The 61,840-nt window shown below is 32.9% G+C and overlaps 4 protein-coding genes across 4 annotated transcripts; 1 reads left to right on the top strand and 3 right to left on the bottom strand.

Annotated features, from left to right (window-relative positions):
- Positions 1-3,003: 3,003 nt before the first annotated feature.
- On the bottom strand, positions 3,004-7,244 carry LOC123657774 (polycomb protein EED). Its single transcript, XM_045593287.1, has 7 exons — positions 7,065-7,244; positions 6,702-6,841; positions 6,445-6,616; positions 5,574-6,113; positions 5,094-5,246; positions 4,039-4,155; positions 3,004-3,358 (listed from the first exon to the last, which is right to left on the bottom strand). The coding sequence occupies exons 1-7, from the start codon at positions 7,086-7,088 to the stop codon at positions 3,266-3,268; spliced, it is 1,239 nt and encodes a 412-aa protein (XP_045449243.1). The 5' UTR covers positions 7,089-7,244; the 3' UTR covers positions 3,004-3,265.
- A 5,514-nt stretch (positions 7,245-12,758) lies between these two features.
- On the bottom strand, positions 12,759-27,535 carry LOC123657635 (trypsin-1-like). The gene is made up of 6 exons (XM_045593157.1): positions 27,475-27,535; positions 18,181-18,340; positions 15,140-15,330; positions 14,806-14,897; positions 13,276-13,438; positions 12,759-12,889 (listed from the first exon to the last, which is right to left on the bottom strand). The coding sequence occupies exons 1-6, from the start codon at positions 27,533-27,535 to the stop codon at positions 12,759-12,761; spliced, it is 798 nt and encodes a 265-aa protein (XP_045449113.1).
- Positions 27,536-47,008: 19,473 nt separating this feature from the next.
- Positions 47,009-56,446, top strand: LOC123657927 (trypsin-1-like). Its single transcript, XM_045593413.1, has 7 exons — positions 47,009-47,067; positions 50,254-50,437; positions 50,948-51,110; positions 51,881-52,043; positions 52,484-52,666; positions 53,353-53,524; positions 56,266-56,446. The coding sequence occupies exons 2-7, from the start codon at positions 50,260-50,262 to the stop codon at positions 56,382-56,384; spliced, it is 978 nt and encodes a 325-aa protein (XP_045449369.1). The 5' UTR covers positions 47,009-47,067; positions 50,254-50,259; the 3' UTR covers positions 56,385-56,446.
- Positions 56,447-56,950: 504 nt separating this feature from the next.
- Positions 56,951-58,090, bottom strand: LOC123657928. The gene has a single exon (XM_045593414.1). It carries the CDS (start codon positions 57,900-57,902, stop codon positions 57,180-57,182), a length of 723 nt encoding a protein of 240 aa, XP_045449370.1. The 5' UTR covers positions 57,903-58,090; the 3' UTR covers positions 56,951-57,179.
- Positions 58,091-61,840: the final 3,750 nt, after the last annotated feature.

Genomic DNA, 61,840 nt, shown 5'->3' with positions numbered 1-61,840 from the left:
GTTCCCGTTTAACAAGATAACAACTTTTTTGGACGATTTCTTGTTATATTATTGATATAACCAAGCTTTGTCTACGATTGAATTTGTTTAAAATCAATATTTGGTGATATGTAAGAAGAACAATCTATTTATTAGTTGTAAGTTATGTCCGTATTCGGAAGTTTTGAAGTTTCATTGCCAGTTTTCTTTCAAAATTCTTGATGAACTAATGGCGAATATTAATTAATAATATTTACTTATAGATATGTGTACTTTGAATATGTAATGTTTTCGTTTTCTTATTCATATTGTAATAAATGTATCCTATATTTTGTTTATTATTTGTAAGGACGATAATGTTCGGTGTTGTTAAAGTTTCATACTATGTAAATAGAATTTTAAATGTGTTTGTATCTTTAGTTATAATTTAAAGTTGCAATTTTGAAAAAGACAACAATACAATTTTTATGAAATCCTTTAGATATTTTTTTTTTTCAATTTCTGTTTCAGTTGCATGACTGTAGGTTATTTCTTACCCGACTGCGACAAAGGAAATAAAGACATTGTCTGGTTAGTTGCAGGCTGATGTTTGAACCGATTTTGACTTAAATGTTTTGAAACATGCAGTGTATAATGACGGCAACTTTGTAGATTCAGAAGTCTGCAGTGTGTCTGTCAAGCATGTACAGTTTTGGATTTCAGTTTTAGTCGGGATTTTAGTTACTTTTACATTAAACGCACTGGTTATTTTATGCAGTTTTTTTTTCAGTAGTCGGAGATATGATAAAGAGAGATATTTTCTTTTTTAACTACGCTTTAAAAAATATTTTAATATCTGCTTATCATAACAGGATTCGTTTTATTATTTCCGGTATTGTTGAATTGACAACAATAGCGATCGTGAGAATAATAAAAAAATATGTCCCGAAAGGTTTTTTTGTTGGCTATAGTCGTTTGAATGTAGAAGTAATCTGTGCGAATGAAATTTTGAATGAATGCTGAATATATTTATTTTTATTAGTTTATGTTGAAAGGCGATTTAGCTTTGGCTTTGATTTGACGCTAGTGGAGTTTTTTCAAAGATTTCTGCTCAGTTAAATTAGCACTAGGATTTTAGGGATTGGAGATTTTCTTTTTAAAAGTATTAGTCTATTTTGTTATAAAATAAGAAAACTTAAATGACTTTAATAGGAATTGCAGTTCTGTACGCGTAAACGAATTTTATTTTGCTTACTTTGAATTTTGTTTATGTAGGTACTTTAAAAATAAACCCTATTTTAAAGTTACTTAAAAATTACTTTTCAATATTTTGATAAAAAGATCTATTCTTATTTACATAGTATGTATGTTTATACAACTCTGCATAAAACTTAACACTTTCAAAAGTTATTTAATTTTAGTAATTAAAAAAAAATTCATTTATGAATCTAATATTGTTAATTGTAACTTTTGATAATTTACAGCCGTGCCTTTAATAAAAATTGGTGTTAAATTTCTTGATTTAAATAAACATAAGATACTAAATAATTATACGAAAATATAACACGTGGATATTTGCTGCAGTAATAAAGATATTGTAGAATAAAGTTCCCATACTCGCCGTAGATACATAATATATAGAAGTTAAGACATTATTTCTTACGATGGTTTAAATTATTTGACATTTTCGTCCTGCATGGGTTTAGCAGTCAGTCATATACGATTTTAATAAATTAAATAATTAGTGTGATTATAAAAAGTATCTCGAATTAAAATATAAAATTGAATGGTCTATTAGGTTGTTATTTTGTACACCAGTCTTTATTGTACGTTTTAATTAGACAATTTTAAAGACTGAATTTGAAATGGAAAGTTGACTAAATTCAATTACGCTGTCATTTAAAATTAAGTGTAATATTAGTTAATAGGTTGTATTGATATGTATATGTGTAACGTAGCAAACGATAGGGTCGTATCGGTGTTTAGATGTATAGAAGTTACTTATACTGTATGTATGTGGCTTGTCACCCTTTTATTACCTCAAATATGTTAATTATGCGCGAGATATTTGATTTATACTGACAGTGGTACGAGTTATTGACAAAGTTTTTCATATTGTTATTGTATTATATACATATTTGAGGTGTAAAAGGTAAAAAATTGTAGAACACGTGATTAGCGAAGTATCGAGTAGTTCACGAGATATAACACCTAGGCCCCTGTGATTCGTTTTGTTGGTACGTAGCTATTTGTTGGTGATTAAACGATATTTGTCATAAAATTGTTTTTTTTAATATTTAATCTACCTTTTATATAAGGAATACGTTGAGGATAAGATATTGGACGTGTGAGCGAGGCACAGCGCTTCATCGGTCACGGTAAATACACGTACATGTGATATACGGAATAACAAATATGTATCACTCTTATATAGTTTTAACTACCCTATACTACACATACATACTCATGACATACCTGCACACTTATTTAATATAAGCTAGCTGTTTTGTGGTAAATAGACATTACCAAACTGTTTAACCAAAACATTTTTTCGGCCAGATTATAACTTCTAACAATTTTCTTAAGGTTGGTAGTCAAGAATTTGACATCGAAATATTAGAACGTAATATTACGGGATGTGCCACGGGCACTAACATCAAAACACGGAATATTACGGTGATGGTTGGGAGAGGGTTAAATGTAAATTAAGAATTAAATTTAAATGTTTCGACTGAAAAACAGATAACATTATGTCGGCAGTGTTAATGGATTTATGTGGAGTGTTAGGAGGATTGCAATACTTTGAATCTAAAATCCGGCGACTACCATCTAGATATGGACGCCAAAGTGTTTGAAATTTGGTTCTAAGCCGTTTTACATAAATCGGATGGGAATGCAGTTATTGTTATGTTATGTGTTATGCACTGTATCATTCTCGAAACTTGACCAAGCACCAACAACATCGCGCAAACAAGACATTATGGAATAGCTAGGGTCGAAAACGAGCGGGATTTAGAAATAATAAATAGTATTGAAACAAATGTATAAATTTGACTAAAACAGTCTTATAATTGATTATCAATTTTATATCTAAAATTAAGAGTACTTGTTGGTCATCTGTCGTATAAATTTATACATGTCAGATTTATCTACTATTGATATTGTAATTATTCTTGTAGATATTCGTAATTGACTAAATTAAAATGAATTTTTTTTAAAAGAAAACTGTAAATTTGGTTCACAGCCAGAAAGTAGTTTTAATTTTATAGTCGTAAATAACTCCACTTATCTCTGAAGTTCAAGTATGTCAATTATTTCCATTGTTGACTCGATCCCATCTCCAAATTGTACCATCGTCACAGCACGTTAGTAGCACCTTGCCGTTTCTTGACAGAGTTACCTGAAAATTTAAATAAGCATTTAATACAAATTATTAAAACTGGAAATTATTAAGCATACAACAGTCTTGAAATGAGTGGTTATAATCTATCAAAGAAGATGAATATATCGTAGGAATCACTTCTTTAACCGTTAATTGCTGAAGTTTTGAAATATGTTTTATTTTTGATACAACTCAGTCGGCAAATAAGCGTACGGCTCACCTGATGGTAAGCGATTACCGTAGCTTATAGACGCGTGCGACACCAGAAGGCGAGCGAGCGCGTCGTCGACCTACCGCACCCCACGGACATATATATAGAGAAATAAGAAAGATATAAATAGAGAAAATAAGCTTTAGTTCGTAATTCGAATGCAATGTTGAAAATAATACGCCTCAACGCTTAAAAATTAAAATGTAAATAAAAAAAGGCATGGGCACTCAAGAGCCTATGGATAGTAAAATTTAAATTAAAAAAAAATCCCCCCACGGACATGGTCCCGCAGGCGGTGCCCAGGTGACCGGCACCGCCGCGGAGCCAGCGCGCCTACCTTTTTTTTTTATTTATTATTACCATACAAACATGTAACAAAAGTACAATTTACACATTCACAAAAAAAAACAATTAGGTTTGCATAGGAATATGTCGTTCAACAATCATTCGCAACACAAAAATCACAATACAGTTCTTAATGTCGCACCTGCCGCACGGCGGCCGCGCAGCGCGGGTGCACGAGCTGCGACACCCGCGAGCCGCCCGCCACGTGGCCCAGCTCCCACACCATGGTCTTGCCGCACTGGTTGCCCAGGGCTATCACCTGGAATACATTCAAATGTACGGATTATTCTCTATATCATTACAGCCTATACAGTCCACTGCTGGACATAGGCCTCCACAAGTTTACGCCAAAAATAACGTGAACTCGTGTGTTTTGCCCATAGTCACCACGCTGGGCAGGCGGGTTGGTGACCGCAGTACTGGCTTTGTCGCACCGACGATGCTGCTGCCCGTCTTCGGCCTGTGTATTTCAAAACCAGCAGTTGGATGGTTATCCCGCCATCGGTCGGCATCTTAAGTTCCAAGGTGGTTGTGGAACCTTGTCATCCCTTAGTCGCCTCTTACGACACCCACGGGAAGAGAGGGGGGGCTAAATTCTTTAGTGCCGTAGTCACACAGCACGAGCTATCTATATATTATATAAAAATGAATGTTTGTCTGTATGTCTTTTATAGAAACTTATACTATGCATTCGATCATATCATGATCTTGAGCAGTGTTGTGCATGAGCCCACAAAGGTTTCTAAGTTGGTATGACCAAATAAATAAATAAGCATAGCAACGCACACAGGGTACAGCTAGTATAAAATTAAAATGAAATAGAAATGATTATTACTTTAGTAACATGATAGGTTTATAACTGAACTTTTATACTACTACTTATATTGAACTGTTTTTTTTTTTTTGTAAATATTTTAGAAATGGTATTTAGTGTATGTTATTTAATTTTATTCATCTAGTTTTTATAAAATCTGTTTATATGTACTCATTAAAAACAAAAAAAATACTTTATTCAAGAAGGCTTGGCCTCTTTTACAAATTAAAATTGTCTGATTTGTTAATTATAGTTAAAAGTGAGTGAGAGTAATATCTTGCATAAAATACAGCACAACTAAACCTACACATCTTTATCATTAATATAAAATAATATAACATAAATTATCAAAAAATATATTTATATTGTTGTTTAAACCTTACCCGTTGACTGTAATCAACTGCAAATCGAATAAACCATATCTCACATTCCTTATAGTCAAATCTATGAACAATTGTAACTGAATTATCTCCAGGGCGCAATTCCGTGTCCTCTAATCTACCTGGCTTCCAACATATTATTGCATTCTCACAAGACTGAAAATAAAATAGAATTCGTTGTTAATCCTTTTATTTCTTACTACATTTTACATGGCACACAACATATTTCTTGTGATTAATTGTTCTAATGGTGAAAACACTGAGTAGCTTAGTATTAAAGAGATATTAAACTTTAGTTTTGATCCTACTTGAATAGTGTAATAAGAAAAAAAATTTCGACTTAGTGATTGACTAATTAAATACACTTAAAGTACAAACATTGGGAGAACAATGAAGTCTTTTACATGAGACAAAAATAATAATAAATAATAAATTTTTAAATTATTAACATATTATAACAAAATAAAATAAAAAAAGATTTACCTTTGATAAAATTAAATCTCCCATCCATCTAACGCAATCTACATAATTTCTATGTATATCCCTAGTAGAAAAATCTGGAAAATGTTCCTTTAACGAGTTAAATGGTCTTAAAGCTCTGTGGGGGTTAAAATTGTAACTTTGTTTTATCGCCTCATGCATGGATGGTTTGTCTAACCTCCATAGTTTCAAGGAGTGGTCCATACCACAAGACATTATTCTTTCTCCTTTTAAGTCAAAATCAGCACTTAGTACTTCATCTCTATGACCCTCGACTCCACCGAAGATGGCAATGCAAACATCAGACACAATATTCCAAAGTCGTAAAGCATGATCCTTGCTAGCTGAAAGGAGTAGGTTGGGGTCTCGTGGGTGAAATTTGACTTCATTTATAGCATGGCCGTGTCCGACGTAGTGTTTGATACAAGTCTGAGTGGCGGTGTGGAAGACACGGATGATCCCACGTGATCCTGCCACGGCTAAGAGCGGTAAGTTTGTCTCTTCTTCATAAGACCAGGCACATGTGTAGAATGTCTCATCAACCTGAAAATTGCAATTTAAGCTAGTTTTACAACAGATACTTACACATAAGGTAATTATGGAAATATTGGACAAGACTTTTTCAACTTACTGAGGACCATAGGTGCTAGGGTAGTAGATATAATTATGATTACAATAGTCTAATAGTAATTTTATTTTCATAAAATATACATGTACTCTTGTCATCTATTAGTCTAACATAACAAAAGTTAACACCAGTAAGCCTATTTATGAAGTAATATAGTTTGTTGAGATAGTGAGGTATCTAATACTTTGTAAAGTAAACAAACATAAATTTAACTATGCACTATATTTTACAACAATTTTCACTTACATCAGGATCTGCATAGCATTGGAGGAATTTAAAGCCACCAGACTCAGGGCACTCATATACAGATACCCTATTGCTCCCAACAACAGCAAATACAAGTGGTTCTCCCTCACCCAAGTGGTGGTTAAATTGACACCCAAATAGAGGTTGACCATGGTCTTCTTTTGCACTACAACTAAAAGCGACGAGGTTATTAATTTATTACACATACATCTATCGGTAATGTAAATCAAATAGTAAACATTATTTTATGCACATACTTAAATTTATATGGTGGTTTCACTTGCTTAGTGACTTTTTTCTTTCCTCGTCTTCTTTTCTTCACGCGACTGTTTGTTGGAGTTTCACTTCGTGACGTATTATCAGTGTTTGAAGTACTGTCAACGCTTGAAGTATCATCCTAGTCGAAAAAGTTCATGTTTTAGTAGGAAGAATGTAAAATCGACTCAGTGTAGTCAAATTGGAGTGTTTTACACGATAATATTGTTACAAGAAGTATTAATGAGTATTACTTTGTTTGTAGTAAAGAAAAGAGGTTAAAATTAATTTATATTCGTGGTCAATGTGAACACAAAGTCACGTTGCTGAGTCACAAAGAAACGTACTAACTGTCTTGTACTTACGGCTTCATTGTCTGAAAAGTTCATTCTAATAGATTTTTTCACTAAAATCGACAACAATTAAACAAACAAAATACTTAGTTTAATACAGTTACATTAAAATTTATCACTTTTTCTCAGTCAAGCGACATTATCAGCTGGCAGTGGCGTCCTAAACGTCAATTGTCGAATTTTCGCGGGAGAACAGTCAATAATTTTTTTTTTAATTTATTGAGAGCTGGATTAGAGTCTTTCACAAAGTCAGGTGTTGCTGATTACGATAATAACCAAAAAAAAAATAACTGTTATGTGGTATTACTTTGTTGGAGTGTAAAAATTAAAATATAAACCGAAGGATTATACTATTCATTAAGAAAAATACTTAAAATTGTGTAGTACTGTCTAGTTCTTTACTTGCACTGGCACTTATTAATAGGATTATCGTTTATAGCCAATCTTACTATATACATAAATTATATACACATACATTGTGCTACGACGTATACGAACTTTTCAAATTGTAGCAACATTGTCATTGTAATGTATCCCTAAGTTTGTGGAAATTGCTATTGTTAATTATAAATATATAAAAAAAAACTTGAAAATATTTAGCATATTCTATCGCACTTTCAGAATTTGAAAGGGTTGATCCGTTTAACAAAAAAAATTTTGGAAGTCGTAGTACCTTTTTTATTTATAATATACGCCCAGAAGACTAAGGATCTCAAACTTTATCGTTTTGTAGTCGATTCTGATAGTTATCGCTATGAATATTTTTTTTTGTTTGTGATCTAAATAAAGAAAACGCTTTGTAGTCATATCGGGATCGCGTGATTTTATATTGCTTATATAATTATATATTGCTTTATTAAACTTCAAGCGCTAAATGCAAAACGCCATTTGAATAAACTTATACCCAAGTCCTATACAAACGCATACATTTTTTCTAGGGAATTTCCCATCAAAGAAATAAGTCATAAAACTCCTTAGGTCACTGTCATCGAAATCGATGAGGAGTAGATGTACATATCAGACGGCCAATATACCCATGGTTAAACTGCAACAATGGCTCTCTTTTTTTAAATTTAGTATAACTCACTGCTTCAACATACTAGCCCAAAATAGACACATCGCCCATGACTATTAAAAACATCGGATGTGAAAAATAGCAACTTTACAGGAGAGTGATTCAAAGTGTAAATTGCGTGTTTTTTTTTTTACTTATTTTAAGCAGAATCATGAAATTTTAAAGTAATGCTGTACAGGCTATTTATGTTTAATATTATTACTAGCCGGTATTTAATTTGTAAATATGAGAAAAGTCACTAGTTACATTTTTAACAGATTAACGCCGAGTTGCACGAAACAAAATTAAAATTTAAGTAGAGATTAAACTAATTTAATCACAAGAATTTCATACAATTCTTGCGATTAAATTAGTTTAATCACTACTTAAATTTTAAGTTCTTTTCGTGCAACTCGGCGTAAGACTAATAGGTACTGATTTGTCAGAAGTACCACGACTAAATAATATATGCATAAAATAAAAAAATTCTCTTCAGCTGATGATACCCTTGGTTATTTGGGACCGTTTTATGAAATAAACATAAAATGCAATTTTGCAGTTTGGACGATGTTAATAGTCACTAGCGACATACATACCAGTTAAAATAATGCTTAAAGTTTTTCTTATTGATCTGTTTTTAATTTTTATATAACCCAAAAAGCCTGTTCTTTAAATCCGAAATGTAAATCAGCATAGTTTTTTTTTTTTAAATAATAATTGTGTTTGCTCGCAAACGAAAAAAAAACCGACTTCAATTACATCGACAAGTAATACAACGTAGATTGACGAAAAAATTGTCAAGAAACTACGCGTTATCAAAGATTACTCAAAAAGTAGCTATCAGATCTCAATAAAATTTATATGTGACCACATGATAAACATCAGCTTTCGATTAAATTAAAAATTATCAAAATCGGTATACCCAGTAAAAAGTTATTGCGGATTTTCGAGAGTTTCCCTCGATTTATCTGGGATGCCATCATCAGATCCTGGTTTCCTTATCATGGTACCAAACTAGGGATATCTCCTTTCCAACAAAAAAAGAATTATCAAAATCGGTACATCCAGTAGAAAGTTATACGGTATAATACAACGTAGGTCGACGAAAAAAGCGTCAAGTAAAAACGCATTATTAGATATAACTCGAAAAGTAGTTGTTAGATTTCAAATAAATTTAAATGGGACCAATTGGCACACACCATCTTTCGATTAAAACAAAATTTGTCGAAATCGGTCTACGCGGTCAAAAGTTCTGATGTAACATACATAAAAAAAAAAAAAAAAAAAAAAAAAATACAGTCGAATTGAGAACCTCCTCCTTTTTTGGAAGTCGGTTAAAAAAGAAACAGAGACGAAATGACGGACGGATGTATACCTATAGGTATTTATAGTTTAATCGGAAGGTCATAAAATGGAGTTGACACTGCAGTTTTCAAGTGATTTTGTTTCAAAAATTATTTAGGTATCGAATCCTAATCGTTTATATTAAAGTCAATATCATTATGAAATTTGCAGATCTTGGGAACCAATCTCGGAGTGTTATGGGCGATTCATCGACAAACGAACTGAACCATACTACTCTACTACAGATTTGCTAATTTGTTTACAAAATGTTAAAATATGAAAAATATATAATTATCAAACATTGTTTGGGATGGGCAAACAAGAAAAACGCAAAATGATTTTTAAATTTAAATCTTTTATTACCTACAAAATTAAAACTATAACAAACTTATATTATTATGAAAAGGAACAAATTTATATAACGATAACAACCGGTTGATTGACGGTTTCATTAAATTAAATACGATTAAACAAATCATTATTTCATTTCTAATTATAGTCTATTTCACGTAGGATGGGTACGGTGACACATGTCAAATTAACTCTATAGTGAGGTGACCATGCATAATTAATTGATATAATTCGATTATCGAGTACAAATGCGGTTAACCTTTAATCGATTATATAAAAAAAAAAATTTTAACTGCTTCTTAAAAATTAATCATCGCTATAGTGAATAAATAATATTTTAAGGGTGGTGTTAAACGCGAGAAATGAGTTATCGACAAACCCATTAACACAGCTCACGTGGCAAATTATTAGTCGTTCGCCTTTACCCTGGTACCGTACTTTAGTCGAAGAATGAGCAGTGTCGTCTGTCCATACTTTGCCAACAGTATGATTGGCGTTCAACCATGTCTAGTCAAGGAATACTACGTTGTTCCAATCCGTAATGTTTTTCGCCTTTTCTAAGAATGTCACAAAGTTTTCACGCACTTTTCCGTTTGTAAATTTTTTTTTTTATTTTAAAGAAATCCAATTTTATTTAAAAGTCGCCATAACGATGTCACACTTCCATTAAATAATTTAGCACCTTTCAAAGACATTAATTATTGTAAAACTGTGGGCAACTCATTTCTCCGCTAATATTCAACCTCAACGACCAAACATTTATTTCCTTTGCCTCTTTTTGGGAGTCGATAACTTATTATCTTCCATATTGGTGTCACCATACTTTTCTTTTCTTATTTTTGACACTAAGCTGTGTGGCTACGGCAATAAAGAATATAGCAACCAGCGTCTCTTCTCGTGGGTGTCGTAGGAGGCGACTAAGGGATAACACAGTTCCACTACCACCTTGAAACTTCTAAAGCCGAACGATAGCGGGAAAACCATTCAACTGCTGGCTTTGAAATACACAGGCCGAAGACGGGTAACAGCGTCTTCAGTGCGACAAAGCCGGCCCTGCGGTCACCAACCCGCACACCCAGCGTGGTGACTATAGGCAACACACATGAGTTCACGCCATTTTTTGGCACGAGCTTGTGGAGGCCTATGTCCAACAGTGGTTACAGTTGACACTGTATTACGCCTAATTTCAAGTGCCTGTGCAACTCGATCCACTATGTGGTTGACAGATAATAATGGACCGCTATTTTCTCACTCCCGTTCAAAGTATTCCCGAAAGCGGACAACCAATTGACTGTTTGAAACGGTCTTCTTTTGTTCTTTTCGGCATTTTACAGAACAGAACACACACACAAAATGAATAACTAAAAAAAAAAATAACAGAACTTAACAACAATAAAACAGCAACAAATACAACTATAGCAACTGGCAAAACCAAAACACGGGAAGCATACAAGAGACAGAAAGTACTGATTGAGATATCTCGAGTCAGTGAGATGACGCGATTCACAAGATGGCCGTTACGATTATTTATTTTAGCCGATTACTAGGTGTCAATCCCTATCATTAAACGTTTCGTTACATGCCTGTAATTTTAAGTTATCATTTTTTCTATACCTTTTTTATTTTGTTTAAAATGTAAAAACGCATATATAAATACAATTTCAATCTAATCAAGCATTATTATTTGCTTTGGAAACTAATTGGTGATTTTTAAAAGTGTATATTTATCCGATTTGTTGAAAATAGTGAGCGTGTATTGGAACACATCAAATGTCACCGTACCCATCCTATGTGAAATAGATTATAAGTCACAGCCATTTTATTTAATATTAACTTATTGGTAAGTAACAACTTAACGCTAAATAATCTTAAAATAAAACTTAATACTGATAATTATGTACAAACATAACATTACTTTAATTCCTAATACACAAATAGACACCATTTTCAATATCACTTTGGTCTGAATGGCAACATTACGTCGGATAAACAGCTTCGTTATTTACAACGACTAAGACATCGTAGTTCAATTAAAGCTTATAAAAATAAATACTTTCTTATTCTTGCGAAAATATAATATACGAAGTCTATGATCTGTATTAAACTCAATTATAGTTTTAATTTTTTTTTTAAAGTAACGGTAACTGGCATGACTATTTTTTGCCATAGAATAGATATAAAAATTAAAAATAGTGATAATTTGTATAAAAATATAAAATAGTAAAAAAAGTTTTAAGTTAATAAATGTTCGTGAAGTGATTGTTTTCTGTCTCTATTTTTACTTTTGATTTATAAAAAATTTAAAAAAAATTAACAATTTTCATTCCACATTCAGAATATTCATTTTGCTCATTCTATTTCACAAGTTGTTGATAAAGTTTACCCTGCAGATAAGAATAAACCTTTATAGTAGGCGGTAATAGGTCATCAGGGCCGATTTTACTTCTATTAATAAATTACAATTTTTAGTTTCACAGGTAACAAATAAATATATCCTTTATATAATGTGGAATTCGATGGTGAAAAAGAATGACATAAAAAATCAATTTTATTTCATAAACTCTTATCTGTTATTTGTTTTTGATTTCAATGAGCCTCTTCAAACCCGTTCCTAGACGTTTAGGGCCTGTTTTACCAGTTGTTAGTAAATTTTCTCCTTACAAATAAGTTACGATTAGATTTTAACAGCAGGAGGTAGAATAGGCCATTAGGACTTATTTTACCTCAATTAATAAACAACAGCTCTTAGATTAATTTTTGCATCTAGAAGTATCTCATAAATACCGTGTAATTAGATGGTTAAAAAGAATAATACGTCAAAAAGTTTTATCTGTTGGATATCATTATCCGTCAAATAGCTTTATCCACAACTGGGGAAACAGGCGCTTAGTAAAACTCAATTGTCCAATCTATAAAAAGTACATAATTTTAGCCTTTATATTAGCTTCTTTATGTTATCAATGAGAGGGTGGGAGACAAGTACAAGCGTGTCGTAAAGCTACTCGCAGCCAGGGCATGAAACTATCCACTCTGGCGTAAACCCCCGGATAACCTTGTCTTGCACAACCTCTGCCCCAGGATACGATACCTATAAACAAAGATAAATTATAAATAAAATAAAAAATAAAAATTATGTATGATAATTTACTTGCCTTAGCTTTAGAATTTTTGGAATCATCTAGGTATATAGCAAGATAAAAAAAAAAACCTTAGAATTATCACGTTTGATTATTAACAGTGACTTTAGCATTCTGAGAATGTTTGTTTGTAGATCGTTATCGTTATTAAAGTTGTCATTGATTTTCTCGATTGATGTATCCATTCGGTGCAGGGTGAAGTCAGTCAGTTCAGCCTATTACAGTCCACTGCTGGGTATAGACAGTTTTGCGTCAGACATCTCGGTTTTCCGCAATCCTCATCCAGAAAGAAAACAGAAAATAGAGTAATATGTGTACAAAGATACTGGCTACTTACCAACAACGGTATAGTGAGGCTGTGGTAATAGCAAGGGTCCGCCCGAGTCTCCGGTGCATGAGTCTCTCTCAGGTGCGTTCGCGCACAACATGCGCGGCGTAACTTTCCTTCGACCATACCCTGCTCCTTTGCATTCTTCTTGTGACCAAATTTGTACCTGTGCCTGTAATTATGAGTAATTTTAAATAATTAATTAAACCTCACAAGATAACAAAAATCGACGTACAAAGTTGTACTTTACTCATTTTTAACCGACTTCCAAAAAAGGAGGAGGTTCTCAATTCGACTGTACTTTTTTTATGTATGTTACATCAGAACTTTTGACCGGGTGGACCGATTTCGACAAAAAAATTTTTAATCGAAAGGTGGTGTGTGTCGTTTGGTCCCATTTAAATTTGTTGAGTTTTTACTTGACGCTTTTTTCGTCGACCTACGTTGTATTATACCGCTTAACTTTCTACTGGATGTACCGATTTTGATAATTCTTTTTTTGTTGGAAAGGGGATATCCCTAGTTTGGTACCATGATAAGAAAACCAGGATCTGATGATGGGATTCCAGAGAAATCGAGGGAAACTCTCGAAAATCCGCAATAACTTTTTACTGGGTGTATCGATTTTGATAATTTTTAATTTAATCGAAAGCTGATGTGTATCATGTGGTCACATATAAATTTTATTGAGATCTGATAACTACTTTTTGAGTAATCTCTGATAACGCGTAGTTACTTGACTATTTTTTTTGAAGTCGGATTTTTTTTCGTTTGCGAGCAAACACAATTATTTACTATTCAAATATTGTGTTTGTGCGTTTGCGTGTGCGTGAGCACGCGCGCGCGTGCACACGTGTGTGTGTGTGAAACACATTTCTATGAGATACCTCTTTTTAAACATACCTACTTAATATGTGTAGTTTCTAACATATTTATATAACTGGGCACTTAATTTAACTAGGGAACTTAATTTTTAATAATAATTAGTTGAGCGAAAAGTCTATCGTACGACAGCTTATACATATAGACACATGTGATTTGATTGAGGAGTTGTCATACTTACAGAAAGTAGCAACTTTAAAAAAATTCCTAATATAGTGACGGCGAGTTTTAAAACGTTTTGGTACCAGCCCCTATGCGAGAATGACAAATATTGACCTGCTTCTTTCCTATTCTTAGATTTTTTAAAAATTTTTTAGTCACTAATGCATAACATGTGGTTCTTCTAGTGCTGCAAGTGCTCTCGGTGACCGTTTGAGATTGGGAACCTGTCTGTTCATGTATTATCTATTTCACCGTTGTAGGTCATTCAATCATTCGTTATAATCATTCGTTATATTAAGGATTAAAATAAACTTAACAAATCAATAAGAAGCAATACAGTGCTTACTATAAATACTGTTTACATCAAATCTGTTGATTCAGTCATCACTAATAGTTAACTAAACCTTAATTTTACGCTACTGTACTGACCATAAAAATCCAAAAGCACACATCACTGAAACCTCGTAACAAAACATTGTCTAAATTTAAACTCACTTTCATGGGGACATCAGATGGAGGTCCTTTTTCAAAAGTGCTACCCCATCCAGACACAATTGCGTCTACTCCTTCAAGAGTATCTTCATCATCTAGAAAAATAATTGGTTTAGATACTTTGTATTTTACTCGACGTTCTTGTTCATTCGTTTTAGTTACTTTTGGTTTTAGTTTTTTTTTTCTTTCGAATCATTTAGCGAATGCGTATTTTTAGATTTAATTAAACACTCGAAAAAAGTGCGGGAATAAGACTCTAATAATAAAAAGTACTTTTATAATTTCTTGTAATGTTTAGGAAACAATGTAAAAAACATTAGAAATCTCAAGTACATACCAGGCAAGCATGCAGGTCGGTAAAGATTATCTGCTATAGGTTCTGATAGTTTCAGAACTGCAATATCATTGTCGTATGTATAACGGTTGAAGTCCGGATGCTGAAAGACGTGTGACACCTTGATGCCTTCCGATCTCGACTTGTTTACGTCGTGTTCACCCACCAATACTGTCAGGCGAGAAGCTTCAACTCTGCACCGAAATTAATAAAGAATTATGTTAAAGTTTTTTATTATTATCTACTTACAATGTAATCGAATGCACTAGTAATAAATGAGTTTATAAAACATATATTTATTAAGAATAGCACACATACGCTTAGTATTTATTTATATAATATAATAAGACCATTCTTATAAAAATGTTTTATAAAAAAGTAGTTAAAAAAAGTGTAAACACTGTCTCGCTTTTAAATTTCTGTTTTCTTTTTTAAAGTTAGGAAAATCAAATGAAACGGAATTAAACTTTCCCTTTCGTTTGCTGTCACTTTCATTGTTAGTTTAAACTCGATTTAAAATCATCGTTTACGTAATTCAGTAAGTTGAGCTTAAGAAAAAAGTGGTTTAATGTTTAAAAAACTCTCAACGAAGGCAGAGCACGTCACATGTGAGCGAAACAATCAGTATTCGCGTGACGAAACGAAAAACAGGTGCGCGGGCGCATCCAACTCGACTGACCTAGACCTGATTTGCCAAGTTTGACCTTGTTACCACATAGATATAGTAGACTGCAGAAAATTAAATACAATAGCATCACTGACCAACCAAGAATTCTTTATTACACTAATATTATGCCAGTTTTTTAAGTTATGTCTGTCATTACAAAATTTTCTCATTTAAGACGTATTGTCTTCGTACAAGACGAAAGATAAGTCAATATTTCGAATGCATAACGTATACTTGAGTTCGATTGTGCAACTGAAAAGAGCCCCAAGGCAGAGGACATAAGATAGTTTATTTTTTTCTGGTTCAAAAATTTATAATAGAGGATTTTTTTGACTCATTCGTTTATTTTAATTAATAACTTTCAATAGTATCAAAATACCACATATTACACCGATATAAAAAATATTTTACTATAAAATAACAAGTATATTATTATGAAAATCTTAATCATTTACAGGGTACCACATAGATATACTAAACGGCAGAAAACTAAAGACAATAGCATCAGGGACAAACCAAGAATTTTTTATTACATTAGTATTATATCATTTCTACACGCTTTATATTAGCTTCACCTGTATGTTTGTATGTTTGTAACCGACTCCTTTGGACTTCATTTTGACCCAGTTCAAACGTTCAGATTTCATTTAAATTTGGTTGACTTATCAAGGATCGATGACAATAGGTACACTAATTTGATAAGATTTTCTACTTTTTAGTTTGGTTTATTAAAAAAGCGTGTTTTTTTAGTTTTTTAAACTAGGTATTATTTATTTATGTCTGTCATTGCAAAATCTCCTTATTTAAGACTAATTCTCTTTGTACAAGATGAAAGGTAAGTCAATATTTCGAATGCATAAGCATTTATTAAATATAAATACATATTCGTGAAAATTTCTATTTACGACTTGTTTTAAAAAGTTTTTTCGTCTTTACACATTTTTTCTTTAAATTTATTACAAAGTTACATACATTGACACTTGAATATTTGAATGGATAATCAATGCATCGTAATTACCCCTTAATCATAATAAATTTTTACGCGTATCGATTCACGTATTTTTCCACGTAAGTAGGTTATGTCGGCGTAAAATATTACGTTGCATTAAAACAACTTTACAAGTGACTCATATCATACATATTGAATAAGTGAATAAAAGCCTATAATGATCATAATTAGAATGGTGTTGTTATAATGAGCAACTTTAAAATTTTTTAGTATTCCATTTTACTTGACTAAATTGATTTGCTTATTAAATTGTTTGACAATTTGACAAGTGTATAAAAAGTATGTAGGTAAACTACCTGATGGTGTCACATAAACAAATTAATATTTATTTACTTAATACTTAATGATCATTAATTTTTGACAACTTAACATACATCAAGTATTTGATGAAAGCAAATAAACATGTAAGTTCTTTTCACACATCTGTGTGGACATAACAAAAGTTAATACATTAGTGAAATTTAATCATGTGTATTCAGAATTGACAAAACGGTTGTGTATTTAGTAAATAATTATCGACTTTCACCTAAGTGTGAGGCCTCACCCAAATAATATCATTGTTTGCAGATGAGGTTTCCAAATTATGCATACTAATTTATCATTACGTTAAATACTCATACAAATTCAATGAGCTTTTAAATACTTCTTCATATGTTTTTTTCAATAATAATTGCATAAGTACAACAAGTATTGTTTGTTAGGTAGAAATGAAATTAATGTAAATAAGTTGGCAGGTCATTAATAATTCCGTGTACATATTCATTTGTTTAAAATCAGTACATATAAATTATTATCACTGTTAAATTGAATGACTCATAAATTAAATGAAAGTCTGGTTTAAATAAAGCTTATATGTATTTTATTGAACACATATAAATCAATCTGACAAAGTTTTCAATTTATTACTTGGTATGTCGTAAATACGCGCATGGGTCGTCTGCTTCAACGTAATAACCCCATTACTGTATTGGGAATGTGCATAAAGTTTTGTTTCTTTGTAGATTTTATGGTGTTTATATCGACAATTTATTCAGACCCACGGATTATATATCTCGGTCAAAATTCAAATATCTTGACCTAAATTCTTTGAAACCGTAAGCATGAAGAAATAAGAATTATTATTGAACTAGCTTCATGCCGTTGTAGCAGTTGACCAGGGAAAGTTTTGATAATATTTATTAAAATGAAAAATATTTTAAAATCTCTGACAAATACAGTCATGAATTATTTACGGGCTTTGCGTGAGATATATCAAAAATAACTATAACACTCGAGTCAAAACTCATGTTTAAAAAAAGGAATCTATATCAAAAAAAATTAGGTAATGTTAATTTTAGACGACGATAATAATGTTAAAATGATACGAACTCGTAGACACAATGTGTAGCTGTGATGAGGTGGTCCCGAGCGATGACGGTGGCTCCGCAGACTAGTTTCCCGTCTCTCTTCACCGCTGCCAGCCAGGGGAACTCTCCAGGAATGACTACTCCTCCACCCACCACCCTTCCCGAACGAACCATCCCACATGCTGAAAAAAAAATTGTTATTGACAAATTATATTAAATTTGTTGTTTAAAGCATATAAAAAAAAAACATGGTTTTGAGACAAACATGAAATAGCGACCCTCGACCCACAATACAATATGTGTTGACATGTTGACGAGATGACTGACGGGTAAAGTTATTGTTTATAGATTATTTTTTAATACAAAAGGCTTTGTAAAATGCATAGCTCTTTCAAAGAGTTTTTTTTATTCTCTTTCGCCATGACATTCTGACCTCAACGTCCTTGACATTTTAATGCCCAAGGAAGATATGACGCATGCCGTTATTTTATATTATGTTACACGTAAAAATAATACAGCGTATTTATTTTCAAAATCAAAATTGCAACAGATGTTATTTGATATTTTGTAAAACTTGTGCGTGTGAGATTTCAATGATTTTATATTTTTTCATTCCGTCTTTTCACATTTACTCGTATCACAACTAAGATAGTGTGATTGACGAACATGTCTTTTAGTACATCTTTATAAGCCACGTTCAATTTTCTTTCTTCTATAGTTTAATCATGAAATATGTATAATTCAATAGCGATTTATAAATATACCCAAAATTTTATGTCTCATATGACTTTAGGTTGATAAACAGGTGTATCTATGTCCGCTGGATAGGAATTACCATAACCTATGGACTTTAGCAATACCAAGCGTATTACCGACCATAACCCTGCTATCAACGCTTATCTTCAGAAGCACTGGCTGCTTATTACAATACTCATTGATAGTAGTGTCATTAGTCCGGCTGTGATCTTCTGTAAAGTTAAGGTACTTCCACAGTCGAGCTGGTCACTTGATACGAAAGCGTATTTAGGTATTTTGTAGTAAAATATGTGTAATCAAATATTTCTATTTCAAAAATTTTAGACTGCTTTTCTAAACATATTTTATCTACCTATATAATGTAAGGTTGATGATAGCTATCGCCAATTTTTTTTTGTTTGAGAGGACTCACCTTTGAGCAACAAGCTAAATTATTTTCTAACCATGTTTTTATACCACAAGCATTATCATCATCCCTTTCTCGACAGTTTTTGGATCTACGTACCTTGATTAAAACACCGCTGAGATTAAAAAGACCGCTGATCCTTAGCTAACCCTTTCCACTTTGTTATCTTTTTTTCTTAGTTTAACTCCATATTTTTACAATTAGATATATTTATGTAGAGGTTTTTTTTTGAAATTAACATTCATCTATGCCGTTAGGTAACGAGTGAATAGCTCTTTTGTTTGAAGACAATCATAACGGAGCTCGGTGTATGAGCGTTGCAAAATTTTGCGTTTAACTACAGCTTAAGTGGGTTAATTCTCGGCGATAACGAAAATGAAAAACTGAGCTATCTGCATAATTACGAAAAATATTTGAGGTACTTTAAAAATCGTCAAGTATTCATTATATGATGATAAATATGTACAGCAATTCGAAAAGTATTTACGTTTTTAGTTGATTATTTTTTGCGCTTTAACTTTACAAATTTAATACTGATTTTTGTACTTATTAATAAACTTTATTTCATGAAATTTACATGTTACGGTTATAGGATACAATTTAAATTAATATACATAATCTACTTTTAGACTGAAAGATTCATTCGACGATTTGACATTAATGTTATACCTACAGATAAACACTTTTACATTATTATTTAAACACAGGATCACTATCATTAAATGCAAGGAAATTTCACACAATTTAGTATTAAAGTAAAATGTAAATTACTAATAAACTTATTTGTCAAATTAAATTGTCAGAACATAGCATCATTATGGGTATAGTATTCGTCTCACCTTTTTTCCAATATAGTTTGTTTATTACGGAGTTTGTAAACGTACGTGTTCGTCAAAATCGGCTAAAATTTAATTACTAACTGCAGTATATTATGCATTTAGTAAATACATCTTTTTATGAACAGGAGTCAGGAATGTCCTGTCTGGAGAACAAATAGGCGCTTACTTTTTTGAATATCTATAATCAGACTTTACTAACACCAATGGATACTTAAGATGACTAGCATTTTCATCATAAAAGTGAACAGTCTATAGCTAGTTTTGATTCGAGTAATTAGTCCGAGTCCTTACAAATTACTACTCGAGAATTATAGATTAAGTGCCAGTTAGCGTTGTTACGTGAAGGATTGCTAAGAAGGAAATGACGTGATTATTGAATGCTGTTATTCCATGATTTAATATTACACTTGAGTAATAAGCTCTTCAGTGGCGGTGTTACCATATCACGAGCCTAGACCTTAATAAACGAGTGTTTAACATAAAACGTAATAAGCGTAAGCGTAGTAAATTAGGTGTTTATCATAGAGTTTGATTGACACAATTATTTTATTATTCACAAGTTTGATACAGTTGTATCAAACTTGTTGTATTGATCTTTAGATGTTTTTACTGTGCAAGTCACGAAAACTGTATTTTAATAAATAAGACGTGTGATGGGAAAAACATATATGATATAGTGCCTAAATGTACAATAACTCAACTCAAACAATATTATGTACATTAAAATATATAAATATTAGCTTTATAATGACATTTACTATCAGAGTTATTACAATCAAACTAAAACTTAAAACCTTAAATATATATATTTATATATATAATAACTAAAAAATATTATTAAAAGGAGTCCCTTTAAGCAAGGTTCTGAAGATACTGGCAGCGTATCCCCCTTTGAATAGCTAGACTAATTCTGTGTCCGAGGTAGCTGCCAGCTCTTCGGTCTCCTGTGACATCGTATAACCTTTTTGCTATTTCCTTAAAAAGTCTTATAGCGCTAGGACCCCACGGACCAAGGGTCTCGACACCGAATAGGAAAAAATCATATTCGGAGCTTAGACCCCAGTATTTGTATGCTTTAGTTTTTTCAGCCGCTTCACAAGCCGCACCAGCTCTGTTGTTGGTTCCATGTAGGAAGGGGCCATCGTGTCTGAACAGGTTACATCCCATACCAGCACCCGGGCCATCTTCCACGGAATCAAACTCATACATGTCTCTTGCCATCTCGTGCCTAAATCATGTACATCACACAAACATTGACAAATATGTTAAAAAGTTTTAGCGTACAACATCTATATATACAATCATTTATTGATCATACAATCGATTCAATTTAATTATATCATATTAATTTATTTCTTTGAATATGTAAGGTACATATATCTACATATCATCATAATTAAGTAGATTATAAGCAAGTATTGTTCTCGAGCATGACCTTTGGAACAATTGTAAAGCGTGAAGCCAAAGTTAAATTGAGGATGACCTTACTGATCATTATTAGATGACTAGCTTTCACCGATGACGTCAGCGTTAAGTTGTAATTTATATTTTAAATTTTATAAGCCGTTGAACCGTATAGTAGGTACCTTTGTAATTTATACCAGTTACGGTTATATTTGACAAGCTTGATTTTTATGTATAGTTTACCTATAATTAAATTAGTAAACCTTCTTTAAATAACAATGACGGACGATGAACTTTTTTTTAATAGTATGCCGAAGGTTTTGCGCTGTGGTCGCAGTGACTGGACGGGGGGGGGGGGGGAGTAGTCGCAAGTTATTTATATAAGTTATGATTTTTAATAATTATATATAACTATCTTTGTGAATTCTGTAGCAATAAACCTTATAAATAGATTAAAAATGTATACATAAAATAAAGTTTAATCCCCGTTCATCACCAATTGATTCATTAGTTACTATTGAAATTAGTAACATGATTTTTTGCAACTAGGGCTTATTTAACAAATTTACATTTGGTAAGAAAAGAATTTTGAAAATATCATTACTAAATAATTGTATTTGCTCGCAAACGAGAAAAAACCGACTTCAATTACATCGACAAGTAATACAGCGACGAAAAAATAGTCAAGTAACTACGCGTTATCAAAGATTACGCAAAAAGTAGTTATTAGATCTCGATAAAATTTAAATGTGACCTCATGATAAACATCAGCTTTTGATTAAATTAAAAATTATCAATATCAGTACACCCAGTAAAAAGTTATTGCGGATTTTCGACAGTTTTCCTCGATTTCTCTGGGATCCTATCATCAGATCCTGGTTTCCTTTTCATGGTACCAAACTAGGGATATCCCCTTTCCAACAAAAAAAGAATTATCAAAATCTGTACATCCAGTAGAAAGTTATGCAGTATAATACAACGTAGGTCGACGAAAAAAGCGTCAAGTAAAAACGCATTATTAGATATAAGTATATAACTCGAAAAGTAGTTGTTAGATCTCAAATAAATTTAAATGGGACCAATTGGCACACACCACCTTTCGATTAAAACAAAATTTGTCGAAATCGGTCTACCCGGTCAAAAGTTCTGATGTAACATACATGAAAAAAAAAAAAAAAATACAGTCGAATTGAGAACCTCCTCCTTTTTTGAAAGTCGGTTAAAAAAGAAAATACAGTCGAATTGAGAACCTCCTCCTTTTTGGGAAGTCGGTTAAAAAAAGTAGACGAACTTTTTAATAAACTAAATAAAGAAAGAAATAAAAAATAAATGACTGTATTATACGAGCAAGCCAAACTAGAATAGACTGCATAATATAGGTAAAGTTAGGACCTCTTTTAACAAAATCTTTAATTTGATGGACATAGATAATCTGTAAAATATTAATTTTAAAAATATTAGACACGGCTTATAGCGTACGTAAGTACACTAACAGATCTTATGTTGACATTTTCAATAAGTAAGTCCTAAAAACATTATCTATTTTTTAATAACTTTTTATTTATTTTGAAAGAAAAACTAAAATTTGTGCGTATGTTTAACTGCACTTTAGACAAATAGACGATCCGATTTAACCCACGTTTGTAATAGTTTCTATGCCATTTTATATTGTACTAGCCGACACGTGCCCACTTCGTTGGTCGTTAATTATTTTTGTGATGCAAGCAAGACAAAGTTTCCATCTCGCTTGTATTTCTTCAACTTTATTTACATATGCTATGATTTTTCAATGATTTTTTTTGTTCAATAACAACAAAATATATCCTATATCACTCCCGAATAGTGTAGCTTTAGTGACAGAATTTTCATGATCGGATCAGTATTTGCGAAGATTACCCCCTCAAACAACAAACAAAGTTAGAAACTTTACCTCTTTATTAGTATAAAAGATAAATTAATATCATAATATACTATCATTATAAAGCGGAAAAGTGTGTTTATTCGTTTGTTTGTTTGTTAGTTTAAGCGCGCTAATCTCAGAAACTACTGGTTCGAATTGAAAAATCTTTTTGTGTTGGATTACCCAATAACCAAGGAAGGCCATCTTTTTCCTTAAATTATCTAGGATGAAACTGCAGGACACAGCTAATAGCATATAAACCTTTCCCGATAAAGAATCCTTGTGATGCGTAAACAATTAAAAACATTTAATCTAGGTAGGTAGGCCTTGATATAAACGTAATAAAAGAATCAAACCCGCTATTATAAGTGTAGATAGTCGATACCGTTAAGATTATTGCTCTATCTACTCGTATACTGTTGTGTCAAAATATTAAGGAACAGTGAAAGCAAAGTGTCACTCGTAGGATCTTTAAATCCATAGAATAGAAATAAATAATATAATCGGACATAGGTTCGAAAACATCCGGGACAATTAACGTCCTATTGTTAAGAGTTCGTTAAAGTAAACGAAATAGGTAGTGATGTGAACCGATTACAATTTTGTACAACGATTAATACCTATTACTTTTTTTTTAAACCGGTATTTTAGGTTTTTCGATGAATTCGACTGTATTTTTTTATATGTGTAACGTTTCAATGGGTTTATTGATTTTGATGATTCTTTTTATAACCAAAAGCTGGTGCGAATTTGATCGAGATCTGATAAGTACTCTATGACCTATCTGTAGTAACGCCTATTTAATTTATTACTTTTTCAACTACCCACGTTGTATTCTTGTCGATCTAAATTTAAGTCGGTTTATTTTTAATGCAATTATTTTTTTTTTTACAAAAAGAAAAAGATATTAGATAGCAGTATTTTTTTAAAGTAATTACAGTTAGAAAGAAATCTTTAAACAGACACACTACGAGTTCTATTTTCATTTTGCACATCAGAATCATCTTGTATCTTGCTTATCCTAGGTGACATTACATATCCAGATTTAGAAAGAATTCTGTGTCGCTGGTATAGCAAAATAGTCTATTTTTTTGGTGTCGCAGGGGAACCCATTTACGGGTGATATCCAGGACGCCCGGGCAGGCAGTCCTAGACCGTATGTCGGCTTCGGCACTTGGGGGTGCAATACCGACCAAACCCCTGCGGGAGCTTTCAGCCGCTTTAATTGGAGGGTCCCGGATCTGCAGGCAACAGGATCCCTCCAGGGACAGGCTGGCCTCAGCGAAAAGGCCAGACTTTCCCTCCATGGGGACAGTCCGGCTAGCAAAATAGTCTAGTAATAGTCTGGCTATAATTATAATCAAATATTTGTTAATTTTCTTTTTGATTCTTGCTGTAATCATTTTAAGGGAAGTCTGAAAAACAAGATGCAGAGTTTTGTTCCTTTGTCTATATTCACTTTAACTTAAGGATTTTTTTTATTATGAGCCGACTTATACGAGGCTCCACCTCCAACTTTGAGTACTTTGGCATATATCTTACTTACAATTTGCGCTGATATTATCAAGTGCCTAGTTATTGATTTATCTTTTACTTTTGGCATTCTTACGAAAACAATTATTACTTACTGAACCATTTTTGAACTGCGAAATTATTTATGTATTAAAATAAGATATCCAAGGATTCTCCATATATGTTATGTCACATATATGTATGTTAAGTATTCACATACATTATTCCTATCGAATACTCATTAAGTTTTCCGTGTTTTGAATTGGCCTTAGATAAAATTTATATTCATTAAAAATATATTATCATATATATATATATTATAGAAAAATATATATCAAATATATATTATAGAAAAAATATATATTCGAAGCTTGAAGAGCATTTCGAGAGAAAGTCATCAACACTGGTAACCGAACAAAAGAACCGGTGATTATCGGTCTTTTCAAAAACCAGTTGTTTTGGTTTTTTATAAAACATCACTCACTTATACGTAATAGTCATTTATTATAATATTTTGAAACTTAACGGTATTAGAATTTTTGTACTACTAACGGTTTTCGTAATTTTTGTAACGAAATATTCGCCTCTCTGGCATAACTGAAAGCTAAACCAAGATTTAAATCAAATCTCCTTACAAATATAAAATTATCTCTGTTGGAACTTAGTCATACTTAGAAAATGAATTTTCGAGGATATCGTTCTTTGATTTATTAGCATGTCTTATTTTTTTATTTAGATTTTGCTAATTTAATCTTAATTTTCAATGTCTAAAGTTGATTGTTCATTATTTTTAGTAAATTTTTCTTTTTCAACGTTTTTGTTACACATAGAAAATTGAGTAAGTTAATAGTCATTTCACATAAGGCAGCTAATAAACGTAGAAAAAAAAGTTGGGAATAACTTATAATACAAAAAAATAAATCGTAAAAGTGGCTATGTATGAAATTTGTTGAAGTTTTATTTAATTAAAGATATTTTTTATTATTAAATAATTAGTAAATGAAATTTAATATCTTAAGCGTAAAAAATACATAAAAACATGATACTTAATACCTAACACAAAAGCCCAAAGACGTAAAAAGTTTTATTATATGCCTACATTGCACACGCATGTTTATATCCAGAAGTAAATTCAAGTAACGATATTTCGGTATTCGATCTCCGGTGCTCTACTGACCTCTTTGATAAAATTTCTGTTAAAAAAATTATCTTAAAGAAGCTAACCCACTTAAGGTAAAGCCTATAAAGTTTATCTCCAATACTGAACGCATTAATGCAAATGTAAACGTTAATATATTGAAAAGTTATTAATTAAACTCGTAAAACAACAATATTTATATAATAAAAAACACTTTAAATTGATCGGATTAAACATACTACATTTTATAATAAACATTTTAGTATCGAGGTGCAAAATATTGAAAGCGTGTCATGAATTTTTTTTTTATTTCAATGTAAAACATAATAAATAAATGGTTTTACTGGTTTACTAGCTACTGGTTTTAATGGTTATACTAGGTAGGTTGTAGGTTATTTGTATTCCTAGAAAAAAATATTCCCTTTTTTTCGTATAACATCTATACCTATAAATAAAAATGAATGTTGCTAAGCGCATAACTCGAGAATGGCTCGACCAATTCTAATTTATTTTTTGTCTGTTCCTTAAGGAAGACGGACGGTTTTAATACAAAAAAAGTAAAAAAAAAACTATATTATAACAAAAAAAAAAATACTATGAACTTTTGACAGAACGAGGTCTGTCCGGGTATCTAGTTACTATATAATTTAGAAGACAATTTCATATAATTCTTTTTTTTTTACTAATAATGTACAAACAAGATTAGCCTAAAACATACATATCACGTGTCTTATTTAATATACCGCTAGTTTGTTCAAACAAGTCTCGTGTAAGTGGAAGACAGCAAAGACTCTCTAAAAGCACTAAGATATTAGCTCACCGTGTGATGTAAGACAAGGAACCGAAATTGAGTGTTTTTAGAAATTAAAAATTAGCACTTCATATGCTCGTACGACGAACAAACTGTCATTTCCGTTTACGACGTTTTTATATAAACATTGTATAAGGAAATTTATTTCCGATGGTTGAATAATTAGTTCTTGATATATGGGATCGTAAATGTCAAAAATAATATACATTTTTTTCTTTTCATTTATGAATTCATTATATTTATATATATTTATTTAAGGTACTTTATTTCCGTATCAGATACACGACATAAGTAATTTATTAAAATTGAGATAATAATGACCGATTATGTTATATTACTAATCCTTATGTATAATGCACGGGCAAATTTATGTAAATTCTCACAATTATCTCGATAACCACTTACCATAAAAAGTGTAAACACAAAATAAATCACATAATTTACACATTAACAGCTTTATCAAGCACTGCAAGACGCATGTGGCCTTCAACGATGATACCAGGATACTCTGACCTTAACATAAGGGAATTAGATTGATATTAACACTCACTGCAGGGCTTGCAGGCGCTGCCGGTTGCAAGCACAGCTAGAAGGCACAAAGCGCGAAACATGTCTGCCGGAGTCGCGGTCCAATCTGGAGGCAAAGGGAGACGCCGGCCCAGCTATTATAGGCCGCGGGCGGCGCCTCTGATAAGGCCTCGGGGCCAGGGTGATCGGACCAGGCCAAGTTCACGGATACGCGACGACTGAACGCAAAACGTCGAAACCGAAACGCGACGCGTCACCCCACTGCTTTCGCGACCGGAGACATAGCACAGAAGGATTGATTGATATAGGATTAGATAGTAACCTTTAATATCTATTTTATAGGATAACTAAACAACTTTTGATTAGTTTTGAACATTTATAACTAGGTATGGTTTTACCTGTCCGTTCCGTTAGCTTGCGTATTATGTTAATGGATTACGTACACTTTTTATAGTTGTGTTAATGCTTTTGTTATTGATGACAGATATATTAGTGGTCGTTTATTGCGTGTGGATTAAAAGTAAATCGGTCATTCATCGTCAGGTTGCCGTTAACTTGCATTAGCTCTATGGCATCGAATCGAAAGACTAAGGCCGCTTCGTATTAGCGTTTCTGATACGTGAGCATTCTTCCGACGCTTAAGCTGCGACATTTCGTGCACGCAGCGTTTTTGTTGCCTCGTCAGACTCGTTGCCTTTGTGGCTGAAACGTCGGAAAAACGCGCTTGCTTTACGGTACTATGATAGCAGCCTAAGAGTTGAAAAAAGTTTACCATTCATAAGCAGCACAAGTAATATATACAAAAATAACGGAATCGACACACTTTACGACAAGTTTCACCCAATTCCTCACACTCTGATTCAACTTAATTAAGTGGTGACACATTCGCGTTGTTCGGTCTCAGAAAAATGAAAATTTGCATTACGTCGCGATCGTTCGCGATTGGCAATAAAATTAAATAATTCTTTGTATTTTCTAAATTAACATCTTTTATCGCAGGACAATGTTGCATCACATTATATTTATGTCTTATTTGTTCGTGGTTGTGGCGCAGTAAAATATTTTATTACGTAAAATTTTGTTGCAGCAAATGCTACGTCTGTGACCTAGATCGATTCTAGGATTAGTCTCTGAATCACATTATATTAGCGTAAGTAATTAACAACATAATTGGCAAAAAAGCGTACTTTTTTATTAAAAACATATTTCTCATGCTTTCTTAAACAAATATTTAAAATCAACACCTCGTTATACTTTGTACAATTATGTATCATATTTTTATTACTTTCTTCGTGACAAAATTGGTAGTGCTCGATTTTAATTTAACTGATGATAATGATCGTAAAAGTGAAAACCAAAGATAGCGTATTAAACGAAATAAAAATGAAACAAAAAATTCAATTTAGTTTCTTAACTTCAAATGAAGCATATTATAATTTTAATTTTACTGTCACTTATTTAGCTTTACGCCCTACTTTTTTTGTCAGCGCGCAGTTTCATGCAGAAATTGATTTAAAACAATGGAATAAGTATTATGAAAAAATAAATGCTTTTATCGATTATTGATTTTGAAAATATAGAAGTTTATTTCAAATTTTAGTAGGATACGCATATCTCTGGACGAAAACAAACTATTATTTTGTAAGTCATATTTATTTAGTTAGGTGTGGCCTTCGGGCTGTTTTGTGCATTTATCCTCGTGCGAGCTTTGTTACGCAATGTGTACGTAATTTCACTGGCTGCCGGATGGACGAGCGGTTCGCTTTAATTCTGTTATATTTGGATAATCTTGCCCAACTGTTTACATAATTCCAGGAGTAAGGCGAAGTTTAAAATTTTGCAATTTTCGATATACGGTTACACAGTTTTTTGCGCAGTTGTATTGACCTACCGTAAAACTTTTAAAAAGTAAAGCCAAACAAATATGAAATGAGGTTTCAATTGTAAACAAATATTGGAAATTGTACATAGTTTCACACTATTATTGATGTTCTTTTAAAAGTGCTCATGACGAGACTTTTAACGATTTAAATGTGCTTTTGAAGTATAGAGTACTTGAATGACGCTTAAGTCTGTAATATCCCACTGCTGGGCATAGGCCTCTTTCCCCATGTAGAAGAAGAATCAGAAGTTAATTCACCATGCTGCTCCGATGCGGGTTGGCGGATATATTCCCTACTTTGGGTAACGATCGCTATCAAGTACACTTGTACATGATGACAACCGGGACCGACAGTTTAACGTGCTCTCCGGGGAGACCCACAAGGACTGTACAAACACCCAGACCACGGCAAACATCTGTATGGCCAATACAAATGCTTGTCATGTGCTGGGATCGAATCCGCAACCGCCAGCGCAACAATCACAAACCAGAGTTGTGACCGTTTTGTCAACGCGTCACTTGACTAAAGACAACCTGAATAAAGATATTTTTATAACTTTTTAGGGATAAGGAAACATAATAATATTATATAAGCATTTACATTTGTTAAGCAAATTTAAATAAGTTTAGTATAATGTTACGAATGTAACGATTTTAATATGATAATGATTATGCTTAAAAATAAAAATAGACACAAAAATATCCTAAGATTATCTTTACTAAATGATTTGTATGGCAAGAGAAAGTTTCATGAATATTAGTGACAGTTCAGTGACATTTCGATTTATAATTGCATAACTTAATAATTGTGTTTGCTCGCAAACGAAAAAAAAACCGACTTCAATTACATCGACAAGTAATACAACGTAGATCGACGAAAAAATAGTCAGGCAACTACGCGTTATCAAAGATTACTCAAAAAGTAGTTATCAGATCTCGATAAAATTTATATGTGACCACATGATAAACATCAGCTTTCGATTAAATTAAAAATTATCAAAATCGGTACACCCAGTAAAAAGTTATTACGGATTTTCGAGAGTTTCCCTCGATTCCTCTGGGATCCCATCATCAGATCCTGGTTTCCTTATCACGGTACCAAACTAGAAATATCCCCTTTCCAACAAAAAAAGAATTATCAAAATCGGTACATCCAGTAGAAAGTTATGCGGTATAATACAGCGTAGGTCGACGAAAAAAGCGTCAAGTAAAAACGCATTATTAGATATAACTCGAAAAGTAGTTGTTAGATCTCAAATAAATTTAAATGGGACCAATTGGCACACACCACCTTTCGATTAAAACAAAATTTGTCGAAATCGGTCTACCCAGTCAAAAGTTCTGATGTAACATACATAAAAAAAAAAAAAAAAAAAAAAAAAAAATACAGTCGAATTGAGAACCTCCTCCTTTTTTGGAAGTCGGTTAAAAAATTCAAAGGTGACATTTGTATTTGAAAATTTTAATTTCATTACTAAGTTGAAAGAACGCGAGTGTATTAAAAGGAATGAGTTCACATAAATTCTTGGTTAAGTTTGCATTCAACGGCACAGTAATTCGGCGCCATCCTACTTTCTTAATTATTTACCGGTCGCTATGATATATAATTTCTGATTAACTAAATATCCCTTGACGGCATTAAATCAATTAAAACCCGCGTGTCCAGATTCCGAACAATTTTTGCCAATATCTTTTAATGTATTGTCATTATTTTCGACACGATTTTTTAAAGAAATCTTCACGACTAACCCGTATAACAAAAATCGGTCAGACGTCAAATATATGACATAAAGATAAAGGAATTATGGTGCCAAGGGTTTGTCAAGGGTGAATTATATGACTAGTATTGTTATTTAAGGTTTATGTACACAAACAATATTGGCCTTGGTACAGTTTAGTGGTCGTGTGGGTGTGCGCGCTGGAAAGATTCGTTCGATTTGAATCATTGAGGAGCGCGAATCTGTGTCAAGGCGATGGCGCGCCCGTATATTGATAACGATGCAGCCTTCTATGCATATGATAGTTATATTGACAATACAATTATTTGTTTTAAAATTTTTTAATTTAACTTCACAACTATTCGTAAATTTCCACATCTTAGAAATATGAATGAAAATTTAAGAAACGTATGTAAAGTGTAACCAAATTGTAATGAAATACACCTACCGCTTTAAATTTTATTACTAATTTAGCACGTTATTAAGATAATTAATATTAAATAATGAGCATGATTAACATATATATGGAAATTTCTCTAGATCCGGCCCAGGTATGTCGTAATATTTAATAACAAATAATGGAAAATTGGAGCATAAGATGTAATTTAAATTCTAAGTTGCCCAAGACCGTATCTAACGATAAGTTCGACAGAATTGTTACATCATTTTTTTTTAAATTTTGATCCACAGGCTCAAAATGCCCATGCCTTTTGTTAATCATGCATGCATTATAATAATAGGTACCACAGGCGATTTTTCTTTATTACTACAGATCGACAGCCCTGTGTCTATATTTACAGTTATTTGCTGGTTATCATAGATGTAAACTTATTTCATAGTTACCATATAAGTACACTTATGTTCTACTTAGAATATACACTTAACTTATGTTACTGTTAGTTAGGGATTTTTTTTCTAATATGTTTATTTATTAAGCTGTGTGGCTACGGCAATAAAGAATAAAGCCACCCCCTCTCTTCCTGTGGGTGTCGTAAGAGGCGACTGAGGGATAACACAGTTCCACTACCACCTTGGAAGTTTGGAACATATAAAGTCGATCGATGGCGGGATAACCATCCAACTGCTGGCTTTCAAATACACAGGCCGAAGACGGACAGCAGTGTCTTCGTTGCAACAAAGCCAACCCTGCGGTCACCAACCCGCCTGCCCAGCGTGGTGATTATGGGCAAAACACATGAGTTCGCGCCAATTTCACACGAACTTGTGGAGGCCTAAGTTCAGCAGTGGACTGCGATAGGTTGAAGTGATGATGACGATGATGATGTGATTTATTTATTTATAGTTATTATTTATATTTAACTATTTATTATCTATTTATTATATTGCGTTGCCTCATTGACGCTGCCATCTACTAGGATTTAAAAAACGAATAATACTATTTAGGTACATTTCCTCATATCATACACGCCTTTAGCCGAATAAATTTTGGGAACAAATATTCTAATCAAACCAATAGAGCGTACTGGTTCCGTCCAGTTTTACTCTCGTTAAATTTCGGTTATTGACGCATTGTTTATTATTTTTGGTTATATCAAACGCCTTTTTTTCTAACCTAACTTAGCGTACAAACAGACTTAAACATTGTTTTTGTATACCTGTGTATTGTATAAGTTATACCTAAAATATTAAAATGGAGATATTTAATTTAAGGTCTCGCACTATGCTCTGTGTATGATTAGAGCTGGTTTGCCATTTAAGTAGTCTGTGGCATAAGGAGTATTAGAAGCGTGTTGTCGAATTTACGCCCACTGTCATCACAGAGCATCATTAACAGCGTTGGGTACCTTACAACAGGAACACAACACTACTTCAGAGCAGCTTTTTTGCTGTAATCTTCTGTGAAGTTTAGGCATTTCTCTAGTAGGGTTGCTTCAGATTTTGAGCAAGATATTTCCTGCTGTGTCTTGCCTCAATAAAACATTATCAGTAAATAAACATATACAAGGAAAGGGTGAGTTTAGTGAATGTGGCATATGTATAATTAAAAATACAAGTCAATCGAAATAAAAGAGTTTTTAATTTGCGAGGAAAATCCAGTCTTTTATGATTTATGTTAAGATCCGGCAGTTAGGAATATTTTGAACATGAGAAAAGGTTAAGTTATCAACATATGATTAGGCAACAGCAGCTCAGACTAGCTCACAGTCTAAAATGCTTACAACACAGCCTGAGTCGAAGTTTTAAATACAAGTACGACTTAACTTATTAAAATATAATTAATTCAATCACTATCATTCATTACAAAACACGTGCGCTATGAAAATTGATTTGGCTTTTAAATATTATTCTTTTAAAAATTTGTTGGTGTTTGTATATGTATATGTCTACGCGATGTATACGAATGTTTTGTTGTAATGCATTGTTGATGTGATAACTTGCCTGCATGCAACGCTTGCCATCATTTGACCGAGTGTCACGTCCTAGATAGATGTCTCGTTCATAATATTGCAAAACCGTGTCAATTAACATTGCCTTAATTGTGTAAACTAAGGTCATATTTATATTCTAATTCTTTTGTTATTGTTGACAAAATTTTATTAAACATTATACATATTTACAATTCACAATTTAAGAACTAAATAAGCTAAATAAGCTCCTGGGGGGATTGGGGATTGGGTCGGCAACGCGCATGCGATGCAGTGTTGCAGGCGTCTATAAGCTACGGTAATCGCTTACCATCAGGTGAGCCGTATGCTTGTTTGCCGACCTAGTGACATAAAAAAAAAATGTTTATAAATATTTTTGGTACAAATCATGTCCGCGTTGAATTGTGCCAAGAATGCTGGCAGCATTTCCCCGTTGAATCGCTATGCCGATTCTCTGGGCAAAAATGCCAACAAATTTGTTATTTGTAAATAAAACAGTTATTTGACAGACCTGTAAATTGTAGTCGTTTTACAGTGGTTATAACTGGTTTCTTTAATATCTTAATAATATTTTGAAAATATATAAAACATGTATTTTTTTCCATAGATCTTTTATTCTATCATATTGCTATTTTGAATGTTACTGTAAAGGAGGAAAAATTTTAAGCCCAAAGGTGGTGAAAAAAAATATTCGAGATCTCATTCGGAATCATCGAGTTCATTGATTCTAATCTACCGGATACCTACGAGTATGTTAAAGATATCAGAATAACTGTCCATTACGGAAAAAAATCGCATCTCAACATCATCATTGTCACAAGACTAAGCAAAGGTCCACGTTGTATTCAGGAAAAAAGTTGAAGCATTTGTTGGTGGCAGGTTAATTTCTCAGAAATTCTTCTCAGGGATGTAGATTTCTTCATGACACTTTCCGATCCTGATAACCGCAATGCAAATTTTTACACAAGCCTAGAACTTTAAATGTTAACGATGATATCACGTATTTAGTAACCGTTAATTACTTACGATCCATTTGCTTAATCTACGTAGTGTGATCATGATTATGAATAGAATTTTGACTTTAAATCCCAAATCAAATCGAATACGCATTTACTTAATTTTTACTATATTTTAACTGAATAAGCAACTTACAACTAAACCTAAACTTCTTAAACTGATGTATACCTATAGGTTTTGACGATATTCTATAATCATATATATTAATATGCTAAGGTATTTTTTAAAAAGGGAAACATTAAAATGTTTGCCTCCCTTTTTAGAAAAAACCTCACAATTACACCACACAAGTTACATCTTAATATATATAAATCTCGTGTCACAATGTTTGTCCTCAATGGACTCCTAAACTACTTAACCGATTTTAGTCAAATTTGCACACCGTGTGCAGTTTGATCCAACTTAAAAGATAGGCTATATTTTATTTTGATATATTATGTTATTATTATATTTCAGAAAAAATAATGTGACACGAAGTTCGCCAGGTCAGCTAGTAAGATTATAAAATATAACAACTCACTATTATTAGTAAATCGATTACTTTATTATTGCCATATTACCATCGTAGTATTAATTAGAGTAGTTTTGTTAAGTAGCTTTAACCATAACGGTATTTTCATTACAGCCTATACAGTCCACTGCTGGACATAGGCCTCCACAAGTTTACGTCAAAAAATAACGTGAACTCATGTGTTTTGCCCATAGTCACCACGCTGGGCAGGCGGATTGGTGACCGCAGTACTGGCTTTGTCGCACCAAAGACGCTGCTGCCCGTCTTCGGCCTGTGTATTTCAAAGCCAGCAGTTGGATGGTTATCCCGCCATCGGTCGGCTTCTTAAGTTCCAAGATGGTTGTGGAACCTTGTTATCCCTTAGTCGCCTCTTACGACACCCACGGGAAGAGAGGGGGTGGCTAAATTCTTTAGTGCCGTAGCCACACAGCACGGTATTTGAAAGACGTTATTTCAACATTTTTTTTACGAAGTTCGCCAGGTCAGCTAGTATGTATATATAATTTTATATATAATCGCTTGCTCTACCGGCATCAACAGCTAAGAAATGTATTATTGCTTTTGTTTTTGTAAATTAATTAATTATTTAAATTATATACATCATCATCGTCATCATCATCACTTCAGCCTATCGCAGTCCACTACTGGAAATAGGCCTCAACAAGTTCGCGCCAAAATGGCGTGAACTCATGTGTGTTGGCCCATAGTCACCACACTGGGCAGGCGGGTTGGTGACCAATACGATATCTGTACTAATATTATAAAGCTGAAAAGTTTGTTTGTTTGAACGCGCTAATCTCAGAAACTACTGGTCCGATTTGAAAAATTCTTTTAGTTTTAATAGCTCATTTATCGTGGAAGGTTATAGGCTATATATGATCACGCTAAGACCCATAGGAGCGGAGCACCAATGAAGAATGTTTCAAAATCGAGGGTTCTTTTTCCTTTTGAGTGCTTCCGCTGCGTGCGCTGCGGAAACAGTTAAAATTTCGCAAAAATCATATATGACAAAATTGTTGCCCTATAAAAGTTCTAAAAAAAAGTCCGCGACAGCATATGCCTATCTTTCAAGGATGGCTCACTATAACCCTTTTTATAGTAACCAAATTTGTTCTAGAACATCGCATTACTTGCGACCTTCGTTTTTGTTGTTGTTGTTATTGTTGTTGTTATAAAAAGCTGAAGAGTTTGTTTGTTTGTTTGTTTGTTTGATCGCACTTATCTCAGGAACTACTGGTTCGAATTGAAAAATTATTTTTTTGTTAGATAATCTATTTATCGAGGAAGCTAAAGCCTTCCTCGGTAAATAGATTATCTAACAAAAAAGAATTTTCGGTCCAATTAGAAAAAAAAGGTCCAATTAGAAAAAAAAGTAAAAACAATAATTGATCGAGAATTTGAACCATGGTCTTTTCGGTCGATCGCGACCGGCTGATTTCCCACCTGAGCTATTACAACTTTACTGACATTTGCGAAATTTACCTTCGTATTCTAACGATATTTTTTCATTGTCTAAAAATTGACATAAAACGACATTTTCTAAAAATGAATCCTAGCTAGATTTATTTATCTTCCCCGAACTTCCTTGCGTACTAAATTTCATGAAAATCGTTGGAGCTGTTTCCGAGATTCAGATTCTATATATATATATATATATATATATATATATATATATATATATATATATATATATATATATATATATACAAGAATTGCTCGTTCAATAGTATAAGATTTATAAGTCAGTAAAATTGATTAGTCAGCAGATTGTGTTTTGAATTATATTTGCTTTTTCGTAAATACCTATAGTTACGTGTATTTTAGGATCGACGGATATCTAATTGTTATAAAATTTCATTTGTATAAGAAATTCTATTCACTGTAGAACATTTTAGTTTATTATACATCGTGATATTACATATGAGGAGACTAGGAGAGAGTTTAAGTCGTAATATGAAGCTAATTTGTAACTATTGATTTCTATCTAACTAATTGTATCAAATTTGGACTTATACTGCTGGTGTTCTAGTGTGATCAAAATTGTCGTCCTTAGTGTTAAAGGAAAAAAACGCCTAAGACATGTACACTACTAATTCTAATGTACTTCCAGTGTAGCTCTAACACTATTTAAATTTAGTATAAAGTTTTTAGACATCGACGTGTAAAAACGCATTTTAATAAGTGAGTTGTAACTGTTTAATACAATCGTTCCAATGTTTAAAGATATCGTAAAAGTCATTTATATGTGAATTTTATGTATACCAATTTGAACAGTTAAGAGGTCAAAGGAATATACGTTTCAATTAAGACGTTTATTACGTAATATGATTAAATTATTAGATATTTTTATGATTTTTTTCCTTATTACTTTTAAGTAATGAGCAATGTGTAAATTGCAAATAAATAATTAATATTTCTTTTCGAACTGTTTTGCGATTTAGTGATTTAGTGATACGTATTTTATTGTATTAACTGTTGTTGTCTTTAAATTATCAATGTAGGTTGCCGATAATTTTTTTAAATTCTTTTATCTTTCTCCTTTCTGTCACGGTTGCTCGAGATTTTTTTAGGTACCACACTCGTAGTGTCCAGCATCTAACCCACTCGCACAAAATGTTCTTCATCGTCATTTTTTTTACAATACGCTCTGATTGGTACACCGTCAAAAATATAGACAGTGTTACAGCTTCCAAGCACACGCCTTTTTTCGTAATCCTTAACTTGGCTTACTGTAAAGAAATAGTGATTGGCCACTGCAACTACGCAGCACAATCAAACTAAGCTGACCTGAATTTATCCTGATTTTAGTTTGACTATTATCGAAGGCAAGATTTAGGCATGTTATGAATAATTAATAGAATGGTATGTTATAGTTAATAAATTAGGTTCTACTTAGGTATGCAGTTTTTGCTGTATATTATATTAAGATTTTTATTATACGACTAGGATGGCAAATAACCTCTGCTAACTGCTACAATAGCCTACAACACCAGAAGCATGGCAAGTGCATGCGAACCCCACACCCTACTCTACTCACCCTAATCTACTAATATCTCTATAATCTAATAATATCTAACTTAGAGCTCTGGTCCCTACTCACCACAGGAATATAACTACTTGAGAACAGTGTTATTTGCTGTGATCTTCTGGTCTCGAGCTGCTTCCCCGGCCTGCTCTAGATTTTGAGCAAGATATTTCAAGCTGTGCCTTACCTCAATGAATATATAGGATAAATAAAATACTTTTATTTTTATGGTAGCAAATAAAACACATTCTTTTTATTAAGACCGCTTTAAGAGGTTTTTTTTTGATAACATATTCAAATTATACATTGACTTAAAACGCCTAAATTATGTTGCAATGAAATTGAATGTTCGCTTCGTAACAGTCACGAATTATCAGGCGCCAATTTAAGCCATGAGAGAGAAAAATCTTTCAAGAAATTAAAGAACAGGATAAATATGATGAGAATCTATTTTTATATTTTAAAATGTATACGATATTATATATTAGTTAACTTGGTAAAAAAATTTCTACGTGATTGACTATTGTGTTAGATCGTTTGTATACTCGTAAATGTAGGTGTGATTTAGCCAATTTTCCATTTTATTCAAAAACGCAATACATAAAACCATCTATAACATTTGTTACCGATCAAATGTATTGTTAATGGTATATATTTGTCAATTTCATTCGAATATCCTTCGAGGAGCTGTTGGTCACCATCGAATTATTTGCAAATTCCTGCTATTCATTTTCATAGAAAACTGAGTGGTGTTTCATTTCAAAATTTTAATTACATTAAATTTAAAATTTTGAAACGACTCGTAGACACGAAAACACGAGTACGACGACACGATGAGGATGCGACGACACGAAGACACAACAAACGGACAGGGTAGAAGGCAATAAAAGATTGATTTTGCGTAGAATTGTGTTTATTCTTGCGAGTTGAATACAGAAATTTATTGATCCTACGATTTTATGAAAGCAACCGGTCAATAGGCACAGCAAAGATAGTCAGTGCAAAGAGCGTGCACGAACTAAGCGCTAGAGACTAGTGTACCACCAGAAGTACCTATCCTCATTGTGACAATAGGTAGTCGAGAAGGTCTATTCATTCTTCTGTATAACTTTGCGCTCCACTAGGGCGCAACTCATTTCATCATGACCATTGTATCAAAACCCTCACACATCTCTAAACCTCTTTTTATTGATGAAGAGCACAGTAGGATATATCCTTCTCAAAATCTGGAGCATCCCATCCAGGCAGGCTTTCCTAGGTATCTTGACCTTACAGTAGATCACAGTCATATAATACTACTGGCTACGGTCACAGCTTACCACAAGGCAGTCCGTACGTTTGTTTGCCTTCCTTATTTTTGTCATTACGACAGACAACTTACGAGTAGAGAAGTATACACTTTGCAAATTCCAACTTTCAACTGAGGTAGGGCACAGCAGGAATTTCCTGCTCAAAATGTGGAGCAGCCCGACTGGGGTAGTACCTCGACCTTACAGAAGCACCTAGCAAAATAATACTGTTTTCAAGTAGTATTGTGTTCCTGTTGGTGAGTAAGGTGACCAGAGCTCCTGGGGGGATTGGGGATTGGGTCGGCAACGCGCTTGCGATGCTTCTGGTATTTTTTTTTTTTTTAATTATGTGATATATCCACAGGCATATTATGCCCGTGCTTTTGTTATTCCATATATTGTTATTATTATTTTTTAACATGCATCGGTACTTCACCGCAACTTAGAATCTAGAAGCCTTAATAACTAGTCTTAAAATTTCAAATTTCTAAAAGTCGACGCGAGTCCACTGACCAAGACTATTCTACATATTGCTTATTTTATATTCTTATATACTAATTATTTTTATTATATTTACACTTATTTGCTAACTACAATATATGTACACTTATTTGCTACTTACAATGTACACTTAACCTATGTTATTGTTAGTAGTTAGGTACTTTTTTTTGTGGTTAGGAATCGTTTTATCCATTTAAATTTCATTTTTTTTATTTTTTTATTTTTATTAATATATTATATGACTAATCCTATCTTATTAAGTAAATATATAAAGCCTTATCATTACAATTACATTATCCTATTCCTATACTATTACATTCAATTTTATTATTTATATTACTTATTTTACACTTTTATCTCATCATTACAGCCTATACAGTCCACTACTGGACATAGGCCTCCACAAGTTTACGCCAAAAATAACGTGAACTCGTGTGTTTTGCCCCACTTTTATCTACGCATAATTTATACACTAATAATTTATACACTTTTATCTACGCATAATTTATACTTACAATACAATGATGTCTTCACACCTCTACATTTTTCAACATTTTGAGCACATTCTCAATGACGGCAGCATCTCTATGGTGAATGGCCATCTTGAGACTATGCTCAAGGATTTTCTTGTCCGTCATCTCCGCTGCCCTCGCCACAAAGCGACCAATTGCGTCGTCACGGTCGTCGGTGTAATAGACACAGGTGTTGGTGTGTCTAGTCACCGCGACTACAGCGTGCGAAACGCTGTCGTGGATCTTGAGCCTCCTTGTATTTGTCTGGAGGACGATGACGTTCTCATAGGTCTGGCCCTGCGCCTCATGAATGGTTAAGACGCGCGATCCCTCACCGGACCCGTATCCCTGGTCAGTCAGCAATCTCTTCTCCTCTTGCGTAAATACCAGGTACAGGGTTCGGTCCCTTCCTACAGGAATGCGCGCGCCTGTGAGACTCTCCACTCGCAAAGATCGGATCTTTGTGCTTGAGCTGTACACGGACTTGTAAACCTCACTGATGGCAAAGACGACGTCTTTGGGGTTACGATGCGTGCACGACAACTCGCACGAAATAGTCGTTATAAGGGTTGGTCTACAATACCGCATTTCGAACAGGCTATCCCTGTCGATGTACGGCAGTTGGTTTATGTCTCCGATGAGGACTACCTTCTCAGCTCCCGATAGTCGGGCGGCCATTACTATGGCTCCGAAATGGTTCATGAGGGCTTCGTCCACCGTTAGGCGGTTGATTTTTGAACCCTCACGGAAGCCATTTACCAGAACGGAGGCCATAGTACGCACCCTTTGCTTGACCTTGTTGCCATAGCGGTGCACCAGTTTTTCTTTTAGATCTATAGCCGCCTCGACTGTGGTCGTAATTACGACTTCCGTGTCCCCATCGAAGTCCCTGACTATTCGGGTTGTCTTGCCGCATCCTGGTACCCCGTTTATCCACTCCAGTGATGGTAGTTCCCAGGTCACGTACGGTAAGCCGGCTTCGGCCCGGTCGCCCGTGATGGTTTTTGCCATCCGTAGCATACGGTCACGCAGCATTACTTTCGTGCATCTCGCCACTACCACCACCGGCTCCCCTTCGGGTGTTTCAAAGGTTTGTGACTCCTTGTCATTACCCTCACACTCGACCGCGCTCACGAAGCCTGCTGTGATGTTATATGCGGCCATATACCTACCCGACATCTTGCCCTTGAGTATTTGTCGGGTATCACTGTTGTATATGGCTGCTTCGGCTTCTTCGAGTTCCACCTCCAGTAATCTTTGGTGATCGTACTGGTAGGCCTGCATGATCTTTTTGCAGGTGGCCAAGCTTACCTCGCGGTTTGCCTTAATTATGGCCAGGAACTCGATTAGGGCGTTTTCCGCGTGTTGAAGCGGTGTGGACGCCGGTCGAAGTCTCGGTGGTGATACTTGTCCCATATCGGCCCTAGTTCGAGCGGTCGGTGACGCCGCTGTGTGCCTCGGACTATTGTCTTTGGTGAACCTGCTCAGCGCCTCCGATAGTCGCTCTCCCTGTCCAGCCTTTTTGGGAGAGGGGTGATGGGGAAGCTTACTTTGCTTCGGGGAGATGGTTGCCTGGATAAATGTCGCCAATGACATCGAGCTCGGCTAAGATTTGGGTGCGGCCGTTGCCCTACGTTGTTCTACCTTCTGGGCCTCGACCTTTAGTTGTAGGCGCTTCTGGTATTGCAGGTGTCTATAAGCTACGGTAATCACTTACCATCAGGTGAGCCGTAAGCTTGTTTGTCGACCAAGTGACATAAAAAAAGCTCCAGTCGGGAGTTAGCTCCAACACGTAACTTGAGTTTACGCCATAAAAACGATTTCAGTGATATTTAAAAATACATTTATCTCTTGTTCACTTAACACTCTAGGAATAAAATTTATCATACAAATAACTTACGCATAGATTTTAACACCAAGAGGTTAGAATAGGAACTTTTTTGTCCTCAATTAATAAACTACAACTATGAGATTAATATTTGCTAATAAAAAAAAATCTCATAACTATAGTGCGATTCAATAGTAAAAAAGAACGGGTACTAAGTATTTCAAAAACTTTTATCTGTTCGATATCGTCATCCGTCAAATAGCGTCATCCACAACTGGTGAAACAGACTCTTACTCTCTCTCTCTCAAGTCTTATTTTACTGTTTCACACAATTTCACACTCTATTTTAAAACCACGTTCCGAATATTATTTCTTAAAGACTAATCCAAAAATATTTAAGCTATTATATAGTACTACATTATATATAAATAAATTTAGATTTCACATTGATTGAATTAAAAAGAAGTTTAATGGAGATAAAAAAATCTATATTTTTTTACAAATAAGTTAATATATTTTTGTATCTACAATACAATTCATTTTTGTTATACCTTCGTGACTAAAGTGCTTGTTTCTTTTAATATTTATTACGCATTTAAAAATATTTACTACTGTTATATTATAAGGCGCAAATAAGGATTGATGGAATTGTTGGGATAAAAGATACTTTAATAAACTGTTTAAAGGATCACACATTCTAATTCATGAAAATAAATTTTTAATCTGCTGTAAAATAAATGTTGTATTAAAATAATTGTGTTTGCTCGCAAACGAAAAAAAAACCGACTTCAATTACATTGAAGAGTAATACAACGTAGATCGACGAAAAAATAGTCAAGTAACTACGCGTTATCAAAGATTACTCAAAAAGTAGTTATCAAATCTCGATAAAATTTATATGTGACCACATGATAAACATAAGCTTTCAATTAAATTAAAAATTATCAAAATCGGTACACCCAGTAAAAAGTTATTGCGGATTTTCAAGAGTTTCCCTCGATTTCTCTGGGATCCCTTCATCAGATCCTGGTTTCCTTATCATGGTACCAAACTAGAGATATCCCCTTTCTAACAAAAAAAGAATTATCAAAATCGGTACACCCATTAGAAAGTTATGCGGTATAATACAACGTAGGTCGATGAAAAAAGCGTCAAGTAAAAACGCATTATTAGATATAACTGGAAAAGTTGTTGTTAGATCCCAAATAACTTTAAATGGGACGAATTGACACACACCACCTTTCGATTAAAAAAAAATTGTCGAAATCGGTCCACCCGGTCAAAAGTTCTGATGTAACATACATAAAAAAAAATACAGTCGAATTGAGAACCTCCTCCTTTTTTGGAAGTCGGTTAAAAAAACAGGTAAAAATAGATTTTAGCTAACGGTGGACTTAAGCCAGTACCGAAAGTTTGAAAAGCTCTAAATTCCTAAAAGACGTTATGAAACTTTAATGACCACTATAGTTTATTTTCGTTAAGAAAATAGTGACTCACCATTGTTATTAAGCTTAACCACGCCTCTTGAGCAATTAAATGTTAGCAAGCTAGAACGCTTGTTTCAACTGGTCAATTTTATCACGTTCAAATTTACTACGATTAAATAGGAGGATATAATAAGGAGTGTGACTAAAGATAATTTAAGTGACAACGGCGAATACGCTATTTTCTTAATATGAATAATCCTAATGTGTTTTCCTAGTGCATATTTTTAAAACTATGCTATAAAATTGTTTTAAGTGTCTAAATTAATTTGTCGAAAATGTAAATAATTTTGTTAATAATGCCTCAAATATGTTAGTTAGTATATTCATTGACTATGTATATAGTCATTGACTTTATGCAAGCAAATAATTTAAGACTAATTAAAACATTTAATATAGGAAAAGTTGTTTTCCAACACCGGAAGTCTCGTCATCTTCTAGTATATAATTATATATCCATATTACTGTGAACAAAGATAGTTTGGAAATTTGTTCCAAAACGACTCTACATAATGAAGTTAACAATGTAGCTTTTTTTAATTTTTATTAGAAAAATGCAAGCATTTCATCAAAACGCTACACAGTCGCTTCATCTTAATGTTCTCATCATCATGCTGATATAAAATCTGACAATTATCAAAATCAAAATCAAAAAGAACTTTATTCAAATAGACTTGAATAGCACTTTCGAATCGTAATTTTACAAATTACAAATTGAAAATTTCAAAGTACAGCTATTTTAGGTATATCATTATCTGTCCGTAAAAGATGAACTTTTCTTATTGCCTTCAAATAGGCAACATCTGCAAATTGCTCTCTGGAATAAGTTGTCATCATTTCTAATCGAGAAAATAAACTTATTTTGACTGACATAAAAACACTTAACAACAGTATAAAACGATACTATGAGTTCTTACTTAATCTTTATTCGATAGAATGTATTTCTTCCCAAAATTACGCAAACTCTCTCTTTGTAAGTTCGCAATAATGTTTCCCTCGGTATGTTCGTCAATTTCACTGTTAAAGAGTTATATGGTGGCAACTTTTTCTGACAAGTAACCACCACGGTTGGATGACCCACAAGGAATGCACAAACACCCAGGCAATAGTAAATATCTGTATGTCCAACATAAATGTTTGTCATGTGCGGGGATCGCATCCGCAACCGCCAGCGCAACAGCCACAGTGTTGTGAACGTAGCGCCAACGCGCCGTCAGAAAAAAATTATGTCATCAAAATTATTTTGAAAATACTAATCACGGCGCTTGTAAATATATTGTACCTATTCGTTGAATATTTTTAAGCATGATGAAGGTCCACAGGTTTTTCACAGTTAGGTAAAACTCTGGAAAGGATTCTAGCTTTTTCCAAAATATTTAAATACACTTGAATGACGAGATTTGCGCTTTTACTAAAAGTCAATTTGACTTCGGCAAATGTAAAAAAAAGTCCTGCAAGAACTTGACAGTTGAATGATAAAGCCGAATCAGTTATGTGATGAATTACGTCACTAACTAAGAAAATACTTTTTTATCAATTCTTAATTCCGGTGTCTTAGATATACGAAACGTAACTAGCTATGAGAGAAATAGAGAAAGATCTGTGGTCGCATCAATCTCTCCTGCTCCGTTCGCCATGTCCGATCGCACTTTTAGTAACGCTCTCGTCACGCATTCACCAGCTTACTCCACAAGTCAAGCGTGCGCAAAGAAGTTTTACTTCAAGATACTTGTAAATCATAAGAATAATCAATTTGTATGAACACGATTCGATGCAAGGCGGCACGGGTTATCGTACTCCAAATGAGGTAAATATTTATTTTAGTATTTTAGGAGCAAATTAACAAAACTAAGACCGATGCGTTAGAAAATAAAAAGTACGTGCATACAAAGTACACATGTCAGAAGTGAAACTTCTTTGGCAAACTAATTTTTAAGTCTCGTCGTAAATAAAAATATTAGTACAAATCTAAAGCTCTAGATTTCCGTTCCAGCGCCATCGACAAAAACGTTGCCGTTTTATACGTAAAAATTCTACCCTCATGCGCCTAAGAAAGTTTCACTTCAAAAATTGGAAAATAAGAGACAACCTAGACTATAAGGATTACTGCAACATTTTATGGCAAACAAGGGAGAAAAATTACAAAAAGCTTGCGAACTAATATCGAAGCTAATTCAAAAGAACTCAGTTTTTGTAGTTAGTGTCACTACAATAACTAGACATATTCTCCGTTTGGTGCTCCAATGATGTTTGTATGAATGACCAAAGTCAAAACTATACTATTTATTTTTTGGAAATTTTACCTGTATAAGTTTAATAAATAATATTTTGTTAATTTTTGTAAGTTTGACCTTAGGTTATAATAGTATGGTGTGTATACTTTTCATCATCATCATCATCATCATTTCAGTCTAATACAGTCCACTGCTGGACATAGGCCTTCACAAGTTCACGCCAAAAATGGCGTGAACTCATGTGTTTTGCCCATAGTCACCACGCTGGGCAGGTGGGTGGGTGACCGCAGGCCTGATTTTGTCGCACCGAAGACGTTGCTTCCCGTCTTCGGCCTGTGTATTTCAAAGCCTGCAGTTGTATGGTTATCCCGCCATCGGTCGGCTTTTTAAGTTCCAAGGTGGTAGTGGAACTGTGTTATCCCTTAGTCGCCTCTTACGACACCCACGGGAAGAGAGGGAGTGGCTATGTTCTTAGTGCCGTAACCACATATGTATACTTTTACCACCTTCCAATCGAATTTTTTTTTCAGTAAGCTCTTAAAACAGCCTTGTACAAGGCCATGCACGGCCAGTTGTCCGCTTCGTCCATTTCTTAGAAAAAAACATGTCTATTCTGCACCCTTTTTTGAATATTATGAAATACTTGTTCAATTTCAATTCAAAATCAAATTTACTTGTTATTTTATTCCTCCCTTTTGGTTATTTTTTCCTAAACTCTTAGTAATTTGAAAATATTCTCTATTCTCTTAAGTTTTAAATTATCGATAATTATCGATAATGAGTAGTCCTCCAAAGTATAAATTTGGGTGACGTATAATTTTGTCGTGATATTCAAATAAACAAAATTCGTCCCTAGTAAATACTCGAAGCTTTAACGATGATAATGATAACGAAACGATTTATCTCCACACAGTCATTGCATGTCAGTTAATATTATCCGTCCCACATGAAAGGAAAAGAATGGTAATAATTACAGCATTAACCGATAATGATTCAACTGAAATTACCTTGTAACTGTTAGGAATTTATGGCAATTCATAGCATAAAATGGGAGGTACGAGCCCGTGTGGTGCACACCGAAGGCGATTTTGCCAGGACTAAGTGGAGCAGCTTGAGTGAAAGTGGAGATATTTCTTTCTCTGTCCGTCTTCAAGTTGCGTTGCACGGATTTGTTAGTGCTTTAGTGGTCACTCGATATCCTCTGTCAACACGGGACCGACTGCTTCTGTGAGTTTGTTTATTTATTTTTTGTAACTTTGTTTTGTGATTGATAATGTGTTGTGATGTGGACTTTTTATGTTTATGCCATAAAAAATAACATTTAAAAATATTTAATTAGATTTTTTTATAGATTTTATTTTAACTTTTTTTTTCTTTTTGATTTTAGTTGCTAATTTGTGTGATAAACTCGTTTTAAATATATTATATTATTTTGTACCAGGCTTGTTTGCTTGATATGTTAAACAGAATTCTATAATTACTAAGCGGTTTCTAAAATATTTGTTATTAATTTCTGTATTATAAAACCGGAGATCAGGAGTCAGTGAACGTTTTTTGTATGTCCATAGTAAATAAGATCTTTGTCAAAATCAAGCGTGGAAAGTGGTCACAGTCATATTAAATTAACAAAAATGTTGAAATAACGTCTTTCAAATACCGTTATGGTTAAAGCTACTTAACAAAACTACTCTAATTAATACTACGATGGTAATGTGGCAATAATAAAGTTATCGATTTACTAATAATAGTGAGTTGTTACGTTTTATAATCTTACTAGCACAGCAAAAAATATTAAGTTGTGACTATCCATAATGGAAGTAAATTTTTTTTTTTGATTTATACGTATATTATAAATGACCTACAATAACTGCTTTCTATTGCGCATGTTATAGAGGAACAGGAAAACTGCCAGCTCTCTCCTAGAACGAGTCGCAGGAGTGGATGTTGGTTGCATACAAAACATGATTGATATTTATTTTTATTCCAATCACGCGACAACAAGTGATATAATTTAAAATTTGATCGACTTTCAGGTCCCTACTTGTGTAATATTACTTTGAATAATTAAAGAATTTGTTTAACATAGAGTTTAATACGAAAAATTTACGTAGTAGTGAGTTTGCATAAAATCATGTACAATCTATTTTTTTCTTTATAAGTTGTAAAAGAGTACAATTTTCATTACTTAAAATATTTTAAAAATGTTGTTTTTTGCTTCACTTTTATTTAAAAACTTAAAAGAAAACTTCCTTAACTATAATATCGAAAACAATCCACTATTTAGCCAGTAGGTAACTGAATCATACAATGCAGGTATGTCATTAATGATGGTATTGCTTTATTTGAAAAACAATAAACTTTATTCAAAGAAAAATTCTCAACATTTTTCAAATATAATTATACCTGCATCGTAATTAGCGAAGTTTATCAAGTTCACTGCACTCTAAGTGAGGTGTTCTCTCAAGGATGTAGCCCTTTTATTTACCTACTAACGGATTGGCATCTGTCCAAATTGAATGCCTAGGTAAAATTCTAAAAAGAAGCTTTAAGTTTATTGGCGTTTAAAATTGCTGCAAAGGAAAGTAGCTGTGCAAAAGCTTTTTATCTGTAATAAGTAATTTGGATATATATATATATATATATATATATATATGTAAGGTCACAGCCATGGATTGTGCCTGTTGCGGGTTCGATCCCCGCTCATGACAAACATTTGTATAGGCCATACAGGTGTTGGTCACAGGCCGTGGTCTGTGTGTTTGTGCAGTCCTTGTGGGTCTCCCCACCGTGCCTCGGAGAGGACGTTAAGCCGTCGGTCCCAGTTGTTATCATGTACACCTGATAGTGATCGTTACTCATAGTAGGGACCACGCCAACCCGCATTGGAGCAGCGTGGTGGATTAAGCTCTGACTCTTCTCCTACATGGGGAAAGAGGCCTATGGGAGTGGGATATTACAGGCTGAAGCGAACAAAACGAGATATATATATATGATAGATATATATATAACAAGATTTATTAATGAAATTATGGTGGTATTTTGATAGATATAAAATAATGTTTGTTTTTATTTCTTTTGTCTTTAAGTCTTTAAGAAATATGTGCATACAAATAAATAATCTTACAATCATCTTATATTTATATTACATCTTTATAATTATATTATTTATGCATTTAACATATTTAACGAGCAAAAATCTCATAAACGGAGAGATAATCGACCGCTAATTTCGCAAATGTAACAAAAACACGTTTAATCAAGATAATAAAGTAAGTTTTATGATAACGGTACTCGGATATCGAATAAATTTTACCGGTTTCATGGTATCAATGAATCATAAAATACAAAATTGTAATATAAATTTGTACTAGCTGATATCCGTGACTTTGTTTGGGTGAACATTTTAATTGTTACTGCGTAAATCGTAAGGAAAAATGAGTTAAACTCACCTTAAAGAGCTTTACCAAAAATATAGGGTTACTATACATGTTATGATGTCTTCTTTTACGCCATAATAAAAGTGATAGTAAAAAGATATGGGAGTTCATAGACGTTTATAACACCAGGAGCATTGCAACGCGTTGTCCTATCTTCTTCAGGAGCTCTAGCTAACTTACTCATGTGAACATTTTAATCGTTACTGCGTAAATTGGTTTTAAAATATAAACAGGTTTCCTGAGGACGATGAGTTAGAACTTTTTAAGATATAGGATATTTAACTTTATCTAAAATTATTTTAAATATACTCTTTCTGAAGGATACAATTGTTATGCCATTTTTTACTCCTCCATAAACGTAAAATAGTAAGAGGATGGCATTATAAAACTGATAGGAAAAAGATACGCGAGTTTATAGGCGCTTGTAACACCAGGAGCATTGCAAACGCTTTGCCGAATATACCCTGAACCTTGCCCAGGTGATCTGGCTTCATTATTCATCTCAGAAACAAAACACTACTTTTGTTATTTTTCTGAAATGAGTAAGAGCAGTTTGTTGTAGGAATCGAATATTTCTTCTAAACTATCGCTTAAATAAAATTTATGTCGATATCTTGCTCTGTACAAAACAAACACTGTCCAACGGGGATCGTACATTTCTTGTTATAAAAATAATCTTGGGCTATTCCAGACTATAGACTGTCTTCTCTATGCCAAAATTTTAGCAGATTTGTCGAGTCACACTTTCGTGATTATAATACAAGAGCAGTAAAGATAGGATTAATACTAAAAATACTACAAAGTAACCGAAATTCGCGTCCCTTTCTTTCTTTTCTGCATTTGTTTTAAGAAACAATAAATTCTCCATCATTCATAGAATTTTCTAACAAAATAATTTATTTTCATAAATTAATAAATCGACAATTAAATTTTTTAAGAAAAGAATTATAGCTAAGATTTTTTTTTCACATTTCAGGTCATCATGGACTGGGTGATAGTCTTTATTTGCCTCGTTGGAGCGGCGAGTTGTCAGACAATCGATACCAAGGTCGGTGGTCAAGAAAAGAGCATCATTGAATGGATCAACGGCTGGTTAGGCGGATCCTCGACCACGCACAGGCCTATAATTAGTCATCCGCCAAAGGACTGCCCTACTTGTCGTTAGTATTTAATACATTTTAGAAGCATACCTTCAAAACTTGGTTATAAAGAACGGAAATAGTTCAATAATTATGAACAATACTTCTGAATATTTTGTAATGGAGAATGAGTACCAAATGAACGCCGTAAAGGTTTTCGAATTTTTTGGACATTATATAGGTACCTTATATTCACATATCTTTTTTGGCTATTAACTAAGTATTGCCACAATTAATGTCGTAACTTTAAGCGTTTATTTATTTCCTTATACTTAATTTTTTTTTACTATTGCTTAACATCATAACTCTAGCAGCCCTATAATTCTATATGATTAAATTATTGATATAGGCCATTTCCTTATATTTTATTTTTGGCACTAATGTTTGTCTCATTTAGGCATGTTTCACATCTGTCGTCTACGCAACGTTTGGGTGATTAGTTTTGTCCACGAATATCTGATCATTATAAGGACTTTCAGTCTAAGGATCTGCTAATAAATTAATAAAGAGTAATTTTATAACTAATTGCAGAGTGTGGTATCGCCAGAACTCGACGACGAATTGTGGGTGGTAATGAAACTAAAAAGTTGGAGATGCCGTGGATCGTTGCGCTGCTATACAACGGTAGATTCTATTGTGGTGGTTCGATAATCAACGATTTGTACATTCTCACCGCTGCGCATTGTACTTCTGGGTAAACAAACATTTTCGGTTCTAAATGTACAACAGTTAATGTGTAATATAAGAGACTCCATTCAAATAAATAAAAGTTCATCATAACATGTATCGCTGTATGGAATTTCATAATCATGTCAACGTTTACGAACTTTGTATACGAGTAGGTTCTGTCTATTACAACTTATACACTAGCTGTGTCTGCGACTTCGTCCGCGTGGAATATAACAAAAAACTTATTGTTCTGTTCTCTGAGTTATAAAATAAATAAATTACTTAAATAAAAGTAGCCTAATTACTCCTTATTACATCAGCTATCTGCCAGTGAGAGTCCCGTTAAATCGGTCCAGCCGTTTCAGAGATTAGCCGGAACAAACAGACAGACAGACAAAAATTGTAAAAAAAATGGTATTTTGGCATATGTACCGTGTATACATCCTTCCGACATCCGTGCTTGTATATTGTGTGTTTCCGGACCCCCACACAGGAGAAAATCCTACTGGGGGCCGTTGAGTGTGAAGCGTTTAGACATCCATATGCATTGAGTAAAAAGCGGTTATTTTATTATTACAAACACACATACTTCAGCCTATCGCAGTGCACTGCTGGACATAGGCCTCCCCAAGTTCGCGCCACACATCCCGGTCTTCCGCAATCATTATTACAAACACACACTCCATTTTTATTAATTGTATACGAGTCTCTAAAACTATCATTAAGTGTTTGAAAAATTGATCTTATATGGAAATAGACTATGTGATAATCTTCTAAAACACATTTTGTTTTCAGATTCCGTAAAGAGAAAATGACTGTGCGTTTCTTGGAACATGATCGTTCAATTGTTAATGACACTCCAATAATTGACAGAAAAGTTTCAGCCATAATTCGTCATGAGCGATACAATCCCAGTACTTATGACAGCGATATTGCTTTACTAAAATTGAAAAAAAGGGTAAAAACTATTCATCAATAATTATGTTTTTGCCGGTAGACGAAAAAAAAACCGACTCTCTACTCCAAAGATTGCTAGTTCGATTTGAAAATTATAGATATATGTTACGCATGTATATTAAAAAAAATATGTAGGTAAATAAGTTGGCCGTTATCCAAATAACAGGCATATGGTAGCCTGCATTTGGAATAGATGACCTTGTGCGTATATTAAATATATTTATTATTATATATTATACATATGTAATCTGTATTTTACAAAATTTGTTTTGGTACAAGTACTAGAAAAGTAAGATTTTCAAAAATAAACTGGTAATATAATTGACATCTTTTTAATGGAAAGTCAGCCTAAGGAGATGTGAGATGATGATGATGCTTATTTATACATATAATGTAGTACAAAATCCATTTATTTTTACAAATACGTAACTTTTTCTACAGGTCGACCTCAGCACAGTTCTTAAAAGTGCTCGTGTTGATAAAGAAGATGATGAAAATAAAGATGTGGGAATCCGACCCGTATGTCTACCAGAAGCTGGAAACACATACAGCAATTATACTGGCTTAGTGGCTGGTTGGGGTACTACTGAAGAAGGTGGCAGTGTCTCTAACACACTTCAAGAGGTACTCAATTACAGGCGAGATAAGATTAAAGAGAGGAGATTGATCCTTTTCGCGAAATCATTAGGCGAAGAAGCGACATAGCACAACTGAATGTTTTAGCTGAAAAAGCTGCAAAAAGGATTTTAATATAGTGTAATCTGCAAAAGAGATGGTGGATCAAGTTACGTTAAGTGTTTACCGTCACACATTATCCGAAATCGCAAATGTAGGGTGTTAGATGTAGGAAAAAGAAGGGAAAGCTTTTGGCTCTTTTTTCAGCTGTATGAAAACCAGTTATTTTTGCTATTTCTGTGAAAGTAGGTTTCTGTGTAGTGTTGTTGTTTTTTAAGTTGTTGCTGTTATCCAGTTAGAACCAGTCGTACACGATTTAGTCATTTATCTATGGTTGAGCTCTCCTGTAATTGGTTTTTAAATAAATAAACGTCTCACACTCAACGGCTCCCACTATAATTAACTCCAGTGTCGGAGGTCAGACAACACACACAATGCACAAGCACAAACTCCCAAACCACGGTAAACATCCGAATGACCAATACAAACGTTTGCCATGGGTGGGGATCGAACACGCAACCACCAGCGTAACAGCCATAAATCAGTGCTGTGACGGTTGCGCTAATGCGTCAGTGTTATATATAATGATATATAAAATTTGCAAAGCCTAAAGATTAAAACAATTTGTTTAACAGGTACGTGTACCCATAATATCGAACGAAGAGTGTCGCATGTCGGCATATAAGGACCGTATTACGGAAAACATGTTGTGCGCGGGCTTGGAGGAAGGCGGGCGCGATGCGTGCCAGGGAGACTCGGGTGGCCCGCTACACGTGATCAACGCGACCGAGAAGTATGAAATCGTTGGTGAGTATTTATTTTATCATTTTACACTAAGGTTTGGTAATTGGACGATTTTTGTCGTAGAGAGCAGGGACACGTTATTTTTTACTTTACCGTAGTTAGATAGCTTTCTGTTTTTGTAACGAAGCTCCTTTTCGCGCGGTACACGCACTGAGCAGGATGGGATGATTTTTCCTCGACACTTCTTGCTATAGTATAAACATAAGATCTCAGATACGTGTGTCATATTTTAGTCACCACAAACCAATTATTACTGTGATTGAAAATGATGATTAAATATATTTTAAGGTTTGTTTATTTTTATAATAAATAATTATACTTCTAAAATTATAAAATTATAATTTACAAACAATTTATACAGTTCCTAAATTTTATTTGTTATTAACTTAATTATCCTCCATCGCCCAGTGTTTAATTTATCATTGTATTATTATTATTTTATTTATTTATTCTATGTACAGCTTTGTGCTTTTTACATATACCGTTTATTCTTTACATTAAATGATTATATACAAATAAATATATTTTAGTAAAAAAATTCAACCACAATGGTGACAACTAGCGTACGATCCGACTGATAGTAAGCAGTTCCCGTAGCCTTTGAACGCCTGCAACACTTGGAGCATTGCAAGCACGCTGCCGATATACTCAAATCCCCAGGCCTAGCATGCGCGCCACGACAAAATTTTGTCTACCCCTTTTCTCGTATTATCTCTCTATGTCTACAGTAGCTAACATGCGTGCACGTGATACTCTTCTCGTTACGTCAATAGAAGAGATAATCATTAAATTTTAGTGATCTGTGATATTTATCTCTACGGAAGCTAACATGACATCGTAATTTTGTCGAATTTTGTCGTTTTAGTAAGAGAAACTTCTCGTCTTCAATATTATCGACGAGAAAGACGATAAGTAAAAAATAAATAAAACCGGGTGCCTATTTTTTGTATACCATGGCGTTTCCCTATTATAATTATATAATTTCGGTATACGAAGAGCGGGAAGCGCGAAAAGTCGAGTGAAGTGTGCCATATAATGGCACAAAAAACGTATTTGCGCCCTGTTGCTTCTTATTCTAAAACAATGCGTGATAGAATTACAATTATCTAATGTGCGACAAGATATAAAGCACAACACGAGCATATTGTTTTACATATATAATTAAATCCATTTACTTACGCCGTTTTATTTTCCATATTAGATTTTTTAAATTTGATATACACTTTTTATCTTAGCCCAAAAGGCCGAGAACATTGTTAACTAAATAAAACATGTGTCACTCATCCAAACGTTGGCTCATCCCGGTTCGACACGATGGTCAATAACCTTGTAAATTCAACTTTACGACATAAGCAATAAGAATGATATTCAGTTGTAATTATGGTTGATAATGTTTAATTTTTGAAATTCCTTCTTTATTAAAATTTCATAATCGAACGAATTACAGTGTTTTGAATTTTGGAAGTGATAGGCGAAATTTTAAGATTCTTGTATTTCTTGTTTTTTAAATTAGTTTAATAGTTAGTTAGTTAGTGTTGTTAGTTAGTAATATTTAGTTAGTGTTTATATTTTTCATTATAAAAAAAAATGGTATTTTTTTTGTAAGGGCAGCACAATTTTCTCTACTCGACAAGGCGAAGTCTTTGGAAGAGAATTTTGTCTCTCGTAGTGCGCATGTTAGGGTAATCGAGAAAATACTCGATGTAGACATTATCTCTCTCTCTCGTCAAGGATATCTCGTTGTACGCATGCTAGGCCTGCGGTAGAACGCATTATACGCGACAATAGTTCCAAAGAATAAAATAATCAACCTACTTAAAATATTAATATTAGTTTACCTGTAAAAACATTTTTTGTCGATTGTACCTGCAAGTTTTTAGCAGCTGTCCTAAAGGAAAATACGACTTCGATTAAGTCTGATCATTTGATTATTTACTTATTTCTGATACGCAAATTAAAACTGATTAACTAAATATACCTACTTGATAGAGCTGATAATATTTAAGACTATAAAACCTCACGAGTCACGTCAAAGTTAGTATCAACATAATTAATTGATTAGGTTTTGAAAAACTCAATTGCTTTCGAAGTTACACAGAAGATAAGCTCCAGCTCTAAAAATTTCAATAAAAGAGTTTTTAGCAATGCTACATAAAAATCATAAAAAAGTTAGCTATCGATTTTTTTACAGACTGCAAATATTTTAAAAAGAAGTTGACTTAGAAAAAGTACCTACATTTCATTATCACTCAACCTATTCATATTCACTGTAAAATGGGCTTCAGAATTTCTGGATTTCTTAAATTCTTAAAAAATATCAGATTATTAAGTTTATCTTATAATTATGTTATTGATAGGCTCCGTAGGTTTAATAGGAACCGGCGGCAAAAGCCTCAAAACTTTAGTTATTTTGCAAATGAAGTAATGGTAAAACCTTCGATATCTCCACTGACTTTTTATTATATAAAGAATAATAAATAAAATATATATATATATATATATATATATATATATATTCACTTACAAAAAATATACAAAAGAATGAATAGATTGTAAATATCAATTATAAATAAAAATTTAAAATATGAATTTTTGTCATCTAGCAAAAAATATTTTATAAAAAATATAAAAACATTATGTACATGTTTGATCATATTATTTGGATATAAAAAGTTTGTAGTGTGGATATGTGGACCTCATAGTTAAAACGTAAAATATATTAAGATTTTTTTCTTATGTTTTAGGTGTTGTCTCTTGGGGTGAAGGATGTGCTCGGCCCAACAGGCCTGGAGTATACACCAGAGTCAACCGTTTCCTCACATGGATAAAAAGCAATACGCGTGATGCCTGCTATTGCCCATAGACTTATTTTATATTATTATTTATACTTATTTATTGCTCAATAAATCTCTCTATAAGGAGTAATTTTGTGTCCGTTTTTATCAGTTTTCTTAGTATGTATTATATATGTACTATAGCATTGTATTATAGGTTTAGGTAGTAAGAATAATATAATCAATAAGTTTGATGGTACTATATTTCTACAAAGGATATAATTGATATTACAGAATCTTAACATTGACATTACGACATTGTAACCATAATCTGTGATAAGTAATCCATGAATAATTCATACAAGTTGAGTATTTAAAACTGTTATATAAGTTTGTTTTAAAAGTCCTATCAAAAGGATTGAAAATATTGACTTGATTAATTTCAATTTCTGAATTGAATATGCAATAAATTATCATATAAATATATATATATATATATATATATATATATATATATATATCAAAGCAACACAGTTGAGATTTAATATTTGATAAAAAGATATTTTCCAACATTGAAATGTAGTTGTAATAAAACTCAAGTTTGCTACAATTTATTAACCAACAATTAATTAATTTTGGAAAAAAACAAGTACAATTTATTTATTGTACTGTTTAATACTAACATTTTGAATCACATACTTGTAGTAGTTAATTTCTTTGTACTGGTTAACACAATATAGAAAGTTACATAGAGATCAAATTCTATCTATTTGAAACATTGTCTAAAGAGAAACAAATATTCTTTAAAACTAACTATCACATCAAGTAATAAATTATGGGCTTATAAGCTACAAGTTGCGGTTGAGATAAAGTATATTAAAATTTCAATAAAAGTTTCTCAAAAATGATGAAAGCTGCGACAGCATCAAGTGAGTTGTTTGAATCGGATTTAAACCAGGGTTGTAGGGATTCCTAGTTTCTGGGTCTGTGGTTGTCGTAGTCTCTTCGATAACTTCATTACCTTTTTTAACAATCCTGCGTGTCTCTATTGTACCGTCCGGTTTAGTAATACTTGTTGTAATTATTGTTTGGCAAAATGATTTTCCAGGAATAATGGTACCACTAAACGGAGTCTTGGAAATAATTTGCCCATCACCTTTCTTTTCTAATAATCCTGATATTTCGTTAGAAGAAATCTTACCGTCCAGATCTGTGTCTTGCTGTGGGTAATCATATTTGTCATGATATCCAGGTTTCAAATAGTAATCTCGAATGCGATTGCTATCAAAGTTTTCGGTTTCATTCTCTGTTGACGGGAAGTCAGTGATAGCTCCAAAGGAGTCCAGGTCGCCTTGACTCAAGAAGTTTTTCATATCACCAAATACGCTGCCGAAAGTAGTAAACATATCCTGCATATGTTTGGCGAATTCCCGTTGAAAACCTAATGGATCATTGTAAATATCTATTTGTTGCTCTCTGGTGTATAGTTCGTCGACGTCGTCGTCGTCGTCGGATCCCCAAATTGGATTGCGAAAATCGTTTCTTGGAGGTTCAGGTCGTATACCCAAAAACGAACGTATTCTGTCCATGAACGAATAATCGGACATCTTGCAAAGCACTCGATAGTATTAGGTAGATTGTAGTTACTCTGTTATTTAATTTTTTCAAGTATTTCGGTATTGGCTATTGTTAACTTGTTGTATTGACTTTTTCTATTGCGCAATTAGCATTTACCACAGCGATGTCAACAAACCTTTGAAAATCACAGACTACCTATATACATAGATTGATGAATGACCGAAAATAGAATATACTAGAAAGTTAGAAATATAAGTAAATAGTAGTAATTGAATAGCTATAGTAATTGTTAAATCTTAAAAAAATAATAATAACATGTTTTTAGTCTTAATAATTTATTTTAAAAAATTAACAATTAAACACTTTTTATAATTTGAATTTTGAATATAAGCCTACAACCAGCTACCAATGAAGTCATCAAAACGTTCATTTGGAGTATGTAAGACTGTTTTTGAAGTAAAACTTCTTTACGCACGCTTGACTTGGGGAGTGAGCTGGTGAATACATGACGAGAGCGTTAAGAAAAGTGTAATCGGACGAGGCCAACGGAAGTTGAGAGGGAGATATAAGTTAGTAAAGATAGAAGAGAGAGAGTTACGTTTTTACGACGTTTTACTTCAATGGTCTAAAACACAATCGTTTTTTCTGTTTTCTATCTAAAATAAAATAAGTATGTGAAAAACATAAAGCATGTAAGGTAGAATTAAGGTTCAATTATCAATTTAGTTTTTTTATTCCTTACTACAAAAAATAGATAAACTAGTACTTTTACTGTCTTCTACCATTTTAAAAATATAACTATCAGGTACATTTACTTAATTTTTTGTCTCATAAAAATCTACTAACTGCTACTACTAAGTAATAAGTAAATATTTTATTACCATCACAAAAATATAAATCAATTACAGTTATTTAAGAGGGTGTTGGAATGAATAAACAGCATTAAAGGATATAAATTTTATTTTAAATTTTAATTAATTTTAGCTTATAAAAAGAAATCCATGTTGTACATGTACAATAGATAAGGTTTACAGTCTTAGTGGAAAGCTGTTTGTTATCTGTGTAGTAAAGCAGCAACAAAGTTATCTGTGGAGACGATACTGATCAATTATTGGGCTAAGATCTAAGTATTTAATTGGCTAATAAAATATATTACGAAGTTCCGGTTATGTTTTAATTATATTCTATAAAATTTCAAAAAGTTTTGATTTAAAAATATTCGAAAACGATTTACAAAGTGTTGTTATTCACAAAATCTTCATTAGAATATGATGGTCCACCTACTTTGACAAGACCTTCAACATTTGAGGTATGTTTACAAATATTTTTTATTGATTTACTGCGTACTTTTGCAATAAAGTTAATATTCCATAGTAAAAATTATTTTAAATATTAATATTCTATAGTAAATAATAATAGTTATTTAATGCGAAAATAATAATGTTTATATATTGCTTTAATTATCTATTATAAAATCCACTCTAGCCGAAACTACTCGTGTATTAATTTTTTATTTATTTTTTTGTGTCAGGGAAAACTAAAATTAATGTTTTTTTTTTTTGTGATTGCTGATTATAATAACATTTTAATTGAAAATAAGTTGTTCGATAAACATTTAGTTTTAGTTTTTGCTAAATTAACAATTACGTATTTTATCGCTGTTTTACGAAAGTAAAATATTATAGATATGTAATCGTTAAGTAATTAAGTTGGACCACAGTTGACTACAGTTGGACCTCAATTAGTAGACGCAACGATTGTATACTCTGTTTAATTCGTTCAATTCGTTTTACGCTCAGTAGTCAGTAAACTAGTAAACTCGTTTAATTGATTCGGCATGCCTGCTTTCAATATTAAATATTAAATTTCACTTGTATTAAAGAGGCCATCGCTTCGCTAGTGATATTGTAGGCATAAAAAAATCGTGTTTTAATTTTTAATACCGTCATTGAAGGAAAAAATAAAAATGCAGACTGAGACTACATCATCTCTTCTACGTACCCAAGGTTTGTGTAACCCTTTAATTTCAAGAAAAAAGTACATATTGATTCTATTAAATTTTTGTTTATGCATTAACAAAATCGGTTGGTTTTTCCCGGTTTGTTGTAAACGTGAATAAAAACGTTTAAAAAAATCGGTTGGATTTTGTTTAATAAAAATTAATAATTATAATCTTATTGCTTTAAATTGTAATTATTAAATTGATTATTTTATAAGATGATGCAATATATTTAGTATATATTTTAAAATTTAATTTATATGAAATACGAATACGCATATAGGTATTTGACGATGATAAAAAAAAGTGACGAGATTTCTAACAGAAAAATGTTTACACTAGGAATAAATTATAATTGTTTGAGTATATAAAAATCAGATGCAGAATCAAATTCTAATGATTATGTTTTTTTTTTCTGTAAAAGCTATAGATATAATGTCCAGTACCTTAACATACACGTAATAGGTCATAGATGAAGTAAAAAAAGTAGATAATGCGCGGCCTTTGTTATTACTGAAGCCACAAAACTCGGCTCCTTCAAGTAAACACACGCGCTCACGCACACATATGCATCAAACTACGCTCATTTTCGTTAGTATCTCACGGGACCTCGTACAGTAACTTTGCCTATAAAATGCCGTTCTTTTATAATTAAATGGTGCAAAAACAATACCAAAGTGAACAAAAAGTCTGAAGAAATATCGTTTCACACGTAAGTACATACAAAACTTTAAATTTTTTGTTATTCCAAAATAATATTGAGGTTATTCGGAACTTATAATTTCTATGCCCCGAAATGACGTACCGAGGGAGTGTTACCAATAATTCTTATTTCCATTAGTCCAAAATGCGGGTAAGTAAATTGTAGGCAATCATAGAAAAATAATTAAGTAGAAAGTCATTATTTTTTTTTTATCGTGTGATTTTATGTTTTACCTAAATTGAAGTCAATATAAATTTTTAACTCGTTTGTGTCTGTTTAAATTTGTGAATTAACTACTCATATTTTACTACTAAATATCATGATTTTAGGTTTCGAACGAATATTTTAATAGAAGATAGATAGAATAGGTAGCTGCTGTACGACTGAGCTGAAATGAACTATAACGACAGCCATTCTCATCTACTGTGGTTTGTTCAAACCATTTTGATAAAGCTGACATCTACGGTACAAAACGTGGACTTCGCAGAGTACCATCAAGTACATACTGCTACTTACTACTACGTATTTTAATGTTGTATTTTTTGTTCTGGGACCTACCCTAGGAGTCTAAATCAGTCGTTAACCAAGATTCAAGCTTTGATACACCTAGAAAACATAAACTAAGAGAAAAGTTAAAAAAACAGGAACTTTATTTAAAAAAAAAAATGTAAAAAAATTAAATCATTACAGCAAAGAGTTAGAAGTCTTTAAAACAGGAACTTGCCTCAGAGGAATCATCAATTACTTAAAAACGCAATTTTCATTGACACAGATTTATATAATTCATAAAATCAAAACATGGCTGCAATAGATTTATTTAACAATTTGAAGCAAAAAAGGAGTAAATATATTTAAAACTATAAACAGTTTTTTATTTTCGAATACCCATTTTACCTATATTAAATTAATTGTGTTTAATCCCATTTAATAAAATTTTCTGGGACTTTTTTTAAAAAGTGTCAACACTTCACTCACTCACACATATTTAAAAAAGTGGCTTCACTTTTTTGTTCTAAGTGCGTTATCTATTATTTTTACTTGATCTATGTAATAGGTATGTCCTCAGTGGACTTCCCCATCGTGCTTCGGAGAGCACATTATGGCGTTGGTTCTTATGCTTATATATACAATTAATAAATGACATTTACCCTCTTAAAAATGCTGACAGATTAAAGATAAATTCTTCACGTTGTTGAGAAAAAGTTGGCATATTAAACGAAACTTGGAAATGTTCTTTTAGAAATTCAGCTGTCGGGCCAGCGGGT

Source organism: Melitaea cinxia, chromosome 11 (genome assembly GCF_905220565.1).
Source record: "Melitaea cinxia chromosome 11, ilMelCinx1.1, whole genome shotgun sequence".
Lineage (NCBI taxonomy): Eukaryota > Metazoa > Arthropoda > Insecta > Lepidoptera > Nymphalidae > Melitaea > Melitaea cinxia.
This window is presented reverse-complemented; position numbering and strand designations above follow the sequence as displayed.

Excerpts from the sequence above, each read along its gene's own strand:
- LOC123657774 (XM_045593287.1), bottom strand. The coding sequence starts at position 7,088 with ATGAACTTTTCAGACAATGAAGCC. Across the intron at positions 4,156-5,093 it reads CAGTTGATTACAGTCAACGG|GTGATAGCCCTGGGCAACCA; the intron begins GTAAGGTTTAAA and ends AATGTATTCCAG. Across the intron at positions 3,359-4,038 it reads GCGCGGCCGCCGTGCGGCAG|GTAACTCTGTCAAGAAACGG; the intron begins GTGCGACATTAA and ends TTAAATTTTCAG.
- LOC123657635 (XM_045593157.1), bottom strand. The coding sequence starts at position 27,535 with ATGTTTCGCGCTTTGTGCCTTCTAGCTGTGCTTGCAACCGGCAGCGCC. Across the intron at positions 14,898-15,139 it reads CCGACCTGCATGCTTGCCTG|ATGATGAAGATACTCTTGAA; the intron begins GTATGTACTTGA and ends TTATTTTTCTAG. Across the intron at positions 12,890-13,275 it reads GCCTCACTATACCGTTGTTG|GTATCGTATCCTGGGGCAGA; the intron begins GTAAGTAGCCAG and ends CTTTGTTTATAG.
- LOC123657927 (XM_045593413.1), top strand. The coding sequence starts at position 50,260 with ATGGACTGGGTGATAGTCTTTATTTGCCTCGTTGGAGCGGCGAGTTGT. Across the intron at positions 52,044-52,483 it reads TACTAAAATTGAAAAAAAGG|GTCGACCTCAGCACAGTTCT; the intron begins GTAAAAACTATT and ends CTTTTTCTACAG. Across the intron at positions 52,667-53,352 it reads TCTCTAACACACTTCAAGAG|GTACGTGTACCCATAATATC; the intron begins GTACTCAATTAC and ends TTTGTTTAACAG.
- LOC123657928 (XM_045593414.1), bottom strand. The coding sequence starts at position 57,902 with ATGTCCGATTATTCGTTCATGGACAGAATACGTTCGTTTTTGGGTATA.